The sequence below is a fragment of the Cupressus sempervirens genome, chromosome 8 (genome assembly GCF_028749045.1).
Source record: "Cupressus sempervirens isolate cs-2001-9-10 chromosome 8, ASM2874904v1, whole genome shotgun sequence".
NCBI lineage: Eukaryota > Viridiplantae > Streptophyta > Pinopsida > Cupressales > Cupressaceae > Cupressus > Cupressus sempervirens.
Genome location: NC_143125.1, coordinates 689,611,231 through 689,683,319, shown reverse-complemented (window position 1 = coordinate 689,683,319; position 72,089 = coordinate 689,611,231). Strand labels below are relative to the sequence as shown.

At 35.7% G+C, this 72,089-nt stretch overlaps 1 protein-coding gene and 1 long non-coding RNA gene across 3 annotated transcripts; one reads left to right on the top strand and one right to left on the bottom strand.

The window, feature by feature from the left end:
- Positions 1–21,900: 21,900 nt before the first annotated feature.
- On the bottom strand, positions 21,901–61,788 carry LOC149544325 (uncharacterized). Of its 2 annotated transcripts, XM_089798786.1 has the most exons (4): positions 59,257–61,787; positions 52,024–52,105; positions 51,775–51,860; positions 21,901–22,466 (listed from the first exon to the last, which is right to left on the bottom strand). In XM_089798786.1, the coding sequence occupies exons 1-3, from the start codon at positions 61,590–61,592 to the stop codon at positions 51,804–51,806; spliced, it is 2,475 nt and encodes an 824-aa protein (XP_089654912.1). In that variant the 5' UTR covers positions 61,593–61,787; the 3' UTR covers positions 21,901–22,466; positions 51,775–51,803. The 2 variants fall into 2 exon arrangements, with proteins under 2 accessions (XP_089654912.1, XP_089654913.1); XM_089798787.1 differs by lacking the exons at positions 51,775–51,860; positions 52,024–52,105 and having other exon boundaries at positions 59,257–61,788.
- Positions 22,006–23,897, top strand: LOC149544326 (uncharacterized). The gene is made up of 3 exons (XR_016355770.1): positions 22,006–22,121; positions 22,275–22,628; positions 23,425–23,897. It is a non-coding gene; the product is annotated as an uncharacterized LOC149544326 (long non-coding RNA).
- Positions 61,789–72,089: the final 10,301 nt, after the last annotated feature.

The following is a 72,089-nucleotide window of genomic DNA, read 5'->3' as shown; positions in this document are numbered from 1 at the left end:
TGATTCTAGAAGATATATACAAAGGTATATTGAGAATCTCTATGCAATACATGCAACTAATCAGAAAAAGGGATATATTAAGTGACAAAATGGATGAATCACAATCATTGATTCCTACCTAACCCTAGTTCACCTAAGTTTTCTTAAGGAGGGAAAACCCTAAAGAGTGTGTGTGTGAAGTGAGAGGTTTGCATGTGTGTATGAGAGGAGAAGGATGAATGCTAAGTGCAGAAGAGAGCATTCCTGGTGACTATGTAGATTATGATAGAGGTATGAATTGCATAATCAATTAGAGAGAATAGAGCAGAGCAATTAAAGGATAGAGAAGACATATCTGATCAAGAGGATCATAGATATACTTGGAAAGAGGAGACCTGATATCTAGCAACAAAGTGCTAATTGAAGGATCAATGTTGAAACATTCTACCAGGTGAATCAGTGAAAATCTCTTAACAAGGAAGTCTTAACATGTTTTTAATAAATCCTTTAACATGGTGCTTACTTTATTGTGAGTTAAAGTCCTTGAACAGGGAACGCTTTTAGGAGGGTGTTGAAATCCTTTAATAGGGTGAGATTTCATAGTCTTTGTAAGCCTCTAATAGGGTAGACGTTTCACAAGGTAGATCATAGTTTATGCTCAAACAATTGTAGATTTAATTGGATACATTTTACAACTATAGTAGTGAAGATTTGTAGGTGTCATCCCCACCCTAGTTTTACCTTCTCATTGGAGGGTTTTTGGGTAACCAAATATCTTGTGTCATGTGTTACATTTACTTTATGCTATGGATGCTATAATGTAGTTAGCTATTTCAGTTTACATACTATATGATGAGATGGATGTGTAGTTAATGTTTTATAGTTAGAATTTTGAAGTGCTAATTCACCCCCCCTCTCAGTATTCAGTTTCCCATTGTCATTTACAATAGGTGGAAGGAGTAGTAAATTGTTCAAATATCATATGGATCAAGCAATTATTGAAAGGTATGAAGGGAAAGATTACTGACCCAGATGTTATCTATTGTGATAACACTAGTGCTATAAACATATCAAAGAATCCTGTAATGCACAAAAAGACTAATCATATTGCTATCAAGTATCATTACTTGAGAGAGCTAGTTTAAGACAAAGAAGTGATATAGTATGTGAATACTAAGCAACAAATAGTTGATATTTTCACTAAATCTTTACCTAAAGATGCTCATGAATTCACGTCTCACCCCTCTGGGGGAGAGATCAGGAATGGGAAAGTGTTTTCTACCCTAGTGTGCACGATAGGGCCCTAGAGAAGAACATATCACTCTGATCCATCCAGTCCGATCTACTTACCTTTCCTTGCCGGGGAGCATGGAACCATCACATAAATGGGCACCACAATTGAATCAAGTAATTTGATATCAACAAAGAAATATGATCATACCTCTTCATCCATGTGATTTGATTAGCCGGTGTCATCCATGATTACTGATCGTAGTGTCTAAGAGGTAAACTAGGGGTGATTCCCCTAGATAGATACTTAAGCTAAGATGGTACTTTGCATCAAATGTGTTGATCATAATATCTTACAAGTTGATGCAGTCAATCCTATTTTAGGAGTTTCCTAAAGCAGTAGTGGAGGAAGGACATAATCATGTTATATCAGTCATACATAGATGAAAGATGAAGAATTCAATACTGACATGAAGATATCTACATGGAAGAGATGCATGACTTAAAATGCCTTTGGCATTGTTGTCAAAGAGGGTGTTGTTGTGAAGCAGTTACCATAAGAAAGAGGGAGAAGATGAAAGACAGTTACCCATGCAGTAAAAGAGAGATCACTAAGAGGGAGAGATTGAATATGAATGGAAGGAGTTTCTAACAATACAGAAGAATTTGATTCATTTCATGATTTGATATGATAAAGGGGACATATGTGTTGCATATTAGAGCTGCATGGATGAAAATTAGAATGAAACTAAAGAAAGTTATTGTATAGTGATGTGAATCAGAATGAAACTAAGGATATTAATGAAGATCTGATACTGTACATAGAGGGAGTTTTCTTGATTTAGTACATGCTTTGGATTGCATGGTAACTAGAGATGTTGCCATCAATGCCAAAGAGGGAGATTGTTGAAAACTACAATTGGAATAATTGTTATGTTGTCATGATGTCAAATCTTATTGATCAAATAGTTTGCTATATGATTTGAGTGTCATATCTATATGATTGATGAAGATGATTTGAGAAGTTGGTCATAACAATAACATCTAGAGGAAATGTTGAGTTACGAGGAAGAAACTAAAAATGGACACTTGATTAGTTATACTTTGAAAAGATAAAGTGATTGTTAAAATCATGTTGCAAGTGGAGAAGATAGTTGTACTAAAGCCTTGAAGGAGTGATCAAAGATTGACCAAATGCATAGACTTGACCAAGCAAAAGATTAAAGAACTTGAAGTCTATGTTGAGTGATGCTAATGTTGACCAAGCCATGATATAAGCCGAACATAAACATTTTTGACCAAGTATCAATATATGTGCCAAACAAAAAGTTTAGTAGCGACTGAGTAACCTAGTGTTGATCGAGTGTTAGAACACAGTATTGGCCAATGGACAACATTTTGATAGTTTATGAGAATTTGTAATTTCTAACTGACAGAGTTGATTTCTTGGAATATGAAAAGCATGTTGAAGATAAGGATGGATGACCTAGAACTTTTAAATCAAGGGCAACCATATTTGCATGTTTCTATGCAAGAATTCACAAAGAAGTTTGGAGAAGTTTCTAGAAAAGAAAATGATGAACAAGAAGGTGAATAGATTTGTTGTATGTGTTGAAGTTGATCATAACCCTAAGATCTTCAGTGTTGTTTATATAGAAATATATTACAATTACCTATTTAAAGAGGTACAAGGACTAACCTTAAAGAGTGGTTGAATGTTACAGTTGTTGATGCCACTAACTGATAAATTTATGCAGACAGTTGAGAAGAGTCAAGAAGAGAAGTGTGATTGCTTGGAGGTTGCCAATTGAATTAGAGACTAAGATGAAAATGAAGGTATGCCAATGAATCTTTTGTGTTGAATTGAGATCTATATTTGCAAAGTGAGTTGTATTTGTCAAATCAAAACTTGTTTTTTTCTAACCATTATAAAAGTGTGAAATCCTTTAATCAAGGTTGACCTAATAGTCATATGTAAATCCTCTAATCAAGGTGGAATTCCAAAGTCCTTAACAAGGCGACTCCTAACAAGGTTATTAAATTGTTTAACAAGGTCACATTTCACAGTTTGTTTTGTAACCTTTAATAGGTTTGGGTTCTAACAAAGCTCACTCCAGAAGAGTGAAAGATTGGTGACATGTTACTGGTGGTTTTTTCAAACTGGGTTTCCATGTTAAATCCTAGTGTCAAACTTTTGTGGATGTTATTTGTGGCAATTTACTATTAATGTTTACATTTTGTAAGTCTGTTATATTTAGGACAGTGGATTGCTAGTTTATGTTTATTAAAAGTTTACTATAGAAGCCGAGCTAACAAATATTAAGATCTAAATTTGTTCAAGTGTTTGTTTGATCAATTGGTACATTTGGACCTAGGATAACTGATTCGCCCCCTTGCCCCCCTTAGTTATTTAAACATTCTAACAATCATATGATGTGGTCAACCACTATTAATTATCCATCTATCATTCTTATTCACATGTGAGATTAAAATAATTTTTTCATATTCATCAGATTCATCTTTCATTGCAACATAAACAATTTCTTCATCATTTTCATCAAAATCACTTTAAGAACCATGTTCTTCAGCAATATAACAATATTTCTTACCTTTACCTTTGTAGTCTCTTTTACCTTGGTTGTCTCTATTGTCTCTTGTTCCTCGGTCTTTTTTTGTCTTTCCTTTCTTCCTTCTCATCTCTGTTAGGACATCTTGCAATAATATGACCAATTCAACTTTTAACAACTTATTCAAACTCATAAATCCACTCAGTCAATATAGAAACTCATCAGTAACTTAACTTATTCATTCATTACTTAGCTCTTTATTTAGTACATGTCGACTAACAGAAATAAATAACACACATAGTGAAAATAACATACACACATATATGACACTAGGATTTAACGTGGAAACCCAATTTGGAAAAAACCACCAAGTAACATGCTACCACTTGCCACTCTTCTGAAGTGAGCTTGGTTAAGAGCCAACCTTGTTAAAGGTTACAAAACACACTATTAGGTGTAACCCTATTAAAAGATTTAATCACCCTATTAGGAGTGGTTTGGTTAGAGGTCTTTAGATCATTCCATTAGACTGCCACCTTGATTAAAGGATTTACAAATGATTGTTAGGTCAATTTTGATTAAATGGTTTTACTATTAAAATGGTTAGAAAGTAAGAGCTAGGTTTGATCTATTAAGATACAAATTGCTTTGTAAATTTAGATCTCCATTCAACTCATTTCTTGGTTCATTAACTGGACTTCATTATATTCTCCATCTCTGATATGCTTGGCAACCCTTCAAGCAATCACACTTCACCAATCTTATCACTTTTCCTCTGCTACTCTGTTCTTCACAAGTCCTTCACAAATTTTCCAATCAACAATGAACCAATCTACTTAAAACATCTCTTTTCCCTCCTTAAATAGGTAGCTTTGATCATTTGTCTCTTAAACATCACTATAGATCTTAGGCTTTGATCATATTCATTGAATTTGTCCATCATTTTGTCCTTCTAGTTTTTGATAACTTTTAAAAACTTCTCTTTAAATCTTTTCCTTAGATTGCTTAGCAAGCTCAATTCATGCATTAAATATGTTAGCTCATCAATCCTTATTATTTACCCATTTTGACCAATCCAAAAATTCAACTATGTCGGCCTCAAAACTCGATTCTTTCTCAAATTGTTATTTCACTAACACTCGATCAGCATTGTCTTCTTCTTCTTGATCATCACAGTGAAATTTGTTCCCTACTATTTTGCCTTCAGTCGGCTTACATTGGCTTGCTTAGACTTTACTATGCTCGATCACTACTTCATTTTCTTCTTCATCTTGCTCAACCATAACTATCACTTAGCTAATATTGTTTGCTCAACTATCTCTAAGTTCCTTAATCTTCTACTTCATTGACCTAGTAAAATTGGTACTTTATCAAGCTTAGTGTTTTACTCAACTTCTTGTCTTTCATCAAAAAAATCTTCAATACTTCAACTCAACTATCTTCTTCACTTCATTTATTGTTCAAAAAACATATTATCTTGTCAAAGACTAATTGATCAAGTTCCCATTGCAATTCCAACATGCTTACTCCTGTTTAGTCAACAACTTCACTAGTTCTTATAGTCATCTCTCTTTTCAAATCCTCTTCATCAATCAATTGATATGGAACTCTACATTGCTAGCAAATGTCTCACTAGTAAGGTTTGACATCAATTACAACATAACAATTGTTCCAATTGTAGTTTCCAACACTTTAACACCATGATGCTAAGGTGGAAAGATCGTGGTGCCCTAAGCCTAACCCTAGGGTATGGGGGGTTTTTCTCAAATGAAATTGTGTGGGGATAAGTTAAGGTTCACAATTGGGAGGCTAAGCCCATGCCATTGCTTCTCTTCTTCACTAGATGCCGAGGCCTGCACAACACAATGACAATTATTTGATACATGTATGACTCATCCCCTTTGTACGTTCTTTATCTTAATTTAATGTTTTCTTGAGATATATATGTATTTTTATTATGTTCCTAACACATGTATTGGTAGGAGTTAGTTATGAAAGTTAGAATAGTTTCTTTTCATATGAACTAGAAAAGGGTCATTATTTTATTTTAGTTTATTTATTCTTGTACAATGAAATTAGTTGATAACTTTTCATTATTAGTGAAGTAACAAACATAACTACCTTTATGTCATTCTATTATGAAATCCAGTTTGACCTTAGAATATATTTCTTCTTTTATTTTACATATGGTATCAGAGTGCTGGTTCAATTATGAACCTTGGGCTCATCACTTAACCACACTAGGAAAACTGGAAATATAGATTTAAATTTTAGTAGGATGTATATCTGGAAGACTCCTCGCAAGAAACCCTAGCACAGGCTTTGCAGAAAATAAAGAAAGAAAGGGTCAGATGGACTCTTGCCAATAAGGAAATACTAAGAAGCAAACTTATCAAGGCATGGAATGCCCAACAAATTGATCCTTTCTTGATTTTTTGTAAAACATGTACAAGGCAAGATAAGCCCAAAATTGAAACTAAACAAAATACTTGAGAATAGGGTATCTGAATTGTATTACTATTCCCTTTTGTTGTGCCCTCATAAGAAGATATTTTTGTAAATAAAATTGTTACAAATGTAACCAACAATTTCAATGAATATAGTTAAATAAGAAATTAGCAAAACATCTTTTATTGTCTTTACATCTTTCTGAGCAATCCTATACAACTAAGTGCGAGCATGATATTGACTTAAGAAAAAAACTGTACATTATAGGAAACTTTAAAGGTAAAACATAGGAAACATGAAAAAAAATGGAAACACTGTAGACAATGAAGTGACCAATGATAATAATCCATAGATTTTCTCAGATCTATTGCTTTAGATTTTGAAAGACACACAAATGAAGCTAGAAAATATGGAAAAGAAAATGAATGAACTTGTAGCCCAGACGAGGTTAGGTCATGAGGAGATATACTCCTCACTTACACCTAGAACTGAACCTAAAAATTATGGCCACAGTGAAAGAGGTACTCAAGCCTCACCCACACAAACTGAGAAACAAAAGAAACTAGAGATAGTTAGAAAATTGTCCTCAGATATTAAAATGATCAAACCACCTAGGTTACCAAGATCCAAATCTAAGGAGGATGTAGATACTTGGTTAATTGAAATGGAATAGTACTTTGAAATTAGGAGTTCCTTTGAAACTTCCAAAGTAGTATGGGGAATATACCATCTTTCAGGTGAAGCAACTACTTATATATCTCAACATTAAGACAATGAAAGTTACATGGGACAAGTTTGTCTCCATCTTTAAGAACTTATGGCTGCCCCAAACCTTCTACAATCATAAACTATTAGACTTTCACAATTGTAAGAAAGGGGATTTGATTATAAACAAGTATTGGGAAAAGTTCACTCGACTACTAAAGTATGTACTCTCGTACTAGAAAGGCAAGAACTTGAAAGTTAGAAAGTTTGTTATGGGATTGAACAATAGGATCGGGGGATCAGTGGATGTCCTCACTCCATGCACTATGGAGGAAGCTCTCGACAGAGCCGTCTGTCAACAAGACAAGATAAAAAGGGACAACCTTATCTGGGATAATAAGAGGAAAACTAGTTGGAACATAGAAGGCTCAGATTTAGGGCCTCACAAAAAGCATTTTAAGAACATCAAGACCAATAAACTAGAACCCAAGGGAAATGGTGGTAAAGAGTTTAAGGGTAACTCCAACTTGAATAGGGTAATAAAGGAAATGAAAAGAAACGACTGCCTTCTAGGTGTTTTACATGTGGTGGAGATCACTATGCCAACAAGTTCCTTATCAAGCCAAATACTGACTAGCCACCTTGACCCCCATCACCACAACAGACCATCTATCAACAGAGGATTCATGCAATACTAGATAACTGACAAGCAGAGCAACAAATAATTCCAATAGAAACTTTGGGTAAGATCTACGGAAACACTATTTCTATACTAATTGATATAGGGGTGGCTAAATGTTTTATCTCCCCAAAATTGTTAAGTATATCTCTTAAGAGAACTAGTTTTATGGCAAAATCGTGGACGATTGAATATGCAAACCAAACAAGGGCTAAGGTAGAGCAACACCTGTTTGAGGCCCGAGTTGACTTTTTGAACTCCTTTACATAAGTGAATCTATATGTAGCACCTCTTGGGTCTTATGACATCATTAAGGGCATAAATTGGCTTAGTGAAAATGAGGCTAAGGCAGATTGCCTTGCAAAGGCAGTAGTGTCTAAATGACCAAGGGAACCCCGTGAGCATTAAAGGAATTATGCATGAGATCAAATCTCACCAGAGCTCAGCTATGCAACTTAAGAGATGTAGTAGAAAAAGGTGTGAAATCTTCATAGTCAAGATATAAAACTTAAGGGAATCTATAAAGAATACTTACCAAAGTGACTACACCTTAGAGGATGTTTAAATTAGAGGAAACTTGGAGGAATCCTTCCAGAACAAGTACCCATACCTTAAGAAATTTCATGATATGTTTCCATAAGAGATCTGTGGTCTTCCACCCTTTAGGGTGTTCGATTTCACTATAGATTTGGTACTTGTGGCAGAGTCTATATCAAGAGCACCCTATCGGATGACCACTACCAAATTAATGGAACTTTAAATACAACTTCAAGAATTGTTGGATAAGAAGCTCATTTGATCCAATGTCTCACCTTGGGGAGCTCCAATATTGTTTGTCAAGAAGGAGGATGAAACCATGAGGTTGTGCATAGATTATAAGATGCTTAATGAGGTTACCATCAAGAATAGGTATATGCTTCCTAGAATTGATAATCTATTCGATCAAATGAGAGGTACAACTATATTTTCCAAGATTGATTTAAGGTCTAGTTACCATCATTTTCACATCAAAGATGAAGAAATTCATAAAATTGATTTCAAAACTCAATATAGCCATTATGAATTTACTGTATTACTATTTGGGCTAACCAACACTTTGAAAACTTTCATGAACCTTATAAAAAGAATTTCTTAGGATTGTCTAGATAAATTTGTGTTAGTTTTCATTGATGGCATTCTCATCTACTCTCATAATGAGGAGGAACATCAAAGCACTTAGAGATAATCTTACAGAGATTACAAGAGCATAGATTGTATGGAAAACTATCCAAGTGTTCTTTTTATCAAAAGGATATTAAGTACTTGGGGCACATTATATCAGCTCAAGGAATAGCCATAGATCCCACTAAGATCAAGGCGATTAAAGATTTGCCTGTACTTAGGAACATGATAGAGGTGAGAAGCTTCATGGGCTTAGTTGGATTTAATAGAAACTTTTTTAGATATTTCTCCAAGATAGCATACCCCATCACTTCACTCCAAAGGAAAGGAATGAAGTTCATTTGGACTGAAAAATGTCAAGCATCTTTTGAATAACTGAAAGAAAAATTAGCTACCCGGATACTTATAGTACCTGATCCACTAGGGCAATTCGTGGTTATAATAGGCATCCAGGGAGGGTGTAGGAGGTGTATTGATGTAAGAAGATCAAGTTATTTCCTATGAATTAGAAAGTTGAAAAATTATGAACATAATTATGACCTACATGATATGGAATTAGCAACCATTGTTCATGCTCTTCAAATGTGGAGGCATTATTTGATAAAGAAACCATTTGAACTTCAGTCAGATCATCATAACCTGATACACACACACACACACACACACGCGCACACACACACACACACACACACACACACACACACACACACACACACACACACACACACACACTCATCCTAACCTTAATGTTTGACAAATAAGATGACTAGAATTTCTAGTGGATTATGATTGCAAGATTAGTTATATTAAGGGCAAGGAAAACAAGGTAGCATACACAATGAGCTGACGAAGGTATATAAGCTATGATATCAATAAATACTGGAATCAGGGAGAAAGTATTAACACCTATTTAGTGATGACTTCTATAACAAGGTTAACCAAGCACATCATAGAGATCCTCAAGAGCCCGGGTATGGAGGTTACCAACTAGAAGGGGATGGACTTTTGAGATACAAAGGTCTGAAGGATGATTTGAGGGAAAATCAACATAGCTCCATATTCTGGAAATCTTGGGGTGACCAAGATGTTGGCAAATATGAAACCCTTGTATTTTTGGAAGGGAATGAAAAGAGAAATATCATATTACATGGTTGGATGCCTCAAGTGTCAAAGGGTCGAGACAAAGCACCATTAACCAACAAGACTACATCCAAATGAGATTATTGAATATAAGTGGTAGATAATTACCATGGATTTTATTTAAGGGCTACCCATGACTTGAAATAGATGCACCGCCATCTTAGTGGTTGTGGATAGATTAACCAAAGCGGCTCACTTCATACCAGGTAATTTAATAGATGGAGCACCAGAGATCACTCACAAGTTTGTCAGATAATTTTTAGACTTCATGGGGTTCTAGAGAAGATTATATCTAACATAGATGCTAGTATAACATCCAGATTTTGGCAAACTTTATTCTCAGCTTTGGGAACCAAGCTAAATATCAATCCTGCCTATCACTTGGAAATCGATGGCCAGACAGAAAGGGTAAAACAGGTATTAGAAGATCTCCTAAGAGTGTATTGTATGGATTGACACCAATGGGAAATGTATCTTCCCTTAGTAGAGTTTTCTTATAACAATTCTTATCAATCCTCTATCAAGATGACACATTTTGAGGCCCTATATAGCCATAAATGCAGAACTCTCATAAGTTGACACCAAATTGAAGACATAATCATCATTAGGACAAAGATTCTATTGGAAATGGAAGAATAGATAGTTCAAATCCTTCAGAGACAGAAGAAGGCAAATGACAAACATAAAAGTTATGCAACTGCAAAAAGAATACCCTAAGAATTTATAGTGGGAGAAAATGTTCTTTTAAAGGTAAAACCACAAAAGAGCACTATCAAGTTTGGGAAGAATGCCAAGCTAGCCCCAAAAAATGTGGGACCATTTGAGATGTTAGAGGTCATAAATCTGGTAGCCTACAGGATTGCACTACCTCCAACCCTTTCTAGAATGCATGATGTATTCCACATATCATATCTTAAGAAATATATTACCCACCATGAGTATATAATTGACTCGAATCTCTTGTAGGTGCAAGACCCATGGGAGGTGGAAATAGAGTTGCTCAGAATACTCAAGGTGTGTAAGCTTCTCTTGCGAAATTAAAATCTAACCCAATGTAAGGTCCAGTGGGACCACTACACTAAGGGAAATGCTACCTGGGAAGACGATGATGACATCTTCCAAAAATTTTCCCACCTTTTCTCAAAGACTTGAACTAAAAATAAATCTTTTTAAGTTGTCATTTGAACTTCGGATTATTCATTTAAGTAGAATTTTGTTCTTCTATATTATAAAAGTTCATTGGGAACAATGAAACACAAGGGGGAGGGTATGTTACATCCCAATTTTTTGCTCATTTTAGCCGTTATATACTTCATGTGAATGACAATTAGTTAGTTAAAACAATTAGATGTTACGATTTTGTGAAATTGAAATTATGGTTAACCATTTTGATTCATGTAAAAATGAATTGTTTTTTGTTTGTTACAATTTAATTGAAAATGAATAATTACATTTCAAGAAATTATAAAAATAGTTGTTAGTGGTAATGGTGGTTAGTCATTGTGACAATTATGAATTACTTTTGATAAAATTTATCTTGATTTAAAATTGAGGAATATGTTTTTATCATGGAAATGACCTTCCTGGATGTAGAAGAACACAAAAAGGGGGGAAAGCATTGCTAAACAAGATTTAAGGAATGGGGCACCAAAAAGGTTCATTGACAAGCCATCAGGTATGGGTTCTAGCCATCTTGATTAAGGATTTAATGACTAGGCAACACATGGTATACTTTGGACAACCATGAGCTACCCAGTTGATTATTAGCAAGAAAAAATTTAAACATATAAAATAAACATAAATTTGGCTACCTTTTTATATTTAAGATCTTTGAGTCATCACCGAAATGTATGTCTAAATATATTGACACCATGTTATCTTAACACTTGTATTTGTACCTACATATCTATATGTGTGTGTGAACCAATATGTTGATTAAAAGAATTATATGATCCAATTCACGTGCACACGTGCACACATTTTCACACACACACACACACACACACACACACACACACACACACACACACGTACAAGTAGAGATGAAATAAATAACATGATGCAAATATAATAATATATAAAAATCATGAGAAGTATGATCTTTACATCTTTAATATTGCCTCCATTTTGATGAGCTATTGCCACCTTCATATCGGCTTATATTGCTTTTAGAATTTTAAAATTGGTGGAGTTACTTGTGACCGATGATTGGTCATGCACCACCATTCTCTTATTGTAACTAGCATAGTGTACACACGATCTATTTATTCCTTCTCTTGCTACTTAAGAAATGTTCTCTTTTCCCTCCTCTTATTTGGCTTTGAGTTTTATTTCTAGCAAGAACTAATTACATTTCAAGAAATTATAACAATAGTTTTTAGTGGTAATGGTGGTTAGCTACTGTGACAATCATGAATTACTTTTGATTAAAGTTATCTTGATTTAAAATTGAGGAATATGTTATTTTCTTGAAAATGTTGTTTCTGTATGCAGGAGAAGACGAATAGGGGGGAAAGCATTGCTAAACAAGATTTAAGTAATGGGGCACCAAAAAGGTCCATCGACAAGCCATCATGTATGGGTTCTAACCATCTTGGTTAAGGATTTAATGGTTAAGAAAAATAGGGTATACCTTGGATAACCATGAGCTACGTAGTCGATTATTAGCAAGAAAAACTTTAAACATATAAAATAAACATAAATTTGGTTACCTTTTTATATTTAAGATCTTTGAATCATCATCGAAATGTATGTCTAAATATATTGACACCATGTTATCTTAACATTTGTACTTGCACCTACATGTGTGTGTGTGTGTAAGCATGCTTTCAACACCCAAGTTTTAAACATTAAAAATTGGTCCCATAGAAAGGATTCTTAAATTTTTTTAGTTTTTCATTGGTCTTTATTACTAATTAGGCATTTTGTAAAGCTCAATTTATGAAAGGGGAAGAATCTCAATATCATGTTGAACTTGAACTTTGAACCACAAAGTTCAAAGTTCAAGGTTCAAAGGTTCAGATGCATTATTTAGGGTTTAGGTTGAAGTTCAAAATTTGAAATGGAAATTCATTAGTGCAGGAGTTTAGGTTCACAAAGGTTCAAGTGCAGGTTCAAATGCAATGGTTCAAACATGTAGATTCAAAATGAAAGTATATTTATCCAAGTGTAAAAATTTTCAATAGCACAAGAGGCCAATTAATTATGATAGTGTCAAGAACTCTCAATTGAATCCAAGGACATGCATTTCAAAGAGGAATCATTTGAGAGGGTAATTGAACTTGAACTTTGAACCTCACCATTCAAGTTCAAAGTTCAAAGTTCAAATACTCACATTTCAAGATCAAAAGTTCCACATTCACAAGTTCAAGTTCGAAGTATGAGTTCAATGGTTCAAGCTCATAGGATCAAAAGTGCAGTTTCAGATTCTCAAAGTGCAAAGTTCAAAGGAACCATTTAAAGGATTGGATTCAAGATTCAAAAGGCTCTACCTTGTCTCTTTCACTTGAATGTTAGCTATTGGGGTTATTATGTCATGTTCTATTGGTAAATAGAAACTTGACACTATGTTGATAAAATGCATGTATGATGGAAGTATCATTCATGGTTTCATCAGTTTTGCTCACTACTCCTCCAAAATATTTTATGGATGCATCACATCGACATTTTTTAGCCCATCTTAAGTGCATGTTAAATAAAAAATCACAACAATCATAAACCAAATCTAGTAGATTGCATAGCATAGAAGTTAGAGAATTCAGAGGAAAATGTTTGAGGTATTACTAATCTTGTTATTGCCTTGGGTGTCTTTGTTGTAATCCAAAAACATGTTATCCCATATATGGTGATTGAGAATACTAATATTCTTATAATTTTGGATTCCCTCATGGTGCTAAGAGCAGCTCAACATGGTGATCTAGGTGTGGATATTTGCAGGTATACTATTTCGGGTTGAAAAGGTATTAATATCTAAGTACGGGTCTATCCAAAAATTTCTAAGAAAAGATTAATATGAAAGCTCATTTCATGAAGAGTTTCTAAAATAAAGACCCAACAAGATATTCAAGATTACTAGCTACCACTAGAACCATTTTATTATAATTTTACTTTTATAATACCATGTTATAACACTTAAAAGCAACATTGTGTTAAAATATATCAAAGATGGATGAAAGATTAATTATTAATCTTTCCAAGATTCAATTACGAAATTGAATACTAAGCCCGTAATGTTATTGATTGCAAAATATTGGAGAGGCTAGGGTCTTCTTTCTTTTTCACCAAAAGTCTTATGGCTAAAGGGAAAAAGTGAGAATACAACTGTATTGTTCTGTAGCATGGAAGAGGTGGATATTCAATATACTACATTTTCTAATTAGTTTGATAGCTTGATAGAGTTGCGAGGATGAATAACCTTATGGTTGTTTCTATTATGTGTTTAAACCAAAGAGAAGGTTACACATTCCAAATCCTATGCTTTGAGTGTTTGTCTTTCTGATTGAAATCAATCCTATGGTTATTTCCTTCTTATTCAAACACATTTATGTTATCATGTTATGCTAAGGAACTTATTAGTCTATGTATTCATGTTCTATGAATTGAGATATTTAATCCTTTGATTTCTTTGCAATAGGGAGAACTTAGTGAGTGATCTTATGGTAATTTGTTAGTTTTTTCTTTGATTATCTAAGTCTGAAAACACATTCATTTTATAATGATGAGTGAATGTCAAAAGCCTTAGTGTCTTTAGGTTAAATACATATTGAGTTCTTTTATTCATTGCAAATCTAAAGAAGGGAGCTGAGCCTTCATATCAAAACTCAGAGAGCACTTGCACATAATCATTGTGAGTAAGTCAAGTGTTAGTTTAGTTTGTTTCCTTACTTGGGCATTTAAGGGTTTTTTGTGAAGGTATTTTTGAGAGGACAAATCTGTTTACTAACAATATGTATACATATGTGCGTAAATCAATATGTTGATAAAATGAATTATATGATCCAATTCACGTGCGCACACACGCACGCACGCACAAGTAAAGATGAAATAAACAACATGTTGCCAATATAATAAAATATAAAACTTATGAGAAGTATGATCTTTATGTCTTTAATATTGGCTCCATTTTGATGAGTGACTGCCACCTTCATATTGGCTTATATTCCTTTTAAAATTTTAAAATTGGTGGAGTTACTTGTGACCGATGGCTGGTTATACACCACCACTCTCTTCTTGTAATTGGCATACCATACAAACAATCTATTTATTCCTTCTCCTGTTGCTTGAGAAATGTTCTTTTTTCCCTCCTTGTATTTGGCTCTAAGTTTTATTTCTAGCAAGAACTAATTACATCTCAAGAAACTATAAAAATAATTGTTAGTGGTAATAGTGGTTAGTCATTGTGATAATTATGGATTACGTTTGATTAAAGTTGTCTTGATTTAAAATTGAAAAAAATGTTATTATCATGGAAATGTCCTTTCTAGATGTAGGAGAAGATGAAAAGGGGGGAAAGCATTGCTAAATGGGATTTAAGGAATGGGGCACCAAAAGGTCCATTGACAAGCCATTAGGTATGGGTTCTAACCATCTTGGTTAAGGATTTAACAACTAGGCAACATAGTGTGTACCTTGGAAAACCATGAGCTACCTAGTCTATTATTAGCAAGACAAACTTTAAATATATAAAATAAATATAAATTTGGTTACCTTTTTATATTTAAGATCTTTGATTCATCACCAAAATGTATGTATAAATATATTGACACCATGTTATCTTAACACCTATAATTGCATCTATATGTATATGTGTGTGTGTGTGTGTATGTGTGTGTGTGTAAATCAATATGTTGATAAAAGGAATTACATGATCCAATTCACGTGCATATATACACACACACATGTATAAGTAGAGATGAAATAAGTAACATGATGCCAATATAATCAAATATAAAAATCACGAGAAGTATGATCTTTATGTCTTTAACATTGACTCTATTTTGATGAGCAACTGCCACCTTCATATTGGCTTATATTCCTTTTAAAATTTTAAAATTGGTTGAGTTACTTGTGACCGATGGCTGACCATACACTGCCACTATCTTCTTGTCATTGGTAGCGCGTGTACATGATCTATTTAATCCTTCTCTTGCTACTTGAAAAATGTTCTTTTTTCCTTCCCTGTATTTGGCTCTGATTTTTATTTCTAGCAAGAACTCATTCATGACTTCAAGCCAACTGCAACTGCCATTGACAATATTTCATTAATCCCTATTCCATACCATGATCATCTAAACTACAAATTAATCAATGCTATTGCTATTAGTTCCAGGCTTCATTCATTGCATTGGATCTCGTTGATTCCGAGCCACGATAGACAAACTATAAAACCATTCATAGGTCATGCAGTCATTTGTTCATATTTTATTACCTTATGTTCTTTGTTTCTTATTGATTCAAATATGGAAATAAATGATTTACTTGAATTGTTGTAGTATCATTGTTCATCTTCGATCATGAATGAAGCAACAATGACTGTAAATAAAGGCTATAGAATGTTGAATTAGAAAGTAATAGAAATTTCAATATCTCTCTTATTACCATGCCGATCGGGTGCTGATGAGCATACAAACTCGCAACTGTAATGAAACAAAATTTCATCACTATGAATGTTTAGTGAGAACATTGCTAATGCCATACTTGTGCATGAATATAAGAAGCACGCACTCATGTATTACATGAGACATCAATTTGACTTATATAGTGATATTGACCATATACTACTGAGATAAGATCAGTTGGATGAAGTAAAACTGAATTGTTAAATTTATATTTGCATTATACATGGCTCTAAATCTCCCAGGATATACCTAAGACTAGGAAGGTCAATCATTCATGGGTGGGGAGGAGAAGTATCCTTGCAAGAGAAAATGAATGTCAATAAATGAATAATTAAATCACATATACCAAGTTAGCTCATGGTTGTCCAAATTAAATTCTTGTTGTCAAGTCAAGTGGTGGGTGATCGAGCTCTTATGTAGCCCATTGAAATCCTTGGCCAAGGCAGGTTAGTGACATGCTCACCACAATTGATCACTAGAGGTTAGTGTGCTAGTTGATAGAGGGGAAGTTGATGGAGGATAGCCACTACCTTGTTTGCTACTTAGCTGACACTCTGATACCAGGATACTTAGGACCATGGTGCCCCAAGCCTAACCCCGGGGTAGGGAGGGCCTTTCTCGAATGAGATTGTGTGGGGATAAGTTAACGTCCGTGGTTGGGAGGTTAAGCCTATGCCAATGCTTCTGCTCTTCACCAAATGCCGAGGCTTGCACAATACAATGACAATTATTTGATACATGTATGAAATTTGTTCCCTTGTACGTTCTTTATGTTAATTTAATTTCCTTGAGATATATGTGTATTTTCATGATTTTCCTAATGAATGTATTGGTAAGAGTTAGTTATATAAGTAAAAATAGTTTCCATTCATGTGGACTAGAAAAGGGTCGTTATTTTCTTTTTGTTTAATAATTCTTGTACAATGAAATCAGTTGATAGTTTTCATTCTAAATGAAGTAATAAACATAACTACCTTTATGTCATTCTATTGTGAAATCTAGTTTTGCCTTAGAATGTATTTCTTTGTTTAGCTTTAGAAAAATGGTATGTTACACCACTCACCAAAAAATTGCATGCAAATGTATTTCATCTCCACTAATAAATTAAAAATAAGATTTCTATTCCTAGCATGGTCATTACAGAAAATATGGATTTCCCGAATGGTCGCCAATGGGAGATCAAAATTTGTTGTAGATATTAAGCCCAACCAACCAGGTAGACGCCATGGTAGCACAAGATGGTTTGGGCAATTATTGAACAATCACCAAAGCAATCAACATTGTGCCACTGAAGAGTGCCACAAGATATTTCATCTACATCAAGGTAGGAACACACAAGGAGAACATCAACATATCAAACAAGATAACGAATTTGATGTTGGTGCGAGTCATGAAGGATTAAACCTTGGCGAGTTTCCATACTAGTGTCCAAGATGATGTCACCATCTTCAAAACTGCAACTGTCGGTAAGACTCCACAACCAGTCCATGATATATTAATCTACAATTCACCCAAATGAATTATGTGATTGATTTTAATCTTCTATGTTTGTATAGTTGAATTAGATACAAATATCTTCAAAATGCTCCAATTCTAATTCTAATTCCAATTTCCATTTTGTAGAACCAAATGGAGAAAAAATTGTCTTCCTCATCAAACTCTAGGTAAACCAAATGGGTCCAACTATTTTCCAAAAATGCATTATGAAATAACAATACCAACATCTGACAAATTCCAGATATAAGACAAATGAGCATTTGTTGATTCTTATAGCCAAACGAGCCCTTAGATTTACCAGAGTGTCATGTGAGAAGTATTGAAGATGAAATAGTAGAAGCACAATGAAATATTTCAACACCCACTTTATCTATAAAAGAGATAAAGGGTATCTTGGATAGTTGTGTGGGCATAAATACATGGAAAAGGTAGTATGAAGAGTGCTTGATCAAATGGAAAGGAGGGCTTGTTGAAGGTTCATCATGGCTATCAAAGGAAGATGTTGTTTGCCTTGGTTTTCCTTTGTACATATGATATGTGACAAGATCACTTCTCAAATTACATTGGGCATCTAATGCAAGAGCTTATATGGTGTAAGAGCAATCTTGCATCACCCAAAAATATTGTCTAGTTCTGTAAGAGCAATCTTGCATCACCCAAAAATATTATTTAGTTTATTTATAAGAGTTATCTTTGGGCATGGTTGCTATTTTGATCTCTTTATTCATTTGAACACAAATTGTTCCAATTACTTGGAGATTTATTCTGGATATTTAATCTTACCGGTAAAGTGTGATGGCAAGATCAAGTTTGGTTTTGAAGATATTGAATTTTCTATGTTAATAGAGTCATACAAAAATGTTAAACTTAGTTTTAAAGGAATTAGAGGATCCAAATGGGGATCAAGCTTTTCTTAGATGACACTCGTCGTTTCATGTCATAGAGCACTTCAAGAGGTTTTCAAAAAGTGGTTATAATAGAAAATCAGGTATATAGTTCACAAAATACTATGTTTGGGAGTTATGCTACTTTAGGAGGAAAAGTAAAAGCCCTTCAAATGCTCCAATGAATATTGAAACCCATTTGGGGCATATTCTAGGCATAGTCCAATGTAGGGAAAAATAATACAAAGTTTGTTAGACTAAATAGGCAGGGTTATGAATTTACAGTGCTTTCTAGAGTGGTTAAAACTTCCCAATATAAAGAAGACAAATAGGGTTCCTAGGACAATTTTAATGGTGCATATGGTGGCTCTAGCTTATATCTTATTTTAGTAAAAACCCCATGTGTCTGTAGAATGTTATATTTTTTAATATGGCAATGTCATTTCATTGAAGATAATAGAAAGCAAGTTTTTCTATTCTTTCTATTGTTCAGTTCTAATGTTTTTCTATTTGTTTCCCTATTGTGTTGTGTTTAAGTGTTAGTAAAGGGAGTACCCTTCATCATTCCTATTGTGAGTGTTTATATAGGTTAGTAATCTAAAGTTTAGACGTGGATGACTTATCTTTTAGGAATCCTCATTGATGTCTATGACTTTCATTTTTATTGCATGGTGGCTAGAAACACCCTAGCCTTATATCATTGAGCTTAACCCATACTTGCATTAGGATTTGCCTCAATAGATGTGAAATGATTATTCATTTACTTTTAAGAGATTTGATAAAGTTAACAATCCAAATTGTTATTATGTTGTGTTGGCTAATTGGGGTCATTGTCAATATATGATAGCATGTTTTCAATCAAAATGTTGAATCATTAGCCTAGAGCATTATGGGCCAAACATGGACAACTAGGTCATAAAGCAAGATATGAAAATGTGATTAAATTTTAGGAACCAATTCTATTTATATCCTAGAAGGGTGAATAAAAAGATTTCTTTTGCCAATCATACTTTAAATGGTTTAAACAATAGTAAATTGTTGGGAAGGTACCCTTTATAAATTAGTTGTTAACCTTGTAAACCATTTATGTTTTGCCTATGCCAACGTATATTACTCTTTGGTCAATGAGCCATTTATTTTGCCTGCAATTATCCTAAATTAGTTTTTAACCTTAGAAACCATTTCAGTTTTGCCTATGCAAACATGTATTATTCTTTGGTCAACAAGCCATTTATTTTGCCTGGAATGAGTCTAAAGAAATCAGTATATGTGTTTAGAATTGGTAATGATAGCATGAAGTACAATGCTTGTGCCTATAAAACCTTAGCCAATGTGATACTATGCTATGTGTAATAACCATCAACCACTAAAATTAGTAGGAGAATGTCTAGCTAAGAAGACCACCCTAATAGATGAAGATGCCTATGGGTTAGTTGGCTACGATAATTGTGGGCTCTACCCAAAGTCTCAGATGGGAAAATATTTTAAATCTGTGTTCACATAGCTTTGGGAAGGGTTGGGCAACTTTTGTGTGAAAGTGGCATTAGTGACAATTAGGACACAATTGAAAGATCTAAGATTAGGTGGCAAAAGCCCCTAATGATACTTTTTCCCTAAGGAGGTCAAAATCTTAGAGGACTGCAACAAAGATTGAATCATCAAGTTCAAGTTCTATAAATTTACTTATGATAGTTTATTTCTAGTATTTACATTTCATAAGCAATCCTTGAATTAAGCAATGTTGTTAGTTTCTTTTCGCATGAAAGTTAATGTTGTTTCTTATTGAACTTCTTATATTGTTAATATAATGAAATAAGTTAGTTAATCTGATTCATGTGAAGCTAGTTGAATTTTTTTTTGTTAGTTAAGGAAATATCCTTATTTGTGCTCATAAGATTTGGAAGGCAGTTATTTTAGTTATGTTGTTAATGTAAAATCTCCATCCCTCAAAAGAGAAAATTTTACTTTCCAATTTATTTTAGGATAGTATTTGGTATGTTACATATGATATAAGTCCACAAATATAGGAAGTAGTGTGTCTTACATTAACTAATTTTTATTTTTTTGCTAGAGATCCTCCACGAAATATTTGTGGCTATTTGATATGGAAGCACAAGCCTTATAGCTGAACCTCTTCAACTAAGAGCCAAGGACTAAGGGGTATCCATTTTGCCAAATCTTCCCAGGACACGATCCCGACCTCATCCCTTTTCAATGTTGGACCCACACACTTAGTGAGATTTGATCCCTCGTGGATTGTTTAAAAACCTTTCGACATCACTAGTAGATCAAGGGCCCATTGACTTACATTAGCATATTGAGTATTGAGCTCTTATTAAAGATTATTAGAAGTGTCCCCTTTGAAGGTCGCCCCCTCAAAGTCACATATTATTGTCAAATTTTTAGGGCATATTTCATATCATATCCTCTATTGTACAAGTTATCTCGTTACAAAGTTCATCAACTTTTTCACCAAGTCCTTGAAAGAGTTGACAACTTCATCTAAACAGAGGTAAGCTACAACATTTACAAGCCGTTGAACTCTCTTCTATGAAGTTGGAGCTCGACCTTCTTTACTTTATCATCACCTTCACAAATGTTCTAAATTTTATCCCACATCTCTTTTCATCAGCAATGGAGATTTATTAGAAGAGAAACCTTCTTGATAGATCATAAATGCTTCAACGATCTATCTTCTACTTTCTACCTATTTGACTATTTTTAAAGGAACCCAGTCTAATACCGATTGACGAATACACACTTATAATTTAAGGGAAGGTTGAATCACTACAATGAAACTTCTAATTACTAAAATTAACACTCCTGGTATCACCAATAACACCAATAAAATTAAGAACCACAAGAGAGAACATAGATTTACAAGGAAATTATTTAAGGAGAAAACCACAATGAATGATTACTTGTATCTATTGTCCAAATCAAACCTTACTGAAGTATTCAAATGATTCTACAGTATTAAAGGCATCATCACATTGAAGGCACAGATCCTCATTTATATAAGTGTTAGGCACAAACCTAATGGAGTCCACAGTCCCCATAATTAAGCACCAACTGAGCAACAAACACCAAACACTCTTTGGGTAGGAGGCACTAACCTCTTATATACAAATATTCAAAAACTCACCTTCAGTATGTTGCTTCTTCAACAGATGGTGAACAAAATCTCCTACATAGTTTCGTTCCAGTTTTACAGGTAGATTTTTGCTGCTCAGATGATCTTGCATTTTGCTTATACACCCGAATTACATCAGAAAATTATTCAGAAACCTTTTTCTTTAATTGACACGATTGATTTTTCATAGGGAATTCCACTTCAAAATGATTAAATTCATAAAACGTGCTACAGGTCCGCTACCAAAAGACAATTTGTTAAGCATCGCTACATCCCCTCAGTTGATAATGCACGCTGTGTACCTGTCTGTACCTAGCCATCCTTCTACAAGGTTAAACTTGAGTAGTTGATCTTGAATTATGCGGACAAGATCAATGGTAGTCACAAGCTTTGGTCGATTTTGAATAGTTTGGTCTCAAGGATATGCTGCATCAATAGTCACCAGCCAATCAGTAGTTATATCGACAGTTCAAATTTGGAAACTCATTTAAGGTCTCCAGAGATTACCTTATAGCTACTTTGCTATTTTTCGCATCACAGAGCTTGAAAAAATAGGTCACGATTTAAACAATGGAAAAGTCTGCCCCGGTAAGATTGATTCTTTCTATTGTCTGATTCCACTAATAACTACTCAGCTTAGGAGTTTTCATGATTATGTAGCAATTTATGCAAGTTCACAGTGATTTTCATATTAATTATCACAAAATATCTAATCTGTTGGAAGCAAGAAATGTTTGCTTTGCTCACAGACATGATAAAACATTATTCAATTTAAGCTGCCTATGTCTGTTATACGTAATCAATTTCTATTTGTTTTCTTAAAAAAATCGGTGCTCTTTGTGTTAATTGAGATGAACCAGTTGTTGACATGAAGGCCGATTACTTAACGAAGCAGTAAATTGATAGATGAAGAAAATATAACATCCATCTAAATGCTGGTAATCTTAGATGCATTTGAAACGTTCAAGCAATATTTACTAGGTTTTAGTTTATAGCAAGCACAGATCATGACATCTCGGACCAACTAGAACATCGAGATTTGGCGTTTCCTAATAGAAACAGGTTTATTTACAATTTTCCCATTTATAGTAGTAAGGGTGACACGTAGAAGGTTGTTCATGCAATATCTAGGTTAGTTAACTGTACAAAATATAAGGAACTTCAGTAGCTACATGAAACATTTTTGAAGATTTTAAGTTGATTGTACGAGAGATAAAGAGTCGTCAAAATTCTTTATTAATAATGTTTTATGCTCATAAGAACGTGTTAACTGCTTTATAATGGTCTACAGTTAATGACTTTTGGATCTGACAGAGACTGCAATTCTTGACAAAATGTCGTAATTGCCCTTCTTTAAAGGGTGCTGATTTCTAGAAACATACAGGAAGGTAAGAGAGTAGTTCTTTTGACATAGATGAAGATTGCTTTGAAGAAATTGTTTCTGAGCGTGAGATGTCTCTGAGGACGAGAATGTACAATATATAAGGATAATACAAGTCTACAACCACCATATGTTTTTATGGAGTGCAGAAAAAATATATGGGTTCCACGACAGGTTCACCTAATAAGAAAGTTTAAATTGTATTTTTGTTGTTAATGTTCTCATCAAGCTTGCCCATGCTATAAGTGTAAAAATAAATGATAAAGCAGACCAATTGGTAGACAATGTATTCAGGATATTCATTATTTGCATTGTATACCCAATTGCATAATAAGTAATTATCATATTAAGCTGATAATATACAGGGATACTTTGGAAGGATTATTTGAAAGTTTGGGAATGTACTAGCACACAGTAGTATCTACGACCCATAAATGGGTAGACAATTGAGATCTGAACAGAGCATTTTAATCCTATATCTTTGTCTCTATACTTCTGACTCCCAAAATAAATATGTAACATGGCTTCAATTAGACAAGTTCTGGTCTGCCGATCCATCCTTTCAATATACCATCCCTATATTTGAGTAAATGCACACCAATCATTTTTAGTATAATTCACTTCAACTCTGAAAAGTTTATAGCTTAATTGAAGAAGTAAATTAAAGCATAAACACTTAGAATAAAATAATATCGTAAGAAGAAAACGATTAAAACAAGAGTTTTCAGTAAATGATATAATTTTAGTTCTAGTTTTGAATGTGATTCTTAAAATCTTTGAATGAAATGGCTGATTTGATTAGACAAGACCATGATTTGGCTGATTTAGATCCCAGGTCGCCAGGGAACAATGTTCCAGATCAGGGCCGAGATGTATTATATGCATGTGTAAGTAACATGGAGATAATTGTTTAGACATAACAATATGAGAATTGTAAAAGATTATTTTATTAATATATACGATCTGTACATGTCATACCCTTGATGGAGCTGTATACCTACATAAGTTCTCCTATTATGCCTGCTCCCTTTTTAACCTTATGCTACAAATATACATATGTAGATTTCATGTTCATAAAGATGAATGCCATTATGTAAGTTGAAATGACTAAACTTCAATGTATATCAATTCATCTCCTGATGGTTAGAGTTTTGGCTACATGTTTGACAAGTGTCATGTCATGAAATGGCTTCAAAAGCTGTGTTGTATAGTTATGTAGAGTTTTGATCTGTCATGTGACATTCTGCTTTGAGTTATCGATTGTGTGCCTGTGTGCATTAACACATGTAGGTGTAAATGTGGCACAAAGCTCAAATAAAGTTGCCTGTAAAGTTGTGCAACATGATCCTTAATGTCACATGATTGGCATGTGAAGGGTTATGTAATGTCTTTTGAGTTCTGGGGAATGATTCTAAGCAGTGGGTAGCACATGAAACAAGGTGCTATGTTGCATGGCTACTAATGTTGCACATATGGCACAAAATGCAGGGAATTGCGCATAAATGGCATGTGGCACAATGAGCTACATGTGGGGTTATGCATTGTTGTGTAGATGATTCAAGTTGGTTTACATACTTATATAGTAAGACATGGATCATTCAGCTGTTCTTGAAAGAAAATCATCTTGATTGTGTTGAAGGATACTAGTGCAACTTGGTGTGGAGGTTACACATGTTTAATTGTGGAATCATTTTTGGGTTCTGATATCTTTTACTGCTCACTAATGTTTCGATGCTTTCTGAATTGGCTGTGCAAACACCTCGGCGATGATGCATGGCGGAGTGCCCAAGGATTATGTTGTTGGATTCAGCTAGTATTGTTGTGAGGTTTTCACACCATCACCCCAAAATTTTGGGGACCCCCCCTCTTTTGGGCAGGCCTTGGCAAATTTCGCGGGTGTTGTAAGTCTTTGTTTGCCTTAGTGAATTTTCGGAGTTGTCCAAAGGTTTCAAATTGGTACTTTGGATGTCTTGGTCTCTAGGAGGGATTCGGTTTATTTTCGCCTGGTGCTAAACTTGATTTTCCGGAACATGTAATTTCGTCCTTAGGCCTAACAAAATTCAACAACAACATTTTTTTTTGATGGTTAAAATAATATTTGGCAGGACAAATTTGCAAATTTTGGACTTAGATGGATTTTTGAAAATTTGATATAATTGTATAAGGTTGAGCATTTTCAAAATGAATTTGTGGACTTAGTAGTTTTGGAAATCTTAAAAAACTTTGATGGTGAAAATAATTTTTTTATGGTGGAATTGAATTTTGAATGAAATCGAATTGCCAAATAAGGATCTATTTTAATTGCAAATTGAAATCGCATACCAAAAAATTGAAATTGGATTGAAGTGCAAAATTTGATTAAGTTGATATTAAATTGCCTATAGGGGGGTTTCAAAATTTTAAAAGGAAGTGAAATTAACATTAAAATCATATTTTTGGGCTAAGTGTTTGTAATTTGGAAATTTAATTTGGCCCTCTTTGTGTGTTAAATTCAATGTATTTTAAGGCCTAAGAGGTGTGAAATTCAAGGTAAATTATTGGGTCCACAATGGGGAATGTTTAAAGCTATATTAGAGGCTTACATGACTTTTTTAAAAATTTCAATTTTAGGGCTTATGGTAATTTCGGATTTGGCTAATTTAAATCCCTTATTTAATTTTATTTCCCTCCAATGTAGGAAGACCCTATTCAAGGAGGCAAAAGTTTGGTATAAGAAGAGGTTCCTCCTCTTCATTTCTCATTCCAAATTCCATTCTGTGGAGCAGCGAATTTGTTTGGAAGGGGAGCATGGTTGATTGTGAGGTCTGATTTTCCGATTTTTGGCAGCAATTTTCCTCCTTGTGGGCAGTGACTTTCTTCATTTGAGGGGTGTTTTTTTTTGTGAGGAGCAGATTTCTTTTCTGCCCTAGGCGAATTTGTTTGGAGACCCAAATTTGAAGGAGAAGGTCTGATTTAGAGGAGCAATTTTCTGCCCTAACTGGGTGAATTTTGGAGGAAGCGATTCTGATTTTTTTAGGGGCAATTTTCTGCCCTATTTGGCCGAAATTTGTAGTATGGCAGAGTTTTAAAGTGCAGATCCAAATTTGCAGCAGAGATGCAATTTTGAGGGCAGAATTTTGAAGGTTGGCAATGTGACTTCTTCCTAGGGCAATGATTTTCTACCCTACTTGGGTGATTTTGAAGGTCTGAAATTGGTTAAAGGGCAGCAAGGATGTCTTGGAAAGTATGATTTTTTGTAGAGCTGGGCGAATTTCACAAGGGAACAAAGTTTGCATAATATTTGATTTTGCATATTGGAGAATTTTCAAGAGAGACAAAGTTGGTGAATTCTGATTTTTGCTAAAGATTCATTATTTGCAAGGAAGATTCAATTTTCTGAGATCAGATCTGAACTTGAAGAGGCCTGATTGTTGGTAGAAGGCAGATTTAAGGTATGATTTTTGTTCATCTTTAGAGGTGAAGATTGGTTTTAAAGGATGATTTTATTCGCTGTTTTGCTTGATTTGTTTCCCTTATCTTCTTTTTGCACTTTTCATCCACCACTTCATCACCTCCATTGATAGGTTGAAGTTGGGAGATATAAGTGTAGATTTCATGATAGGACATTTGGAGAGGCAGAAATAAGCTAGACTACCCTAAGATTGAAGTTGGGAGATATAAGTGTAGTCCATCCTAAGGTAACGAAGAGGCAACAATAAGTAGTAGTGCCACCCCTAGGCTGGAGAGGCAAGAATAAGTGTAGAGATAGGATTTGGAGAGGCAGAAATAAATTAGATTCCATTGATAGAAAGAAGTTGGGAGATTTATAAGTGTAGTCTATATCATTTAGAGCAAAGAGGCAAAAATAAGTGTATAGGATGGTGGATGTTAGTACAAGCAAGAACCCAAAGGGAACGAATACCAAAAAAGACATGATATCTAAGATCACCTTCTTTTCAAAAATGAGGCGAATAAGTGACACCAATATCGGCACGGTGAACATGGTACAGTTGAAGGATAGATTGAAGGAAGGACAATCCCCCATGGTGAAGAGGATTTACAAGAGCAGAATTGTACACGTGGCGGCTTTCCCTCCTACCTTGCCTTGTTCGGAATTGGTAATGGAGTGTGCATCCTGGTTTGATATTGTGACCAAGTCCATCGTTTCTGATGAAGGGAAGAGAGTGATGGCTAACATCACTGGACAAGTGGTCGAAGAAGTATTTAATTTTCCCCAGCATAAAGGCATGACGGTGGTAATGACGGATCAAACAATCAAGTTCTTCTAGGATAATCAAGATGCATACTTCATTCATCTAAAGCAGAATTGGTTACACAAAAGCAAGAAGGGAGTTACCATGTCGTCAGAGCTCACCAAGTCAGATTTCAAATTAGAGTATGGCAACCTTATTGTACTTCTCAATTGGATCATGGACATGGCTCAAGGTATGCAATTCGAGAAGTGGATGTACTATTTTATTGATGAAATAAAAAATGGAAAGAGAAAATCTGATTGGGCTAGAATTATAAGTGAAAATTTAGAGTTGCAACTTAGGATAGTGCAAAATCTAAAACAATTCTATATGGTGTCCTATCTCTTTTATTTGATTTAGAGGCAGTGAAAGTTGAAAAGTGAATCTCAAGGAAAAGTGAATTTCAAGGAAGAGCAAATTTGGAGGAAGTGATTTGAAAATATTTGAGGCTAGGCAAGGCTTGGCTATTCATGCAAACCAAATTCAAATAGGAAGGTTAGAAAAGACTAGGAAGGTTAAGGAAGGCAAGGATAATGGAGGAAAGCGAGACGAAAGGTTGAAAGAGGTCAAGTTCGATTTCAAGGTCGCGGCCAACAGCAAGACTCTCAAATTGCAAGGAGGTTCACGTCTCGGCAAGCCACCTAGGCCAAGGCAAGATTACCCCAAGTGCATGGAGACCTCACCCTTTCAAGGTCAGGACATCAGGTACAAGCAAGTTCAAGTGGTGATGAGAAAGTTTCTAAGGATGAGCTCACGCATCCAAGGCTTCACCTCATCTCAAAGATTAAATAAATTTATAAGATAAGGTTGATGAGGTGGCAATTTCTTGCGCATACAATCAAATCATGCCAAGTGTCCTATGTTCTCATTGGCTGACAAATTATTGTGTTCTTCTTATTGGCCCACAAAGTTGGTGCCCTCATGTAATTGGTTGAATGGATGATAATCCTAATTTGGGTTTGTAAGATTTAATCTTGGCCCTTGATTTTGCCTCTTAATGAAGAGTTATGTTGGAGAATTGTTGCCAAAATACTATCAAAATTGTTCTTTATTCATTTCTGTGGCTTGCATGGTGGATATACATGATCATTTTGGTGTATTTGCATGTTTCTTCTTATCTCTCAAATTAAAGTAGGATTTCATTTCATATTGTTAGAGTAGAAGTAGATGGCTAGTTGTATGATGATGTTAGTGAATGTTTAATAGGGATCTATATACTAGGCCACTAGCATCCTAGCAGCTTGTTAGGAAGCCTTGTGTGGTAATCTAGTCCGATCGCTCCCAAGTTCTACCTGCATTTCATCTTTCCGCTTGTATTTCAAGTTGCGTTGGAAGATAGGTGTTAGTGTGAAAACCTTAAAAGTATCCCTTAGAATCATTGCACCTATAATGGAATAACTTGCACAATAGAAGAAATAATATGAAATATTATATAAATACTTGATAATAACTGAGAGTAATAGGCCACTTCGAGGGGGCAACCTCCAGATATCTCCAATGAGAACACACTTCACAATATGATATTGAAATAAGACTCACAACCTCCTATATATACCTAATTATGCTTAGGTTGAATAGACACAACCCTACATAACACCTAGGCTGACCTACCAACCTAAATAATAATATAATAATGATAACATGACTTAATTAAGGATTAAGATAGCCACAAGTTGACTATTCATGACCCTATATACACCAATATTAAGGGCTGAACTCCTCATCCTCCCCCATGTGGCCTCTTCAACTACTAAGTTCTTCCATTGGATGAGATATTGAGTCAGGGTTTTGTTCCTCAGCTTCTTCATGCATGTTTGAAGAATGCATTCTGGTTCCAAAATTATTCTTTCTTCTTCATCAAGTTCTGGTAGTACTATTTGAGTAGGAATATTCTGCCCAATTACTTTCTTCAAACAAGAAAGATGAAAAACTGAATGTATCTTTGTTGTTGGTAGCAACTCAAGCTTGTAGACAACACTACCAATCTTTTGCATGATTTGGTATGGTCCATAATATCTTGGAAACAACTTATTATTCTTTTTCTGTTGCTTCATTGAGATTTTTTTATAAGGCTGCAATCTCAAGAAGACCCAGTCCCCAACTTCAAAATTTTTTTCACTATGACGTTGGTCTGCTTCTTGTTTCATTCGATCTTGTGCCATAGTTAAATTCTCCTTGAGTCCTGAAAGTACCTATTGTTGATGAAGCAAGTGGTCCTCTATTGCCTGAACTCTTGGTGACACCTTTAATGATGATGTGATGGAAGGAGTATGATATCCATAAAGTGCCAAAAATGGAGACATTTTTGATGAGCTATGAAAAGAAGTATTGTACCACCATTTGGCAAGAGGTAGCCAATCTACCCATTGAGATTGTTTTTCTGAAGTGAAACAATGTAGATATCCTTCCAAACATTTATTAACAACCTTAGTTTACCCATCTGATTGAGGATGGTATAAAGAACTATGAGCCAATTGAGTATCCAAACATGAGTATCCAAACATGAGCATAAATCTTTCCAAAAGTAACTAGTAAAGATAGGATCATGATCGCTAACAATAACCTTAGGTGTACCATGTAGCTTTTGGACATTCTCCAAGAAAACTTTTGCCACTATACTTGCTGTAAAAAGATGTGATAATGCAATGAAATGTGCATATTTAGTGAGGTGATCAACTACTACCATGATGATATTATGACCTTTAGATTTGGGAAGCCCTGTGATGAAGTCCATGGATACCTCTTCCCAATGTTGGCTAGGAATAGATAAAGGCTGCAAGAGACCTTGTGTCTTAATTATTTCTCCCTTATTTCTTTGACAAACCAAACATTCAGTCATAAATTTTTGAACATCACCTTTTAACCCTTCCCAAAAAAAATCTTGCTTGACCTGATGATGTCTTCAAAAATCCTAAATGACCACCAATTAGAGACTCATGTAGTTCTTTGAGAATCTTGTGTTTAAGAGTGGAATTCTTGTAGAGATACAAGCGCTCTTCATACCAAAGAATATCTCCCTTTAAACAAAACTTGTCTGAATTACTAGGGTCACTTTTTATTTGTTGGATGAGATTACTTGTTGCAACATCATTTTGCAACTCTTTTTTGGCTTCTACCACCCAATTTTCTTGTAATATTGAAAGGGCACACAATAAGGCTTCATCTTTTTCATCCTTCCTGGAAAGTGCATTGGCCAATATATTTTCCTTCCCTTTCTTGTATACAAATTCAAAATCATATCCCAACATCTTAGTGACCCATTTTTGTTGCTCTTCTGACGATAGTTTTTGTTTCAAAAAATATTTTAGGCTATCATGATCTATCTTAACCTTGAAGAGTCGACCCATTAAATAAGGCCTCCATTTTTTAACCGCATTAAGTGTTGCTAGCATCTCCTTCTCGTAAATAGGTTTGAGTTGATTTTTACCTTTTAATTGACGACTCTCAAAAGCAATTGGTCGACCTTCTTGCATGAGAACTGCTCCTATCCCATTTCCAGAAGCATCACATTGCACAATGAATTCCTTGGTGAAGTTTGGAGTGGCAAGCATTGGAGTTGTACACATAGCCTTCTTCAATTGCTCAAATGATACATTAGCAGATTCATTCCAATGAAAAGAATCATTCTTCAATAGAGTGGTAAGGGGTGCTTCTATACGACTATAATTCTTCACAAATCTTCTATAGTATCATGTTAATCCCAAGAAACCCCTCAAATTCTTAATAGTTTTTGGAATAGGCCATTCCATGATAGCCTTAATTTTGTTAGGGTCCACCTTTACTCCTTCATGTGAAACTATGTGTCCCAAATACTCCACCTCCTTAAGACCAAAAGCATACTTGGATGGCTTAGCATAGATTTGATGATCTTCAAGTAATTGTAATGCTTGATCTACATGTTGCAAATGTTCTTCCCAAGTCTTGCTATAAATTAATATATCATCAAAAAACACTAACAAAAACTTTCTCAAGAACTTCTTAAAAATGGAATTCATCAAACTTTGGAATGTAGATGGTGCATTGGTAAGACCGAATGGCATCACCAAAAATTCATAATGACTCTCATGAGTTCAAAATGCTGTCTTACAAATATCTTCCTCCTTAATCTGAATTTGGTGATAACCCAATCTAAGATAACTTGGTAAAATACATAGCTCCATTTAATTCATCTAGAAGATCATCGATGACTGGAATAGGAAACTTATCTTTAATGGTGTACTTGTTGAGCACTCTATAATTTGGACACATGTGCCAAGTTTCATCCTTCTTGCACACCATCACAACAGGTGAGGAGTAAGCACTTTGGCTATGCCTAATAATTGCTGCCTCTAGCATTTCATCAACAATTTTTTCTATATCACTTTTTTTTATGTGTGGGTATCTATAAGGCCTGATGTTTGGTGGCTGGCTCCTTGGAACTAGTTGTATGGTATGGTCATGATCCCTCTTAGGAGGAAGTCCTTTAGGCATATCTCCAAGAATCATTGAGTGATGATCAATTATTGCTTGTAAATCTGGATGAGTAAGAGCATTAGATTGAGAGAATTCTAATGAACATAGCTGGGCCACAAATCCATCCGCACTTTTCTTGAGAAACTTTTGCATTTGATGAGAGCTTACCATCTATGGAAATTTTTCCTTCAATCGCCTTAGCTCCACTATCTTTCCTTTTGATTGAAATTGCATGAATAGTTCCTGGAAGTTCATCTCAATTGTTTCCAATGCAATAAGCCATTGTACTCCCAAAACAATATCCGCTGCACCCATGGATAATGCATACATTGGGGTATCAAGTTGATAATCTCCCATGGATAATTGGATGCTATGACACTTCCCTAAACAACTAACTGTGCCCCCATTTGCAATCAAAACCTGAAACTCTGGGGTTCGATATATAAAACAATTTAGAAGAGTTGCCAAATTTTTGTTGATGAAATTATGAGTACTACCTAAGTCGATCAACATTGTTACTTTCTGCTTCTTTAAGAAACCCACTACCTTGAGAGTTTGTGGTGCACTAAAACTTGAAAGTGCATGACAAGAAATGATTGGTTGAGAATCATGTGATTCCTTACTTGACTCCCTATCCTTCTCTGATATGGGATCATCCTCTTCTTCCTCACTTGGACCTTCAATATAGAACAATTTTTTTTCACTACATTTATGTCTTCGATTATATTTGCTATCATAATTGAAACACAACCCTTTTGCTCTTTTCTCCTCAATTTGTTGTGGAGTCAACCTAGTAGGTTGAGGAAGAGAAGGTGTTGAATATCCTTTTTCTCTTGTCACATTAGCCCCTTGCTTTCTAGGAATCAAGAACTTCTCCTCTACCTTGCATGCCAATATAAAAGACTCATTTATTGAGCTGGGACAAAACATGTGTACCTCATGTTGAATGTGATCCTTGAGACCACCCAAGAATAAATCATTCAAGTTCTCTGTAATTGTATCCACTCTTAAGGATAGATTTTGGACTTTTTGAATATAATTCTTAACTGATCCTGTTTGTTGAAGATTAGCAAGTTGGCTAAATAAGTTTTTTGTCACACTATTGCTATATTGTGCTTGGAGTTCTTGTGTAAAAATTGACCATGATACAGTGAGACCCTTTTTCCTCCTATGAGTACAAACCCAATGATGCAAAATGAATTGCTCTGGTTCTAGATATAAGGAAGCCATTGTGACCTTTTATCCATATGGGATTTGATGTACTTCAAAAAAATTCTCCATTTGATTTATCCATGTTAGAGGATCCTTGCCATCAAATTTGCGCATATCCACCTTTGGAAAAAAATTCCTAGATTCCATAGGATTAATAAATTTTTTGTCATTATTAGTCGACTTGAAGGTTTCACCTTGATTACTTGAGAGCTCCTTCCTTATTTCATTCATATAGGTGCTTAACATGCTTCGTATATCCGATATATCTCTTCGTAGGTCACACATATCCCTCTTAACCTCTTCCTTGAACTTACTAAGTTCCTCATTGGGATTTGCTATCCTCTGTTGCTTCCCAATCTTGATTAGAGGATTTCCCCGGTTTGGTAGCATTCTTTTTGCCTCTTGTTGAAGGCCCCGTCATGATGGAAATCAATATTTTTGCAATAAATCACACAAATGAAATGTAAATTCTCTGATTTATTTATTTATTTTTTATAGTAACTTACTAGGGCCAAGACACCCTTACTCAAAAAAAATCCCAAAAAATTAGCAAATTTGTTGCCTTGAGAGAGAATTTTCCTAATTTTGCAATATCTTGCTTTTTTTTTTTTTTTTCAATTTCTCCAAACTTTGAAATTTAGGCTTCTTTACTATGTATTCAAAAACCCAATACAAGTTATACTCCAATTTGGCAAGATGTAAGAGATATGAAGATCTCAATAAATTGTGTAGAAATAGTAATTCTGCAATAATTTTTTCAAATTTGCTCCAATACCTCTAAATTTTGGACTATAGCTTCTTTAATATGGTCTTGAAAAACCCTTTAAAAATCTTTGAAAATTTTTGCTAAAATCTGAAAGTTATGCTCTTCCCAAAATCGCCCCAATGTTGAAAAAATCTTGCCTCTATGGTGCCAAGATCATGCTCTGATACCACTTGTAACTTGCACAATAGAAGAAATAATATGAAATATTATATAAATACTTGATAATAATTGAGAGTAATAGGCCACTTCGAGGGGGCAACCTCCAAATATCTCTAATGAGAACACACTTCACAATATGATGTTGAAATAAGACTCACAACCTCCTATATATACCTAATTATGCTTAGGTTGAATAGAGACAACCCTACATAACACCTAGGCCGACCTACCTACTTAAATAATAATATAATAATGAGAAGATGACTTAATTAAGGATTAAGATAGCCACAAGTTGACTATTCATAACCCTATATACACCAATATTAAGGGCATAGCAACACCAATGGAGGTAGTGCCATTGGCAAGCTTTTATTTGGTTGGACCCCGTCCATTTGCTAATTTCTTAATTCATAGGAGTAGTAGTAGAGCAATAAGCAATTAGTGGTAGGAGTAGTTGAAAGTGAAAGTGATCAAGGAGAAGAGTAACAAGTCAAGCAAAGCGAAATACCACCAAGTTATCTTCGAATGAATAACATAAGCCCGCCTATGTGATTAACCAACAAATCACATTAATATAACTGAGTTAGTATCCACAAGTGTAGGGAACCTTGGAGATTTCTCACATTCTTTATGAGTATTTACTTTTCAAGAGAGGGTTGAGTGTTTGATATTCCATATCAAGTATTCAATTGCTATATGTTATGTAGTGGTACAAAACTGACATCAATAGGTACAAAGTCACATATTAGCTCCTCACAATAAGGATGAATGACATATGAGAAGTGACATCGATGTGTGGAACTACCTTGGGTGTTATAGGAACTAATCCATTTCAAAATGTAAAGCTGCAGGTGAGGCATGATTGGCAAATTTACTTGTGCATTACTAGCTTCAAAGATGAAATTCTTCATGCTATCACCATCAACCAAAAAATCTTGTGGCTATCCTTGCATCCATATCTGCAAATGGGAAAGGCATTTTTCTTTAGCATTTGGTGTAGTGGTTGTGGCTTTATCCACTTTTGCCTTGCATAAGCCCTCTGCTTTTTTGCATGCAAATAAGTTATTTTGTGTGTGGAGTTTTGCATTTGTGTAGTTGTTGATTTTGCGTTTGTTCCTATGCTAAATAACATACTTTTTCCCTAAGAATGCATCTTTTTCGGAGTAGAGAATTTTTCACATTTGCCTTTCAAATTGTTTCCTCAACGATTGCCATGTAACAATAGGTTTCTCCCATTATTTTTACCTTTTCCAACTCTAATTTGAGTTGAAGAAATATTGTAGGCCACAATGATACTTGAGCACACTACGTTTCTTTGACTTGAATATGCCCAACTCCACATAGAGGCCATGGAGGGCATTGATGTAGGCATAAATTAACTAGTCGTGTCCTTTCTTGTAGTCAATGCCTTTGGATATAACACTTATCATTCCCAATTGGCTTAGATCTTCCCACTGTTTGGTCATCCCACTCGCTAATTGTTGATATGCGAAGTGATTAAAATTAAAATGGTACAATATTGATTCTCTTCATTAAAAAAATTCATTTAGAGAGAAATATGAGTAATTGATCTAATCACTTACCCATTGCATCTACATCTATTCTACCCTCATACATGGGAACAACTGTATTTACTGTAAATCTAGGTTTTACTTGACCATCATAAACTTTACTTATAGTTGGACAATAGGAACATCCATACTTATTATGAATCTAGGTTTGACTTGACCATAAAAAGCTTTACTTGACAGTTTCATAGAGGACTTTAACGAACTAGATGCGTGGAAATTGAAAAACCTTTGAAATTTCATCTTTGATCATTGCGTGAATTCATCTTGTTCTTTCACCTTCAACACTAGTTTGAAATGACTTAGAGGATATTCTGACGGGTCTTGTGGTTTAAAGTTAATGCCCAAATGCTTTAATCTTGTATTACTAGACATGCAAGATGAACTACTTTGATAGCAATGATTTAGAACCTACGTTGTTTAGGGGATAATGCTCTAGATGATGACCTAGATATGTCGTATGTGTGCAAAAGCAATATGGAGACAGGTATTTAGACAACCATTTGGCTGCTGGCATCAGCAAATCCGGAATTTGTCAGATTCGGGATTTGTAATTTGGAATTGGGTTTTGGGAAAATAGTTGGACCCATTTGGTTCACCTGGAATTTGACAGAGAAGATGTTTTTATTCTGTGTTTGGTTCTACAAAATTAAAAATGGAACTTGAATTAGATTTGTAACATTTTGATTAGAATCAATTGGTATGTGATCTGCAGGAGGTAGTTGGAGTTCGACCGCAAGCACGAGCTCAACCCACTCTTCAAAACAATACATAGTATCAGCTGTGTGTTTAAAACTATATTGGGAGTATCAGCTGTGTGTTTAAATCTGTTAAATCTCTAAAATGTGCTTTGAAGCAAGATTTTATTTTTGTCCTATTTTGGTCCATTTTAGTTCAAAATTTGTCTGCTACTGAAGGGTGAAGCAGGTGCAATAAGACAGACAGATTGATTCGCTGTACAGACATTGATGCCGAATATCTAACTTAGCTTCACACAAAGCCATAGCTTGCAAATCCATCAATGTAGTGACTTCGACATTGACAAATTTGCTGAAATTGTACTCTCTCAGAAGTCCAAAAATACTTCAATTATGCAAAGAAGCGCATGCAGGAGTTGGTAATAGAACAATTTTTGGCACTGAAATTACAGTGGAGAAGGAAATAAACTGGTTCACAGGAAGTCCATGGAACAATGGTCTCAAGGTGAGCAAATCAAATAACTTTGACTTTGCTGCAGATTTATTCGAAATTGCGGGACGAGCATTTGTTTTTTCTCACAAAGAGCCTAGCAATTGTTGGGCAAATCATCAGATCCAATTTTTTTTATGAATTATGAATAAGGGCAAATGGGAATTGGAATTGCCAATCCCAATTCCACCTTGTGAGGTGGAATCAAAAAATTCTCATTCTGGGCCAAAATGGGAATACAAAATCCAATTCCCAATTCTGGTTCGGGTCATCCAAACTGTGGATTAAAATTTTTATGAATTAGCTTCTTCCGATTCTGGTTGAATTCTGACAAACAAATGGAAAAGAAAACAAGACTTGGATCAGATTTTTTAATTAATTTGCACATACTCTCAATAGAGATGTTGGGTGCATCTTCAGCATTTTCTCCTGTCTGTGTGCTCCTTTCTCTAAGCTTGTACTATAGAATACATTAAAGACAGGTGCACAAGAGTTCTATAATATCTTCTGAGTTGTGCAGAATGATTTCAACTACTATGGAATGACACATGTAGCAAGTAGTTAGGAGAAATGTGCTACACGAGTAACACATGATGCAGGGAGCTGTCCATGAATGCACTGCATGGTTCATGGTGTTGTACACAGTGCATGGTACAAGGATTTTCATGTGGGGTTGTGCATACATTCATAGCAAGTATCTTACAGTGATAAAAGTACATATTGATGAGTCAGCATATATATGGTAATATTTTATAAAGGATGTGATCTGAGTAGCGACTTCGAAGAAATATTAATGTGTAAAGAGGCTGCAATCACTTTCAAAGAGACTACAAAAATTATACTTACAATTAGTTTAATAATTGATAAAACAATGGAATTAATAATCAAAAGGTGTGAAAATATTGAGGGTTGTGAAAATCAGTAAGAGACTTATTGTTTGGCCAAGACACATATTTGTTGATTGAAATATGACGTGTTATTAAGGAGAATCAGAAAGGGAATCCAATTGGAATCTAAATAAGGAACACAGGTAGCCATCGAATTACACACTGGAAAGAGCAAGTATCGCACATCTTGGGTCAAACACGGGTATAAATATAAGCCAATCGTGGCATGTTAGTGCTGATAGAAATCGGATGGTGCATGCTAAGTTCAATTTCATTTCTCATCAAATGGGAATCATTAATCAGAACTAGCAAACATGACTCTAGAAGAACAACCAATCAGAATTAATAATCACATCAATAAATAGTCAGTACATAAGAATGAAGTCAGAGAAGTCTTCTGTTTCAGATTGGATATCCTTGCATATTAAGGACTAAGCAACGACTAAATACTATCAACTAATACAAATGAGGCAAAATAATGATTCATAGAAGGAGCTTGAGTAATTAATGGCATCAAATAATGGTAAATGAAATACACTTACCTATAACCATCATGTTTATGATAATAGCCATCACATAAAAAAAAGGTTCAATGTAATTTTCTAATAACAAGACAATGATTAGAACAGTCAGCAAGGCTTTATGTGATCAAGGTATTTCCGGAACATATATAGAGTAGATTGCAAAGGGAACTTAGCAGGTTGAAGTGGATCTGAAAGTAATAGAATGGGAAATAATATAAGCAACTTTATGGAACTGTAAAATGAATTGTCTGAAATCAGAGATAATTTGCATGTCTAGAGTTGTATTAGGCATTGCAACCATAAAATCTTCAAGGAATAAATATGATAATGGTAAATGATAGGGGATTCCAATTGGAGAGATTTTACAAGTTATAATTAATTGAATTTCCAGGTCTGAAATATCAACCAGAATCAACATTTTGTGGAAGATGACAGACCTAGTTGCATAATGAAATCAATATATGTTGATGTAAAGCGTTACTCCCAAACACACAATCTATCTTCATTATTTGCAAACCTATTTTAATGTTCCATCTGCTCTTAAGATCCTTCCTATGGGAACCTGTAATCACTTACCTAAATGTGTTGAAGATATGGGCACACAAATGACCCTTACATGAGACAAGTCGGAGTCGGTCTTGCCAAGTTAAACACATTGTTATGATCACGATTTCTTGAAGCATCACTTCCAAATGAAATTTCAACCATCATGGTGTCTGATGGACAAGGATAGTTGCTCATGTTATTTTTAAGGACGGAGCCTAACAGGTCCATCTGACACATTCAACATAAATTTGATTGTTGACAAGAGTAATTAAATAATGAGTTATAGGGGCATTATTGATATTGCAACACTCATTTATTTGGGGATTCCCAAGAGGGTAAAGTGGTGTGAATTTAATATCAAATGCCAACTACAATTTGCATTGTGATGCTAGAAGAAACTACAAATCAAGACTCTCACATAAATATAGAAAGGACTCACATCGTAAAGGATAGTGTTGGGAAGAGAAGAATGGTACATTAAAAATGCTAATGATTAATAAGTATTCTTGGTTATTCACTCTTGAATACTAATTTTATTTACATATCGTAGTCAATCTCTTAACTATGCATGTAATATAAGCGTCATTTGCTTTATTATGCTCTTGTTCATTCCCTTGATCCCCATGGATGATTCTTTGCAAAGAAGAACATAAATTAGTTTGCCATAATTGAATATGATGCAAAATTGTTCAACAATATAAGAATGGGAACTTCACATTGTGGGGGGCAAATGACAAACAATGTTCTATTTCCACTTGAATCATCTTTAAAGGGAAGTTGTTCCGTTCACGTGTAGATAAGTATTTTTTGTCTTTGAGTATTACATTTATCTACTCGCTGTATTCTCTTTTAATTGTATTTCTAAATGTACTATGAAAAGCCATTTGCCTTGATCTTTTCCTTTATGTCTGAGGAAATTCTTGTAGGAAAAGAAGGTTGATACTTTACAAATGCTACCAAATATTGTGCAGGCTCAATATTGTGATAGTAGCTTCAATGAAGCAGTGATATAGAAATCATTAGTCATTTGATGATCAGGCTGGATAAAGTGAGGCTCTTGAAGTGAATATCTTTGATGATTGAGATTATGAGTATCCTTCTATATTAAGAGGGAGTCTAAAAATACATGTGTGATTGCATGATTTTGATGGGCCTACCCCTGTGTACATCATGAGGAATTGATGACTTGTCACCAGAAAGTCGGAAGATTGACATCAGATTCAGAGGGAGTTTGACAGTTTAGCGCAGGCATCCTTGGACAGAGAGAGCTTCTAAGGGAGCACCTAGAGGATATGACTCCCCAAAATCTTTGTTTAGAGGGAGAATTCAAGGTGAAATTCTTTGTTAATAAGTTCTTCTCTACAAAAGAAAAGTTCGAGGTGAAAATCATTGTAATGCATTCTTCTCTGTAAGAGAGATGTTTGAGATGTAAAAAAAAAGATATAAAAGAACCCCTTGTTCCACCCTTTAGGAGCAGCCCTGGTGAATCCACCCTCTTACTTGGTTCATGGTGGATATCATGAGTTAATATTTTTCATATGTGGATTATGTCATGAAAGGTGACGATCATTCATTGATGTATTTGTGAGGTCACTATTGTAAGGTGACAATCTTAACAATGGCTTGATCTATTATCATGATTGACTACATTAAGTTGCTGTCCCAGAGTGTCCGATATCGTGATAACAAACGTATCATAATAGACTACCATTAAGTTGCTGTCCCAGAGTTCCGGAGATCATGATACTTATCATGATGGAGACCATGACATTTTGATTACTTGTTATCTAATAGATTACATTCAGTTGCTGTCCCGGAGTGTGCCGAAAATCAGAGAACTCATATCCTTCTAGGATATATCATATTCTTTTGGTAGGCATCATGAAAATGATGCCAATGCACGTACCAAGAGAATATAAGTGTGATTGATATTTCTTGTTGAATTATACTTCGGATGATATCGAAAGATAACATATAAGTTGATGGATATATGTTGATATCCTTAAATATGCCATTCCAAGAATATTATATTGAGATGATATCTCTCTATATGCTTGAGAGCGTAATGTACTCTATAACAATCCTCCCTAGCTAAGAGGGAGTGTTAATGTTATAGCTTTAGTTGGATTGAATGGACCTAGAGATAATCCTTCTATGATCATTGGTCAATCATCAATTAGCCAAACTCTCCAATGTCTACTTATATATACAAGAGTTCTGTGGGAGCAAGAGTCCCTGCCTATTTTGATAAGAAGAAGATAAATGATTAGATTGACTTTTAAATGATTGAGTTTTTCTAGTGAGAAAATATATGTTATTCCAAATTTTAGAATTGGATTTGATATCATTTTTAATATCATTTTTTCAATCTAGTTTTATTTGTGTTATCATAGATTGAATCATGCTTATTCAATCTTCATAGGTTATTTTATTCTATATTATTCATTTTATTGATGCAACACTATTGCATTCTCACAAATAGATTTCGCACCAATGAAAATTAACAATTTTTTAACAATTTGAATATTTGTAAAGAAAAAATTATGAATAAATAGATTTGAAGTTTAGAACCCTTTTTAACAATTTTTTTCTATAATGACATATTTTTTAAACTATATTATATATTATAATGATCTTTTTGTTTATTGTAATATTTTTAATAATATTTATTTATTGCAAGCTATCAATCATATTATAACAGTAAAGTTAGTCTTTAGACACCCTAGAAACAAATTTGTCAAAGAAAACATATCTAATTAAAATAAAATGTAATAAATAAAGCTATAAATACTCTTTTTTATTATGCTTATTTTAGATTTTTAAACATATCTGATTAAAATAAAATATAATAAATACTTATTCTAGATTTTTAATATTTATTTAAAATAATAAAAATTGCAATGTACAAGTGTAGATATTGATATATTATAGGAGTAAGAAAGGCTAAAATAGAGAAATAGTAATGTCTTTTCATTAAATAATAATAATGGACTAGATATATGGTGATTTGGCATTTTTCTTCCTTTGCCATTAGAATGTTAGGTGTCTTTTTCACAGGATATACGAAATAATAATGCTGCCTGACATATAATTATTGTGCGACAAAGAAATAACGTAATTGCAGCTGTAAATTAATGCTATCCTTCTCTTTCAACTACCATTCCTAGATTTTTTAAGGTAATGGTGGGGTTTTTGCTGTGTTACAAGGGTCAAAGAAATTTTCTATTTGGTTCCTTTGCCTAGGGAGTGCCTCTTCTTATTTTTTCATCTTCTGCATCTGCGACTAGCTGTAAAATCAAACCATAGAGTACTAGATACTTGCTGGGAAGCCACAATGCTCCTCTATTGTATGCCAACTTGCATTGTAAGATATGAATTAAAGAAAAAAATTTATGCCGCCATACATTAGCAAATTCTCTAGTCTCAATTTGGCACTTTCTCTCTTTTAAATACATGGGTGGAGTCTGATTCCTCATAAATCAGGCTGCTTATACGCTTCACCCCTACTCGCCTGGGCAACCGCCTGATTGCAGGATTGGTAGTACCCTGGCTATTGTCTCTCAAAAATCTTTCTACAGTTTACAAGAAAGCAATCATTCTTCAAATTATTGCTCTGTCATTTTCTTGAGCAACAGGTTGATAAGGCATGTTGCTACGTATACAGAACATCTATTTCATGAATTACAATTTTAGGGTAATAGCTCATTAAAACAATTACAGATTTTCATATGATTGTTAATTATTAATATAAATTTTCAACAAATTGATATTATTAAAAAGTAGGGAATTGTTCTTCATGCAGTTTCTAGCAGAGCGGGCTCTACGAATTCCAAATTTGAAGACTCTTATAAATACTGGGTTGAATGCTAGAGAGGTTGTTGTGTTGTGCTATTGTTGTGCAGAAGATGAAAAGACAATAAGTTGTGAGAGTCTAATAGACTGCTATTGCAGACCTGCCATTTTATGGGAATAACATAGAATAACCCAATGCCAGTCTGTCTCCATTAAGCTATGTGAAACTTCCAGAAATTAAATTGAAGTTGAAACTATAGGAAGCTTCCAGAGAAGATTTTTGTTATTTTTTTCACTTAGAAAATTATAAAACCCCTGGCTAAATTAGAAATAGCTAATAGGAAAAAGGAAATTAGTGTCACTAAAATATTTCAAAAATAAAGTTGTGCTGAACTTTAGAACTCGATTAAACTGTTTATTGAAAATTAATAGGGATTAGACAACCGGGAACATTAGTTCCTTGCCTATAGATAGGCAGGGACTAATAATGTATATATGTATATATATATGTTACATATAATTATGTTTATATATATTATTGTTAATATATTGTCTAATGATGATTAACTTATAATTTACCATATAAAGACATGTCTCCTCTTCTCATATTTATATGACATTCAAATGTGCATTTGGAACACACAGAAAGAAATGGTAGTGTTATTACACTTGCAAAAAACGATCTTATAAAACTCAACATTATCAAGAATCATTTTTTTGCTTCTTGCCATGAACCATTCTTGCTCGCCATCACTTCAATTCATTCCAAAGCTAGTGTGTGATTATCTTCAATGATTGTTCTAAGAGAGTTGAGTACGGGTTAAGATATCTAGCATCCCTATATAGAACAACAACATAAGATTGGAATTTTATGCAGGAGCTTTTAGTAGTTTTTAAAAGCTTTTAATGGTTTTCTTAGTTTTTTTAGAAAGTTGATTTTTAATAATGACCTCAAAATATTAGTTCTGATTTTGACTGTTAGTTGGCAGTTCATCTTATCTTAGTTTTGTGAAGCTTCCTAAAACTAAGATAAGATGAATTGCCAACATTTGAAATTGGAACTAATACTTTGCGGGTATTAATAAAAATCAACTTTCTAAAAAAAGCCACTAAAAGCTCTTGCATCAGACTTGCATGGGAGAGCTGACATATTCAACACTATTTGGTTGCATTTGCAAGTCAAGCTATAACATTCATCAGGTCATGAATTGTAATCTGATTCTCTCTATATCTTTTAGAAACCATGGATTTGAATTACCCGATCGCCTATCAAAGAAGGCTTCATTATTTCTATTTTTAGTTGAGAGTTTGAAATGTTTATTAGCTTGCATATTTCTTTCTGTTGTTTTCCTCTCAACTGATATAAGAAGCCATCATGTTAATAGAAAGATATGCTCATAAAGCACATTGAGTATGATTATGCATTCTTAATAAATCTCTGACAAAAAGTGCTAGCGCATACAGGGGTATTGTCAATATACCCTCTGAGATGAGTGCCACACCTGCATGATAATGGATTGATTTGAAAGGAATTATACTTCTCATTTATAATGCCATAGGTCAGTTTTGGCATGATAAGATGGCAATTTTATATTCCAAGAACTAGATATCACTTAAGGAATCACCTAGGAATTCATCCATGGGGACCAACATGGTTGAGATGAAGGGTGTGAATGGGAGCATTCTTGCAAGGAAAAGCAAAAATCAGTAACAATATTCAAATCTAAATAACTAAGTCAGCTCTTGGTAATACTTTGTATATTTTCTTGTTGTCAAGTTGAGTAGTAAATAATTGAGCTTATATGATGCCCATCCAAAATCCTTGGCAAGGTAGGTTAGTGGCATGAATGGTGTTGTGATCACTAGAGGTCAGAGTGCTAGAAGTTAAAAGAGGGGTTGATGGAAGGTATCCACAGCCTCGTTAGTCGACTAGCCAACACTCTTAACACTAGGATGCCCAGTAGTAGGACAATGGTGTCCCAAGCTTAATTTCCAAGGTAGGGAGGGCCTTTTTCGATAGAGATTGTGTGAGGATACTTAAGGGTTTGCAGTTGGGAGGTTAAGCGCATGGCAATGCTTCTCCTCTCTTCCAAATGCCAAGTCTTGCACAATACAAGGTTGTTATTTGCATTTTTCTCAGGTATCTATTTCATGTTTTCGCATTTCATTTGATATGTGTGTGTGTGTGTGTGTGTGTGTGTGTAGTTATCTATTTAAATTCTGTTATTCTTTATATTAAGTTCTCAGGATTTAGTTACATGGAATGCAAAGATATGGTCATTTTAATTGAATTTTATGTGAACCTAGAATTTGAAATGTTAGTTTATATTTCAGTTATATGAATTGTAAGTTATAGTCAACTCGTATTTTCCCTTTGATGTGAATGAGTAGAATAATTGATATAAGTATCACTCCTTTCTTTTGGTTAAGATTGTAAAGATATTTCATTTAATTAATGGTTAAATAGAGTATGGAAAATTAGCATGTTACGATAGCATTTGAGAACATGGTGATTGGTGAAACCCAAATGTAAGGGAATGAATAGAAATAACTTCAATTTTAATCTACTTTCATGCCTTCTAGATGACATCATTGCCATTATTAAATATGTAATATATTGGGTACTATAACACAGATTAATTGAAAGATATAATTGATGAAAATTATGAGTTTTTTTGTTTTAGGTTGGTCTAACATCTAATAAAATAATCTTGGAATTTGGAGAGCCACCGTACCATTCCTTTCTAGCTGTCCCTAGCTAATTAAAATTTCCCTTACTCTTCTTGAAGGTTTCCTTAGTATCAAATCCTATGTTTACATGTTTCTCCTTGAATTTTCTGCTTGATTATTCTTGGAATATGATTTGATTGTGGCCAACAGTGTATTAAAAAATTTCACTATCAAATGTTGAATTGCATGAAGGTGTGAAATGGAAAAGGAACAATGCGAAAGTATAAAAAAATCTTGTACGATTAAAGAATAGAATGGGGCAAACTCAAAGAAGTGAAGATAAGATAAGATAAAATAAGATAAATTTATTAATGTCCAACAAGAGACTACAAACGGATCTAAGGGACTGAAGCGTACAATAGGGCCACAACCAGTAAGGGGAGCATCGAATGGTGTCCATGGAAAGAGCAAAAAAAGAAAACCAAAAGCAAGGAAAAGTGCCTAAGAACAAAGAACTAGGTACTTCCCACAGGTGAGAAGTACCCAAGAACCAAAGGATAAGGAATGAGGCAAAGGCGAGTACTGGTCCTATGTTGTCTTGAGGAACCACTGGAGGTAGGACGAGGCTAATGGGCGTATCCATAGTTAGTTTCACGGATTTGGAGTGACACTGTAAAGTTGAGGGGAGAGCAAGCGACTACTTCGTCCCCTGGGCAAGGGACCCCAGAGAGAATTGGGAGGTGATGAGCTAGTCAGACGACTAGTGTAAAGGGCATTGAGACTCAAGAGAGTGAATGCGTAGCCACAAGGCTCCCTACAAATAAAGGGCAAGGCACTGCTGATCGATATATCTGAAAAATGAGAAGAGGCTCTCACACCCTCTAAATAGGCAGTAGAATCTCTCCCTGATCTCATAATAAATAGGACAACGAAAAATAAAATGTTTCATATTCCACCTCCCCAAGGGAGCAGAGGCAATAGATCCTATCCTCCCTTGCAATCTGATGGTTTGTCTTAATGTGAAGCCAGTGTGAGCTTACCTTGAAGGAACCCAATGAGAAGAGCATGGGACCAATGACGAGTAAGATACCAAGGGTGAACAATGATCCCGTCCTAAATATCCATGTAGTGCTTAGCATAGAAGGACATCCTTGGCCGGAGACCCCCAGGGAGTTGAAAGTCATGATAATGTACTGTCTATAAATATTGGCCTTGATGAACCCCTTCATCTCCTGTCGGGAGGGAAGGAGGTGACCTAGGGCATTAAGGGAGAACTAAAATGGCGGGAGGAAGATCCCAATCGAACCGAGAAGGGCTAAAGCCTTAGTGAATCACCAGTGGGGCCTGCTATTAGGGTTGGACCTGACAACCGCCGTAGAAGAGCAATAAGCTAATTATGAATATTCATCACAATCCTTAGGGGAGTCAGCAAAACTACGTAATTGGTGAATAAACCAAACAAGATCAAAGATAGTCCCCAACTTGAAGGGACGAGCACCGAACTCGGCCAAAATGATATTGTGGTGAGTGGATCTATGATGTCTGAGGATGTGTTGAAGCATAAGAATATGAACTCTCAATAGAGGCCCAATCAGACACCAAGAGAGAGGGCCCCCAAAAAGTAGAACCGTAAAGAAGAGTTGGCTTGACTAAGGAGTCCAGAAGGGACATCTTGGTCATGGTGTTCTAGAAGTGGTGAGTGAAACACTGACACTCAAGCATAGCAAGTGAACCCATTCCCTTGTTAACTCGGGGTTGCATGGTGGGTCTCAAGTTGAAATGGGGCCCAGAAAACTTGTCACCCAAGTAAGTATAAGAAGAGGCGATCTTAATCTCCTGCCCTTGAAAATAAAAGTGGAGGTGGGAATTATTCAAACAATTGAAGACGATCACCCAGGTCTTACCCAAGTTCACAATTGTCTCGTATCACAAAAGGAGGTCAAACCATCAAGAGTCTACTATAGCCCCTTAGGGGAAGAAGCCAAAAGAACCACATCATAAAAAAACAACAAAATGGAAATCAGGACCTGGTGTAAGAAACAACCATCCCCCATAGGTAAGATATCCCAAAGGAAGGACTCTAACTCATCAATGTAGATACCAAAGAGAGTGGGGGAGAGAGGGCAGCCCTCCTTCACCCCGATGGTGATGTGAATAGGATTTGAGAAGCCCTTTTGAGTCATAAATCTGCCAACCACACACTCATAAAGCCTCATGATAGCCATCAAAACAGTCTTTGAAAGATTGATGTCTCTGAGTCTCTAGAGGAGAGTTGTCCAAGGAACAAAATCAAAGGCTTTGCGAAAGACAACAAAGCAACAATAGACCTTTGCCAAGCGATGTTGAGCCTTCTCAATGACAACTCAAAAAGTCAAAATGTGATCTGTGGTCTAGAAATCTGTATAGAAACCAACTTTCCCCCTAGCCTGACAGTATCTATGATCAATCTCTCTGGAAACAATAGTGTTCAATAGAGTTCGGGAAAAGTGTGCACAACCATAATAATCCTGTAGTTGTCAAGGTTTAAGACTAACTTGGTCCTTATGAATTAGATGGATGATGTGTTGCAACCAAGAGTTAGGAAAACCAATGCTAACAACTTTGTTAAAGAGCAGCATGAGAAAGGAGCCTAAAACATTGAAACCAAGCTTGAAGAGTTCAGCCTGGAACCCTTCTTCATCAACACATCTTCTACTACTCATACATTTGACGAACACTATTAAGGTTGGAGAAGGTGAGGAGGCTGCAACTGGGAGGGGGTGAGGTGGAGCAAGGGCTGGCCGGGGATCTCATAAAGAGTGGTGTGGGAGAAAAGAGCGCCAAGATCAAGAGTTAAAGGGGGAGGCAAGTGGCGAGGGAAAAGGGTATGCCATAAGCGTTACGAAGACCAAAGATGAGAGGCCCAAAGGGACCTACACTACAAAGCGATAAAACATTGTTTCTTATGACGAAAAAGGTGGCGGTAGTTGACCTTTAGTTGAGTGAGCAGGGGGGAGTAACAAGAGAAGGTTGAAGAATTGAGTGGTGAAAGGACTTGCATTCCTCATCAAACCATTGAAGGGACAGGTACAACTGCATTGAGGATGATGGGAAAGGGGGGAGGTGCGGTAGGGGATGGAGAGGAGGGCTGATTCCCACATCATGGAAGACAACAAGCTAAACATGGAAGGTGCATCCAAGGGATCAAAAAAGGAGTCGGGGTAAGGAGTCGTCTCACGTGGTCGAGGTAGATGTCTCAGTCACTCTTGATAAAGTAAAAGGAGGTGCAAGTGGTACAAGTAAAGGTGGAGGACGGAACAGGGGTCAACCGGAGAGTAGAGGAGGGGCACCGGCAAGGAGATGAAAGGCGTGGAGGGGTGAGAGGTGGCGGGAGCCCAAAGGGTAAGGCTAAGGATGGCATGGTTGGCTAGGGGGAGGTGAGAGATGGTGAAGTGGCTAATGGAGGGGATAAAGGAGACACATGCGAGAGCATAATCAACGACGCTTGCACCACCATAGTGGGGCCAATAGGTGAAATGCTCAGAACTAGGAAAATAGGGGAGCCCATTCAAAATCACCAAGTCAAAGGACTCATATAGTTGGAGAAGATAGAAACCAGATTTGTTATATAGACCCTGGCAATCCGTAGAGAGCTTCTGTAAGCCCACAGTGTAAGGATCCATCTCCATAGAGAAAACAAAATTTGATTCACAATCATAGAGGGGAGTTTGATGGTCATTGGTTTGAGCATTAAAATCACCCAGAATGAGGATGTCACCAATGCCAAAAAACTGGGCAATGAGCTCCAGAAGATCCACAAAGGGGTCCCCATCCTCAAAGTCGTGAACAACATAGAAAGAGGAGGTAGGCGGAAAGTAACAAATTGTGATGAAGATGTCTCTGTACTGTGATGTCCGAACGACACAAATCCACATGAACTGGGTGGCTACATCAGAATGGGCAATGGAAATCATGCTGAAATTATGGTCTTTAACCAAACAAGCGACCCCACCTAATGCCCTGATCCCACCAAACCACTTGACCTCATCTGTAAAAGCCAACAACCACTGGTAACCAAAGACACCAGGGAAAGGGCAGAAGGGGCTCTCATGAGTCTCAGTGACGAAGAGAATGTCAATGAGCCTTAGACATTTTGAAAAAGACCAGGCAATGACCATAAAGACCCATTGCCATTCCAGCAGCGTACAAGTAAGGAATCACTGTGACGCACTATACCGCTCCCTTGTTGCTAAAAAGGTCATTTGGCCTTACAACCGGTCTAGCTTCCTATCCAAGGGGAGGGGAATCTTGAATCACAACCTTGAGGTCTCAGATAACGACCCACTTGACGTCTCTTCTGGCATCTGACACAAGACCCCGTGCTTGTTTTAACTCAACAACCTATGATTTAGTAAGATCCTCGTCCATGTAGATCTTTGATGGAAGAGGGTAGAGCTTTCTCCTAGCTCTGAGCACACGAAGTCTATTTGAGAGGCTATGGAAGCGAAGGAAAAGGGTGGAGTCATAGCCTACCCAAGCCTTGTCAAGAGAGATATTAGGGAGCTCAAGCTGGTCTCTAAGGAATGCATAAGCCATGTCCAGCAGGTCAGAGGTGCCAGCTGATGGGAGACCACGGACTTTCAAGTTAAGTTTCCATGCTCACCAAGTCCTTTCCTCCATAAGCTTAGACTAAACTATGGCCTCCACGCCTACCAAAGGAGGAGGAGCAGCACAAGGGCCAATCCCATTACAAACAGTGCCCAGAATTTCAGTTGAGATTCAGTTTCATACCTAAAGGAACTTTGTTTATTGTCTAGTATCTGTCGCCTTTCTTTGAGTTCTTTGATTTCTGAAAACTGCTCCCCATGATAATCAAGTTGTTGTTTACAACCAACAAATTCCATAATAGCCAATGAAACAGAGGCAGAATTCTGAATAATACTTGGTTAGTCTTCAAGTTGTCTAATCTGTCAAGCAATTCCTGTAGTAGCATAGCATCCAGCAGAGATTTCCTCTGATAGGTTTGCAAAACAGGGGATCATCCAGAACAGAAGCATCAGAGGTAACGGGCACAACAGTCACAGTACTGTGGACAGCGTTCAGCTTGACAGTATCACTATTGGCATCATCATGTTAGGCCCCATAGCCAGCAGAATGGGGATTAGTTAGAAGGGATATGAGTCCGGAGAGCACACCTAGAGCACACAAGCCTGGTGCAGAAAACCAAGCCGCAGGCCAACAAGTGAAATCCTTGTGAAGCAATCAGAGAAGTCACAAGCAAAGCCCTGTGAAGCACAGTCAGAAAACCAGAGACCAGACTGATGATAGTGCTGATACACTCCAGGTTAGTGACCGACCAGCGTCTGCGTCTTGAGCTTCTGAAGAGAACTAAAGAAAATTTTATGAGCTAAGATGAAGGGAAAAGAAATTAATGATATCTTTTCAGCAATAACCAACTCATACTATATTACATAGTTCATGGTGAATAATAAATCTGTTCAAACTAAAAACGTAGTCTTCTGAAGCCACAGGGTTACAACTATTTGGACACCATTTCAAATCAGGGTATATGAGTAAATAAACAAGGATAGTAGTTATTCCCATGTATAAAAAATAGTCATCAGAATATTTTGATAAGGGGATGACGTCTTAGTTCGTGTCTTTGAGTTTGGGTTTCCTGATAACTATTATTTGACACCTTGAACAGTTTGCCAGTATAAACTTGCAATTTTGTCAAATATGCAAGACAAAATAGTGAAAAATGTCTTTGTCACATTTATCAGACAATAAATTGTAAAAGCTCATTCAACAAACAAGGAGCTGTGAAAGTTACAATAATGGAAAGAGAAGAATAACTTCTTTATATTCTTGAAATAATAGAAGCTTGACTTCTAAAAGGGTATGCATAAAATTCACAGCTTTTCAAGAATGAAAATTGAATAATGGGCATCTCTGCCTAAGTTTTTATGAACATGAATCACACTTTTGAGACAGTAAAAATAAAAAATGTCAAATCTCTGCTGTTCAAAACTCAGAACTTAGTTAATCTTAGATTTTAAATATTATTTATACCAGCATTCAAAATAGAAACTGAAAAAAGAAGATTTTTTTTGTGATTAACTTAATACAAATATAATGAAATGAAAGTAAACTTCATAAAATAGAAACATGTTAGAATCAGAATAGTGAGCTCCATTTTGAATTACATGTAGAACAAATATCCATGAGTTTATGTAATATCCTTTCATTTTAGGTAACTGTAACTTATCAAAATTTCTCAAGAAGCAACCAATATATGAAAAAGATGATATGACATTTCAAAATCACCTGTTGTACTGGTTTTTGCATGTTAAAGACTTCTTTATAGAAGGGAATTACCTGCTGAACTCTACAAGTTAAGCTATTTATTACAAATAGTGAAGTCTGATGTCTCTCAGTTTAGCCTTCTTAAAGCAGAGTGGGCACTGTACATAAGAAATGATACATTGGCATTCCTGCTGTCAATCCAACCTGGAAAATGTTCTTGCAGTCTCTTTTCTAGAAGAAACTCAGAGACAAACTAACAAATTGGAGGAAAACAATTATTAAAAGGAAAACGGAAAGCCAAAAGTTTATAAGTACTTTTACCTTTCGAGAATCTATCATACGATTAAGCTCTAGCCATTTTCTAATGCATGACCTGCCAAAATAATGTCCACAGGCAAGGGAGCTGCAGTTTCACATTATAGAATAAATGTTGTTATCATAGTTATACCATAATTTCAAAGTGACAGCTAATCTTTCTCACCGTCATACATGAATCCTATCCTACTACATTTACATTTCATCTGGAAGAAATTCAAATGCATGGTCAATGTGAACTTCTCTTACATTAAAAGTCAATAAACTGATCATGCTTGTTGGTGTTTCCATTTCAATGCAAAATTCAAGGTGCTAATGTGCTAGGAGGACAAAACAAATAACACAGTTTTCATTATTGAGAATGTGAGCAAATTACTTGTGATGATTTCAAACTACTAGAATGTCTAAATGTTGGGATTACTTTGAACAATCTCTCAAAGATGCTATATTGAGGCTGACATAGTATTCTTGATGTATCCATGGTATTTAAGACCAGCATTTCTTGATTAAATCATGCTAACTAAGAAATACATAATGAGTTCAGATGTCGCATATGAAAGACTATGTTGGTGAGTGAGTTATAGATCCCAAATCCTTATGGCTGGGTAGTCCCGTGGGTGCCAGGTGAGTCAAAACCTGAGAATAATACCATGGAGCCTATACTTAAGTTGGGCAACTGAGGACCACTAACTAAGACAGGTAGGGCCTCCTCTTCTAGCTCTGTTAAACCAAGGGGGGTTTGCCTAAGGGGCTGCAATAGATACCACCACAAAAGTGAAAACATTACCTTGACACAAACCATTCGCATTGCACAATGCATCCCTATTGTGGTTTTTACTTCACGCCTATTAGTTGGTTTGAGAATGTCAAGGTTAATCACCTAATTAAAATAGATGATAAACCATATGAGTGTCTGAGAATGTGTTTTATAATAAATTCTTATATTTTCATATACAATAAGACATGGCAATCAAAATGCATCGGAATAGAAACCAAAGGTGATACCTAAATTGAGATACCAGAAAAGACTATGCCTTTCAAAATGCACATGCAAGCTAGGCTCTAGAGAGACATTTAGGAAAACAACTAATGGTTGTAGAATATTAAATGACTCTATTTGGTAATCCATGGACATACCCATACATTTATTTTATTATGCTGAAAAGATACCTTACAAATATTTTATGAAAATTTTATAATCATCTAGATGGCCAACTAAACAACACACATCCAAACAATGTATACCATTGTCTAGGAAACACTCAATGAATGTTGATCCCATCTTTAATCATTTTATCTACAAAGATTACACATATTCACTACAAATTTGAGACAGACTAAGATCATTACATACCAAAATACCTTTTACCTTGAATTGGAAAAACCTCAGGGTTTCATGTGAATGTCACTATTTTTCTAGTTTTGCAAGTGATCCTCTCTTGTTCTCATTGGAAAATCTATGAAATATATCTTTCAACACCATCTAGCTATCTAGGAAAGAAGCTATGGTTGTTTGTGATTGTACATGCTTCCCATGTTTTCTTTCATCACCTTTACATGGTCATACATTTGAAACCATGCTCTTAACATCAACAACCATATGTTTTTGTACACCATTCATCTCTTAGAGTGGCCATAGATATGAAGATGCATTTGAGAGTCCTCATTTGTTGAATCTCATCCCTTTTGAGACCATTAATGGCATCTCTAATTGTCTAGGGAAGTAGGTAGGACATTTTGTTTGAACAATAAAGTTTCAAGACTTTGCATGTCAAAGGGGGAAAAGAGGAAAAAATCCAGAAAAAGGTTTGTTGAGGATGTTAGGATGAGAAACTCTCAAACCTATTGATTTGCTAAGTGGATTTTTGGAGAAAAAAGTTGTCAGTGAAGGGAAAAGATGCATGAATGACCAAAGATAGAGCCTTGAAATTCAAGGAAAAGAGGCTTAGAGGGGAAAAGCGAACTTGGAGGGAAAGCCACGCTAGGGATGATAAGTCCAATAGGTATGCTAGGATGAGACAATCTAAAAGTCCAAAATTTGAGAAGTGGATGATTTTGGTAGTTGAGTAAAGTATGCATGGAGGACCATAACTAGAGTCTTTAAATTCAAGGAAGGTAGGCTCAAAGGGGAAAAGCAGACTTGGATTCCAAAATTTGGGAAGTGCATTTTTCTGGCAGTTGAGTAAAGTATGCATGGAGGACCAAACCTAGAATCCCAAATTTTAAGAAACAAGGTCTTGGAGAAGAAAATGGGAGTTGGAGGTGAAGACGTGCTAGGATGATTAAAAGTCCTTGAAGAAAGGGCGAATTACAAGTCATTGACCGCAAAAGTACTCTTCAACAAATTTACTAAGGGTGTTTGATAAACACACGTTAAATGAATACCCTTAGACAATAACTCAATATAGGGGATCTCACTAGAGATTTTTCAAGGTGGTTATTTCCAAGGGTGGATAGGATCAAATACACATATTTTGGACCAGGACAAAGAAAAGATGAGATATAAATAATGAGGTGCCTATTTGTTAGACTTGGCTTCATGGTGTTGGCATTAGTGGTCATTGATGTCAAAACCTCTCTGGTGGTGTCAGTTGTTGACAGGTTTTTGGAGTTTTGATGTATTTAGTGAACGGTCAGCATGGCAATGAGACAGATGTTTTTTGGATACGTACAAAAGTTGTTCATAACACAGACATCTCATACTTCCTGATGCACCTTTATGCTTGTTGGTCGTTGGTGATTGTTACAACTGTGAAGCACTCATTCAACTGTCCTCAATACCTATTCCTCAATATCTATTCTATTGTGCAGATTGTCAGATGTTTTGGCCATGATGTGTTATGGCTTTTTGGTTTAATAAGTGGTATAGGTGTTTTTAAGTTTCTATCTTTTGGTCTTGGTTGTGGCATTTTAGCTGTGTCAACAGTATGTGGCAAAAACTGTAATATCTTAAGCATGTCCTATAGATCATAATGAAGCGTACGGGTAAAACTTATGTATTTTCTTGATTTAGGTCAAATACTTGTAATTAAATGCAATAGTCATTACACCATTGATATTATAGGTTTTCTTGTTTGAAGTCAACATATGTATACTTGGATATTGATACAAATAAATAACCTTTTAGTATCAGTATGGGTGCATGTAAGATGGTGAGAACAAAGGTGAAGAGAAAAGACCACAAGTGCATATTCTATATAGACTTGTGGTAGTTCATTCGGGGAGGTGCAAGAAATAGTTGACTAATTGTAGAGTTTCAACAACTATACTCCATAACTATTTCAAATTTCATCTTTCATTTACTGGCTTTAAGCCTATTCAGTATTGACAGTGAGCCCTCTTGTATTCCTGGGCATAGCCACCTTGGCAGTGAAGCCTATGGCTAATACCTCTTGTTGCAGTGAGCATTTCTTGCAGTTATCCCTTGTCGTGAAAATCACCTTAACTGGTGTTTTCATTTCATGATAATTAGCTTCTCCATGTTTTTTTCATAAATTTGACTTTCCACATAAATCTTGGTGTTGACCATATTGGCATTTCCGTGCTTCAATGCTTGTCTTTGTTATGGTAATTTACTATGCTTCAATTCATAGATCTCAAGTACTAGTTGATGGTTGTTAGATATTTATCAACAGTTGAAAAGTTTTTTGAAGTGTGTGGGAATAACTAAGTCAGCCCCCTCTCAGTTATTTGTCCTCTTCAACAATTGGTATTAGAGCCTAGTCCCTTGTTGATAGAGCTTAACTGCTCGAGGGAGATCTTGGATGGTTGAACAAATAGAAGGAGAGTACTACTTAGATGAGGATTGGCAAGTCATGTTGAGCTGTATAGAGAGTACCGGATCTGAAAATGAAGAGCTTAAAGATAATTTGATAGAGGCAAATGCATGCATTACAAAACTCAGAGATCAGATCTGAAAGTTTGAATCTTACAGTTTCTATCAAGATTATTTTACTGTATGGGCAGGTGGGAATAGATTCTCCAGATGGGTCTTTTTAGGTGTCCCTAAGCTAGTAGGCTAGAGAACACCATAACTAGTTAATGACAATTTATCAAGTCATTAGATGGAAATTCCTCTAGGCAATTTTGGCCTTAGTATTTGTTCCTATTTTAATAAAACTAATGCATTTTTGGCTTAGTTGCAAAAAGATTTACTGTTAGATTCACTCTGTTGACTTGGGATGGACATTATAATACAAATAACTTTAAAGCGTGCACATAAATTGCATATTAAGACTTCTATATGGTTTATTGGACATGATTTTTCCTATGTCTTATGACCTGTGGCCGTAAATATGTTTGCATGGGTAAATTACAGCTAAGTTTGGCATGAATGATCCATGTAGCTTTCAGAGTGGAACCCCTTTTAAGTTTCGTAGTGGTACAATTTGCGATGAAGTTTCGAAGGCACTAAGACTGATCCTCAACTGCTAATAATAATATGGTTTAGGTGTGAAAAAATATTTGTTATTAGACTAAGGTATAACAACAATTAATTGGTGTCCATGTTGAAGATGGTCCTTAGAAAGAAATGTGATCTTTTCTTAATATGGTGGTCTGGAATGCATGCTACCTGAATAGTTGAGTCCCATTAGGTTTGCATTCATGGACTGCCTTTGCCAACTGCTCCTATAATAAGTGTTTTGTGTTGCTGTGATAACTATAAGATTTAATAGTAAACATCCGACACTTCAAGAACATCTGTGAGACCAAAATAACTTCTACTAGAGAGAAAATGTTTAGAATAGCTTGCTGGATTATGGACATTTGAATAGATGAAAATGTACACGAGAGGCCTTCCTTATAAACGCAGGATGATAGATAGGTTTAGACAAGAATGTGATATGTATATTAATGCTTTACAATGAGGCAACTACATCAAAAAATTCTTAAATGACCTAGGTAACTAGAATTCTGTAAAAGTCAAAAGATAAGATCTTATGTAGACAGCTGAGACTTCGAGATCAGATCTTATTCACACCAACAATAAGTCAAGAAGACTGATTCTATAACATGGAAGGAATCAATTCAAATCAGCAGACTCACATGGACTGCTTATACTAATTCCCTTGTGTGGTTATTTTCTCAAAGCTTATAAAATCCCTACAATCAAACTTGTGTAGCTAAATAGAATCCTTTAGTATCACAATTGCTAAATAAAAACCTCCGAAAAGATCTAAAATATTGCCTTAATGACTCCCCCATCCTTTAGAAGATGCTTTCTGTGTGTGCAATCTTAGAAATCGACAGAGTCTACAACAGTAAAACAGCTAGACATGTATTGAAGACTGCAGCAGAAGCACTAACACTTAAAAAATTGTTTAGTAACTGAGATACTTTGTGGAGAGCTCAGAAAAGGTAGGAAACACTATAAAAAGTTGTTCCAAGGTTGCATGAGAGACTGATACAATTTGATATACTTTCTGCCTATTTATTCTGTGGGTGCGCAAAACCTCTTTTTCCATCCTTACCAGTCTAGGTTATGATGTGTCTCAAGGATGCCAAGGATATATCATTTCATGACAAAGAATAATAATAACTGAATTTGAAACAAACAAGATATTTGTGTCTGTTACCCAATCAGTTCATTGACTTTGCACTTCTATGAGGACAACAACATTTTGTCTGAATAAGAAATACAAGGAGTATAGCAAGAGTTAGATCAAACACAAAATAAGCATAAGTACATTAGAAGAAAGGAGGTAGACACTTGCATACGCAACTGGCAAACACCATGAGGATACCTTTATGGTTCATTGATGAACTTGGATGACAACATTTTCAATTGCCCTTCACATGTTGCAATGACAGTAAACGATAGAATCAATTCAAAATGGGAGCTTTCCCTATGTATAATAAGAACTCATGCAACCTTTAATATATATATATATATATATATATATACACCATAAGTTACAATGGAATTAGACACATGGAAGTAACCTAACATATGCTAGCCTCAATATTACAAGCAATGAAGTATCTCCCTATACACTCATCAAAATTAATCAATAAGATCTATTTAAGGATTTAATTAAGAAAAAGCTTTAACAGTGTCCAATGAATAGGTTATTGCAGTAGACATGTGTGTAAGTATGCAATGTGGGCTTTGATGATTGTCCTTTTCATTGTCATATTGTTTCGTAGAATTCCTAGTTTCAGTTTGATCATGCAAATGAGGGGTGGGGAAGTCAACTTCTATTGAAGATGCAGTTTTAGAGTAAATTTATGGCTATAAGTAATCCGTGAGCTTAAGGACTTTGTACCTTATATTCTTTCACGGCTACAGGCTTTCCATCAAACCTCACAAGAATGAAGGGCATGATACGTAGCAAATATTCATTGTGATGTAATCCAGTTACATCCTCTACTCTGCCAGAATCTTAGTTACAGGTGAGCCATAAGCAATCATAATTAAATGGTAAAGGAAAATCAGGAATTAAACTCAAATCCATATTACTTCAAGCTGCGATTTGTTTTCTAGAGAACAATTGGAAGATGCTAGTTGCCGCAATGTACATTTGCAATTCTAGAATGAACCTTAGGGTTTGGAAACAGTTCCATCATATTTAGTGACTGCAATAGCTAGTTGCCCATTTAGCCTGCATGATTCAACAGTGACAGCCATGAATTTCAATTTGACAAGTTTCAGATATTCCTTGCATGTTTCTTTCAGAATCACACCACAACAAACATAAATTTTTTATATAGGTATCCAGTGTTACAGCCAATAAACTGTAGATATTTCTTCTGGGCCGTATATCCTGATGTTCTAATAAGTGGTCAGCTCTGAGACAATGTAGATTGATTAAACAATGTAAAGCAAGATCAATATATCTTATGAAATTGATGCTAATTAAGACGCACATTTTGAGAACAGGTGCTAATTAATGAAATGCACTGGGCACAATGACTCAAATTAGGCGAAATTAGATTGTCAATCATACAATTGTTTATAAGTGCATCCTTGGCCTTTCACTGCTATACATTTGAGTTACCTTTTGTGGTAGAAAAGGGTTTCCTGCTTCCATGTTTATCCAATTTGTCTTGTCGTTGGAGCTTTACTAATCATTTGTGTGCATATCTTTTTGAGCTATCTTAAGATCGACCAAACTGAGCATATATCTATATATCTCTATTGTTTTTTATGTTGGCCTATTAGCATCAATGAAAAGAATTTCAAATACTACAAGATGTAGGCGAATGCTTAGATGACTAAAACCAATTCACAATGCGTACCAGATTTGATGCTCGCCATTGGTAGTCCATGGTTCCATACAGATGGAGCAGTTAACGTCGAGATCATTGTCACAATTTTGATAAGTGGTTTGTCCGAATAGAAATGAATTCACACTTTTATCTATGAGATTATCTATTTGTTGCTTCAGTGCATTGAAAGAGCGGTCTAAAAAAGCAGCATTTTCAGGTTTCTGCTCCAAAATGGTTGCCTGCTTCAAGTGTGTGTGCTCAGAAAAATTGCTCCAAGCGATCTCTTTTCTGTTCAAATCATCTTTTGTCTCTTTCAGCTCATCGGACAATTTCTTGTTCTCTTCACTAAGAGAATTTATTTTACGTGTTTCCAACATCAACTGAACCTCCAGCTCACCTAGCCTGCCAACCGTTTCCATATGATAGTCCAGGGATTTTTTCATCTCCTGTAGCTGCGCTGAGAGGATTTTCTTCTCATCAATCGCACTTTTGATTTCTACTTTGGATTGAACCAATTGTGCTTGCAGACCTTTTATCTGATCATCTTTTTGCTTTAAACAATTCTGTGTATTTATGGCAGCTTCAGCTGATTGGATGTTTTTCTGCGTGATCCAACGTTCGAGTTCCTCTTTAACCGTGACAATCTTTTCATTGACGATGTTCCAGGTCGTTTCTTTTTGGCTCAATTCTAGTTTAATCTCATGCAATTCTTTTAGTATTCTGGTGTTCTCTTCAACTTTAGAATTTAGTTCGGCTTTTGTCAAATTGAGTTGAGCTTCCATCTCCTTCAATTGATTATCCTTTCGCTTGTGAAGATCTTTAGACTCCTCTATCTTTAGTAGATAATCTGTTAATGTAATTTCCAATTCTTCGAGTTTTTCTTTTGCCTGCAACAGTCGTGTGTGGTGACCTTTGCACCGATGACCCTTTTTCTTGAAGCCATCCAGAAGAACAGAATTAGCTTCACCTGCCTTGTGATTATGTTCCATTTCTAAATGCTCTGCATAAGAATTGTATGCCTTAGTGCCAGATGAAAGAGCTTCACTTAGTTTGGCATTCCGTTCTTCCATAGAATTTTCAGGTGGGTTAGGTTTGGGTTTTTTGTCTATGAGCAATTCGGTTATAGACCGTAATTTTCTCTTCTGGCCAGCTGATTGAGTTCGGTGCCTGCAGTCAGCTCGAATCGTAGAATCTGATTGAGCTCCAAACACTTCTCCTCTGGATTGCCTACATGGTGTCTGGGTTTGTTCCTGTCTCCTAACCAATTCCCCACCCATTTTAGACTTCTTCAAGCTTTCCTTCTGAGGAGGACATTGCGAACAACAGAATTTACGCGATGGGTTACCTCGTAAGCATCTCTGTGTAATGGCCAAAGCATGATTAGGCTTCTCTGAGTCAAGCCCTTCTCCACGCCTCTGACACTCATTCGTTTCTAATTTCTTCGCTCCTTGAAAACCCACATCTTTTAATCCTTCACTTGTCTCATTCCAACAGACACTTTGATCTCCCACTTCAACCTTCGCCTCCATTAATGGCTCCTTTGCTTTGTCCCAACAGGCATTACCAACACCATTTAAGCTCATCCCAGATGCATTTTCAACAACATTTATGTTCCTCCCACTAGAATTACCTATACATTTTAACTCTTCTTCTCCTTCTTCTTTTTCTTGGATACAACACCCACTATTTATCTCAGACTTTACTAGTCCAGGGACCTGATTAAGCAGAAGCACGGCATCATATGGAACAAAAGCAGAGAACCCCTTCTGCAGTCTGGCAAATGCCAGTGTAATTTTCTGTGCCATAAGTCTAGAGTAGTTTATATTCACCCTATCCATAAGCCCATCAATGCTATCCATACGCTCATTCACACTAAAAGTTGTACCTTTAATCCCATACAAATGCTGCACTACCAATGACAACACACACTCCCTCGTCTTATTGTTACAATTCACACTACTCTGTACAGATGCCCTTTTACCTGTAATGCCCGCAGAAGCCAAATTGCCAGGACACCATGTCTGGATACTGAGCTCCGTTTCCATACCCACATCCAACTCCTCCACATGGGCACCCCAAAACCCTGAGTCCAAATCCTGAAGAGTTAACCCAGTAGCCTTTGCAATGACATTGTCTTTGACAGAAATAACATTCACATTCACACTGGAAACATCTTCACGAGCTCTGAAATCACCCACAAACTCCATCATAAGATTATCAATGCTTTCTGGTTGGTGAAAAAGAAGAATGTTTTGAATGAATTGCCTAATTCCTGATCTGAACAGATCTTCCGACTGGTTTTCCCATACCCCATCTTCCCGTTCGCAATGCTTAAAGACGTATCTTGCTGGGTCAGTGGTCATCATTTTGTGTAATGTATGTTCTTGCTTGGAAGTATGCACTTTATGTAATCGATGTTGTAGTATTGAGCTGAAAAAATGTCTTCTGGTTATAGATGAAGAATGCCAGCCAACGTTATTGTACTGCTACAGAACCCGTTTGTCTGATTATGTTCTTTTCAGATGTTTGCCATGTTCCAGGTGAATTTGACACACGTATTTTGTTCATGTCTACATCTCCTCCACGTATCAGATTTGAATAATACGATGTTTGCAAATGATGTCTGATAAGGTATAGGTATAGCATCCATGCAAATTATACCTGTTTTAAAGCGTAGACATAATTTATTTAAATATTAATTTCTTAATTTAGATATTCATACGTATTTTCTTATTTAATTAATGATTTAAAAAATATAATTAACCAGATTGATAAAAATTATAACTTATTCAAAGTTCTAAAAGTGATTAATTTTGAAATTATCAAATAAGATCATGTGTTTGGTGATGTAAAATATATTTTAGTCATGTGCAATAACATTAACATATATGAAGGAAAAATATATATTTAATCTTTATAGTGTGAATTGTGTACATAGAATGGGTGTACTATGCTTTTATAAGGGTAATTTATGATTATCCTTTGTGAACTTTGTAGGAGATTTGTATTGTAGTTTAAATCTGATAAATTTATTTCTAAAAAGAATGAAAGGATTAAAAAATATTATTATCCCAAGAATGACAAAATTATAAAGAATAAGAAAACACATTTTGTCGGAGAATCAGGGGCAATTGGGATAATAAGGGTTTAAGGAGAAGACTAGTAGCATCAACAACATTTTTCTTTGCAATTGACAACATGGTGTGAGAGAACACTCCTCCAATATTGAGAAGTCAATTTTTAGATGGTTCTAATAGCAAAATATCACTAAACTCAGAATTCCATGCATGCTTTTGACATTACATATGAACACAAGGAGTTTACTTTAGCAACTATGTATAATTCAATAAGACACAAGATGCCACATTATACTATATAGAAGCAAAATGGATCTAGTGAAAAAATGTTTTATCACTTAATGTATTACATACTACACATTGACATAGTCCAATGTGAAGATGGTCCTTATTTTTTCTATGTTGAAGGTTCTATTGTTGTGAGTATTTCTCGATGTAGTGATTGTCATAGCCAAATTTTGTTGTTCAATGTTTTGTTTGTAATAGCTCTTTCCAATTCAGAATAACATATGTGAGGGGAACAAGAACAAGGAGAAATTAGGGGGTTGGTGAAAATAGTGGTAATTTGGAGAAAATGAATTTCACTCACACCTAGAAAGGCCAAAATCCTATGAATTAACACTAAATTTATCAAAATTGGAGATTGTGAGAATCAAGGCTAGTTTTTGTCGATGACATGCATACTGAGGTGGTGTGGATGTTGAAGGCACTGGCATTAGTGATGGCGTAATGCTCCAAATTAGAGTTTGGTAAAAACATTTATGCAATTGAATTTCTTTTTTTTTATAAGGTTGACATAATTTTTTCCTAATTTTAAAAAATAATTGTTTAATAAATTTTTTTTGAAAAATGTCTAACCCACTTTTTAAAATAAATTTGAATGACCATACTTGTTTAAGGTATAGACTTGTTGTACATGTACATCTATGTATACAACTATGTTAGCAAGCAAACCATTCCTTTAGCAACTCCACCAAATATAAAAATGTATCCATATTTGTCCACTTCACAATTTTTGAACAAAATCTGCTACTTTTAGCAATGGAGAATATTTTGGGCAACCATGGTATATTCTATCCAAGAGAATTTTTTTTATTGGAAATGCACTTTTTCTATGAACAAAGTATTCTTGGAACACTTAGCGATGATTAGATGATTGCCAAATTTTGCTCACATTTTTGTATTTGAGTAGTTTGACTTCTTTCACCTAAAGAGTAGCTTGTGGTTTTGTTTTCCTCTCTTTTTTACACTTTTGGAGCCATAACTTAAGCAAATGAACTTCATTTTTCAAATCTTGAACATTTTGAGAAAGCTCTTCGAGTCCTTTACATAGATCTCAATTCCTCTTTTCTAGAATTTTCATTAGGTACATACAAGTTTTAAAATTATTTATTTTGATATTTCTGAACTATCATGTTGTAGGAGGATTTGTTTTTTCTTGTGGTAGGGGTTTTCTCTTTTAGTTGTATAGTATGGGGGATTTTACTCCATCTCCTTATCCTTGTTCTTAGTGTAGTGAGTCTCCATTCAAAATAAACATGAATAAGTAATATAAGCCTTGTTGTTTTTGTGAAAAGGTGTGAAATTAGGTAAATAGGTGTTGACGAAACTAGAGACCTCAAAGGATCCTTGCTATGCAACACCATTATACTTTAGCACTTCAATCTTCTTTATCAAAAAAAGAGAAGGTCATGATATATTTGCATGGACCATGCCTCCGTCTTCTACTTATAAATATAAAGTTTTAGTGGACCTATTATATCTCTCTTTGTCAGCATTATTGGTGTTGGGTGATGCGACGCGCTCCCCTGCCCACAGGTGGTTAATTATGTGGTGTTCCATGTTCACTAACAGTCATGGCTTTTGGTGCAACGGAAAATGGGCCCTACAATTGGTATCAGAGCTTGGTTTTGGCCTAGTCATGGGTTCAAATCTCCCCGGTGCCTTCTCGACCCGCGTAAGCACCTGGTATGCGCGTCAAGGGGGAGATTGTTGGGTGATGCGACGCGCTCCCCTGCCCACAGGTGGTTAATTATGTGGTGTTCCATGTTCACTAACAGTCATGGCTTTTGGTGCAACGGAAAATGGGCCCTACAATTGGGGCTTTACTACTTGTGTTAGTGCTTCATTAGTTGTATAGTTGGTCATTTTAAAATATTGGCACCATTATCTTTGAGTAGCGATTTGTTCTTGCATGCTTAAGTAGCATTGTTGGGGCCACCCATACATTTTGTGTGTCATCTGAATCTTTGATGAATAGATGTTTTATCTTTCATTTTGAGTTGTTCATTATTTGAGTAGTGTCATTAAGGGCACTTGTGTAGATTCTCGTCCTATACATTTTGTATGTCATCTGAATCTTCAATGAATAGATGTTTTATCTGTCATTATTTGAGTAGTGTCATTGAGGGCACTCATGTAGATTCTTTTCTTCTATATCTTCAACTAATAGATGTTTGGCCCTTTTTTCATCTATTCATTATTTGAGAAGTGTCACTGGGGGCATGCATGCAAATTGATTCTGATCACCATTTTGGTTTTGGAGAAGGTTCTTCACTCAACACTATGTCACTTATTATTTGATAGATCTATATTATTATTATTTGATAGATTTGTGTTATTTTTAGTTCATATAGTTGCATCTCTATTTTATTTTTTTTCTTTATTTTTGGATACATTCATTTTACATGGGTCCCTAGTTAGGCCTTTTGTTGTTGGGACACATTCATGCATTCCATGCTAGATCATATTTGTCTCCCTATGTTTCACTTAAAGGGTGTGTTAGAGTATACATATTAGTTTCATTAGACAAATTTTCATATGTTGAATTAATCAATTGTGCATGTGCTCAATAATATTCTCATACATTACTTAAACACATGTTTGTACATTGATGTTCTAACTTAAGCTTACTTTGTTGAGCCTTAATTTAGGATAAGATAAGATAAAATAAATTTATTAATGTCCAACAAGAGACCAATGAGGGTCTAAGGGACTAGAAACAATACAAAGGGGCAAACACCAGTAGAGGGAGCACCAAATGGTGTCCACAGAAAGAACGTGAAAGAAAAACAACAAAATAACCAAGAAAAGGGAATAACAATAGCCAAGAACTCCTCATAGGTGAGAAGTAGTCCAGAATGGAAAGGTGGACATTAGGGAAATTAGGTACTCTGGAAGGTCACCTCTGAGGTTGCCGAGTGTAATCTTTGTGGGGTCTCACAGATTTGGTATGAACCGAGATAGTGTAGAGAGGCCACTTTGATCCTTGGGTTGGAATTGTAGGACTGAAGAAAGAGGTGATAAGCTACATAGGGGTCGATGTCGAGCAAAGCTGGAGCTGTATAGTGTGCTCACAAAGCTGCATGGTCTCCTGAAGATAGAGTGCAAGACAATATTGGTCAATATATCTGAAGAGTGAGGGAAGAGATCGACACTCTCTGAACAAACAATAGAAACTCCCTTAGACCTCATAGTAAATGGGACAATGAAAAATAAATGAGACTTGGTCTTGACCTCCCTGATGTGACAAAGTCGACAGATCCTTTCCTCCCTATCAATCTGGTGATCAATCTGAATATGTAGCCAGTGAGAACCCACCCCGAAAGATCCCAAGGAGATGTGAAGAGCACGAGCCCAACAATGGGTGAGGTACTAGGGACGTAAGATGATCTTGTCTTGGATCTCAAGAAGGTGCTCAACATAGAAAGCCATGCATGGATGAAGCCCACTTGGAGGATTCCTCCAAGTCATGATAACATATTGTCTGTAGATGTCAAGTCTAATATGCTCATTCAACTCCCATTGAGGTGGAAGAAGATGAGCTAGAGCGTCTAGAGAAAATTGGAGGGGGGAAGATGATCCAAACTAATACCAATTGAGCCCAAGAGAGCAGAGACTTGGGTGCACCAATAATGAGACCTATGACTAGAGTCTGAACTCGCCACCTCCATTGAGGAACAATAAGCCAAGTAGGAATATCTGTAATGATCATCAAAGGAATCGACGAAGCTCTAGAGCTGGTGAAGTTGCCAAACTAAATCAAAGATGGTCCCCAATCTAAAAGGGTGAGCACCAAACTTAACCAGAACGATGTTGTGTGGTGTGAACCGGTGACATCTGATAATGTGCTAAAGGAAAAGAGTTTGGACTCTCTCAAAAAAGGCCCAGTTAGACTCCAAGAGAGAGGGACCCCAAACAGTAGAACCATAGAGGATAGTTGGCTTGACTAGGGAGTCAAGAAGAGACATCTTGGTAATGGTGTCCTGGAAGTGGTGTCGAAAGCACTGTCGCTCAAGAATAGCAAGGGAGCCGAGCCCGTTGTTGACTCTAAGTTGCATGGCTGGGCTCAAGCTGAATTGAGGTCCAAAAAATTCAACCCCCAAGTAAGTATATGAAGATGCAATCTCGATCTCAGTACCCTAGAAGTAAAAATGGAGATGGGATGTCCTTAAATAGTTGAAGACCATAACTTGAGTCTTGTCCAGATTTACAACTAGCTCATGTGAGTCGTAGAAAGAGGCCAAGCCATCAAGGAGCCATTGAAGTCCATCAGGAGAAGATGCTAGGAGAATCACATCATCAACAAATAGGAGAGTAGAGATCAATACCTAATGTAAATAATGACCATCACCAAGGAGTGAGCAATCATAGAGAAAAGCCTCAAGCTCATCGATGTAGATGCCAAGGAGAGTGGGGGAAAGAGGACAATCCTGTTTCACCCTGATAGTGCTCTAGATAGGATCAAAGAAGCCATATGGAGACCTAAATCTGCCCACAATGCGTTCGTATAACCTCAAAATAGCTGTAAGAAGAATCTTTGAGATCCCGATGTCCCTAAGATGTTGAAAGAGAGCCACCCGAGGAATAAAGTCAAAAGCTTTGCAAAAGTCAACAAAACAACAATAAACTTTCACCGAGTGGTGGTGAGTATCCTCAATGATGTTCTATAAAGTCAAAATGTGATCAATGGTCTAAAAATATGAACAAAAACCAGCTTGACCTCTAGCTTGACAATGTCACTAATTGAGATCACTAGATAAGATACCGTTTAGCAAAGTTGCATAGAGTTTGACAAAGGTATGCCCAACCATAATGGTCCTATAGTTTTTGAGGTTAGAGGCTAGTCCAGATTTATGGATCAAATAGATAATATGTCATCACCAAGAGTTAGGGAAGCCAACACAAACCACTCAATTAAAGAGCACTGTAAGAAAGGGACCTAGGAAAGAGATACCTAAATTGAAGAATTTAGCTTGAAATCCTTCATCTTCTGGAGTTCTACTATTGTTCATAACTCTAATTGCCTCACTAATGTGGGAGAAGGAGAAGAGGTGACAACGGGAGGTGGGGAGGATAAGATGGAGAGGGGCCTAGCTAGGAATATCATAGAGTGTGGAAGTGTGGGAGGCAAGGGAGTGAAAGTCCAAAGTAGAGGGAGGATGGGGGGGTGGCGAGGAAACATGGTGTGCCAAAAGAGCTTTGGGAATTGGAAGAACATGGCACAAAGAGACTTACACTGCATTAAAGTGAACTTCCTTTTCTTATGGCGAAGAAAGAAGTAATAGTCTAGCCTCAATTGTGAGGAAGAGGAGGAAGAAGTAGTGGGTGGAGCAGAGCAAAGCATGTGATGAAAGGATTTGCAGTCCTCATTAAACTACTGATTCATGGGGCAAGACTTGTGAGTGGGACTAAGTGTTTGAAGAATTTTTTGTGAAACTATGCTTCGAGGAAGCTTTGAAGAATTGTGGTTTTGGAGAAGATTTATGAAGCAAGGAGAACTTTGAAGGATTTTTGAATGGCAGGGTTTTAACGGAAGAAATAGCAGGTGAAAATGTGTGCCCATTTTGAATGTAGATTGATCGAGCAGAAGGGTAATGATAAAGTGATGCAACTTGAAGATGATGGTTTTATGTTGATCGATGCAGACAACCGAATGGATGATGGGTGAAGTTTCTCAGGGTGGTTGGTTTTGATGGGTGATTTTAGGTTTCTGGTTTCAGAACACTGGTTAGTAATATTTATGTTGTAAAGGGTTTGGATAGTGGAATTGGCCTTTTGCAAATCGACCATCCATGTTGTTTATAGAGTTTCAATGGACCTATCATGTCTCTCCAAGGTCAACATAATGGGGGGTTTCTATTGTTGGTGCTAATGTTGCCTTTCTTATGTAGTTGTTCATATCTTTAAACTATTGGTGCCTATAATTTTTATTAGCATCTGTTCTTCTAGATTAAGTAGTGTCATTGGTGTTATCATATAATTTAATATGACTTCTGCATCTTTAAATGATTTTTTTTTTCATGTATACATGTTCATTTTTATATAGATTTGTTAGAGGCATTCATGTGGATTGTTACCTTCTACATCTTCAAGTGAAATTTTTTTTTTCCATCTGATTATTATTTGAATAGTGATGTTATATAGATTGATCCTAATCATTATCTTGGTTTTAGAGAAGGTTCTTCATTCAGTACTATAACAATATTTTTTGGTCAATAATAATAGATTATTTTATCAATAACTAAAATTTTACATTACATAGTAAACAACATAGATGGCCAATTTGCATGAGGCCAAAACTACTAACCAAACCCTTTACAACATAAATATTACTAAGTTAGTGTCCCAAAACCAAAAACCTAAAATCACCCATCAAAACCAACCACCCTAAGAAACTTTACCCATCATCCATTTGGTTGTTTGCATCTATCAACACAAAACCATCACCTTCAAGTTGCATTGCTTCATCATTACCCTTCTGCTCCATTAATCTGCATTCAAAATAGGCACACATTTTCATTTGCTATTTCTTCCTTTAAAAACTTGCCATAAAAAATCCTTCAAAGTTCTCCTTGCTTCATAAACCTTCTCCAAAACTATAATTCTTCAAAGCTTCCTTGAAGCACAGTTTCACAAAAAATTCTTCAAACACTTATCCCCATCCTTCCAAAACTCCAAAAATATCTCCATAACCTTGATACTGAGAATGTTTTGATAATAATAAAAAAGGTTTATCCAAAATTCTTTAACCACATTTTCTGACTGCTACCCATCCACCCAAACTTTCATTAGAAACTCCCCATACCATAATTCAGAGATGTGGAAAAATCACACGCACTACTAGCCTCCGTTGTTGTGATGTTTACGATCTTCACCTTCTCGGGGGAGCCATTGGAAACCCTATCACACTACGACCATTTTTTGCTTGGAAACACTGAATTTCCTCCTTTAACTATAACCAAGCTTCAACATTTTCATCCTTATAGGTCCTCTGGTTTACTCTTTAGGCCACTATAAGAAAGAAAACCTTCCCACCTTATTCCCTTCATCCTTATTTGCAAAGAGTTCACTATAATTGAAGCCATAGCCTGAGAAAGCCTACTCTAGGATTTAATCAATCCTAAAAATTAGGTTTTGGGGGAATAAAGCCTCTATAACCTGTTGGACCATTGGTGTGTCCTTGTTCAATTCCAACCCCCATGTCATCACCATTGCTACTACATATGCTTGCACCTTCCAATGGTGTGTTGCCTCTTGAAACAAACAACCTAATATCCTCTGAACAACATTAATCACTCCCAGTGTTGCGCAAAGAAGGCACAACTTCAAATGTTTCTTTGTAAAAGGCCCAAAAAGGGCTTTCTATTATTTGCTAGCCTTGAAAGTGAAAGTTGGATCCATGAAACCAAAACCACCTTTCACTAGAGTTTCCTATGCCAAACCACTCTTGGCCTTGCATATATAAAAGCCTTGATTAATGACACCCTAATATTTCTTACCTATCATCATCAGGCTCACACACTTAAAGCATTGTCACAACAAGGGTAACCACATTTACTAGATCTTCTCTTCTCTAAACACTGATTGTCTACGCCACTTTTCCCTATCATTCAAAGTTATGAGCAATTCCACCCTTAAATGAAATAAACATTCCCAATTTAAATTTAAAACATCAAATACTCCACCAAAAACCAGTAAAAAATCATTTATTCCAATGGCTACAAAATAAAAAATGACTCTTGCCTACTTCTTGGAAATTAACAACCCATTTAGACAGTACACCAACTTACCCATTTCTCTCTTGATAAATTTGACTGGCTATGATATCCACCAAACTTGCCAACTCCTTTGTAATAGCCACCACATAGTTCTCTATATGCCATGCCAAAATTATTTTTGATCTAATTGCATCCATTACTATTAAAGAATGCCCTTCTAAGTGAAGCATTTGCACCCTCAATTCCTTTGTACATTTCATTGCTAATAAAGTTGCTTTCATCTTTGCATAATTATTCATTCCCTCTAATTATCTCATCCCCCCATATGCTACAATCTCTCCTAACTGGTTTCTCACAATGAACCCAACACTAGAAGGGATTGGATTACCCTTTGTAGCTCCATCAAAATTTTCTTTGACCCAGCCATCATTCAGGGCACACCATTTAACTTAAACTTCTAGAAATTGCATCCAACATATCTTGTTTCTTGCATCCCATATTTCTTATTTTTATCCCTGACCACTATTTTTCAATAACTCCACCCTCTTTAGAACAAAATACTTTCCTAGAGTCATGTCTAAAGGCAACAACACTCATAACCTCCGCTACAGAGTGATCGATTCTCCACATTAATCTCTGAATTGGTTCCACCTTATCTTGAAAAATGCATCAATTGTTTTCCTTCCAAATTTTTCAAATCACAATAGAGGGACTACCCTTCCACGCATTGGACAACATTGCACCCTGCTTAATCCATGGCTATGATAGATTTTTTTTTTCTAGAGTTAACATCCAAGGGCCCTACCAACCCAACTTCCTCTGCACCATTTTCCAACATGAAGTTTCCACCTCACAATTAAGTAATAGATGATCAACTAATTCTTCAATATTATTACGCATGAAACATTTTGTTGTACCTTGAAAATCAAATGTTTTCCTTCTTTCACCTATAAGGATCCTTCCTTGAACAACTAGCCATGCAAATATTCCTGCCTTCGAGAGGAAATATTTATGCCAATATAGCTCACCACTAACCAACTTTAAAGACTTTTATCCTATCTCGAAAGAGTAATTCATATCTTAATTTCACAAAATATTCATTGGAGGAGGAAGTGCAACAATTTACTTTGTCCTAACAATCTATTAAGCACACCTCCCTACTTGAAAATATATTCCTTAAAGAGGCTTGCTGTAAATTAGATAATCCCTTCACTCTCCAATCCTTCCACTTCTATTCCTTCCCAAAAGGTCCTTGAGTCTCCATCAAATAATACTTTACCTTCACTACCCATCTAGCACAAAGAAATCTTTTCAAATATTCATCCCAAAAAACCTCATTAACAATAGGGTAACTATTCCATGATTCCTCCCAAAAATTTTCTTTCCCGCCATCCCCAATCATCCATGAAACATGGTCAATATTGACATGTCTACAAGACACTATAAAATTCCATATAGCTAAACCATTTAGTGGATTCCAAATTGTAAGAACTCTTTCTACCTCATTGGAGTCTAAATATTTAGCCCTTATAATTTTAACCCAAAGCTTCTCTAGGTTCCTATATAAATTCCATACCAATTTAGCTCCTAGTGCCATGTTTATCAAACTCCAATCTTGTAAACCTGCACCACCATACTTTTTTGGCTTACACATTTTATCCTAGCTAAGCAGAGGAAGCTTATCTTCCTCCCCCGTACCATTTCAAAAGAATTTCCTATTTTTTGCTCCACCATTTTAATCACTTTTTTAAGGAATATTTAAGAACATCATTGGGTAAATGGGAGC

Coding starts and splice junctions, on each gene's coding strand:
- LOC149544325 (XM_089798786.1), bottom strand. CDS start 61,592: ATGATGACCACTGACCCAGCAAGATACGTCTTTAAGCATTGCGAACGG. Junction 52,106..59,256: donor AATGGCGAGCATCAAATCTG/GTACGCATTGTG, acceptor GTGAAACTGCAG/CTCCCTTGCCTGTGGACATT. Junction 51,861..52,023: donor GTATGATAGATTCTCGAAAG/GTAAAAGTACTT, acceptor TCTTATGTACAG/TGCCCACTCTGCTTTAAGAA.